Source organism: Rattus norvegicus, chromosome 2 (assembly GCF_036323735.1).
Source record: "Rattus norvegicus strain BN/NHsdMcwi chromosome 2, GRCr8, whole genome shotgun sequence".
NCBI classification, from domain to species: domain Eukaryota; kingdom Metazoa; phylum Chordata; class Mammalia; order Rodentia; family Muridae; genus Rattus; species Rattus norvegicus.
The window spans coordinates 143,646,883-143,716,479 of NC_086020.1; the positions used below are offsets into that span (position 1 = coordinate 143,646,883).

The 69,597-nt window shown below is 40.3% G+C and overlaps 1 long non-coding RNA gene, 1 other non-coding gene and 1 pseudogene across 2 annotated transcripts in view; all 3 read left to right on the forward strand.

Moving 5' to 3' along the window:
• LOC134485620 (uncharacterized) overlaps positions 1–6,049 on the forward strand; it is a 21,025-nt gene extending 14,976 nt beyond the window's left edge. The window contains exon 2 of the long non-coding RNA XR_010063816.1: positions 5,749–6,049. This is a non-coding gene — a long non-coding RNA (uncharacterized LOC134485620). The remainder of the gene's footprint in view (positions 1–5,748) is intronic.
• Positions 6,050–49,457: 43,408 nt separating this feature from the next.
• Mcm4-ps1 (minichromosome maintenance complex component 4, pseudogene 1) lies at positions 49,458–57,764 on the forward strand (annotated as a pseudogene).
• Positions 57,765–66,022: 8,258 nt separating this feature from the next.
• Positions 66,023–66,086, forward strand: LOC120101218 (U7 small nuclear RNA). The gene has a single exon (XR_005501603.1). It is a non-coding gene; the product is annotated as a U7 small nuclear RNA (small nuclear RNA).
• The last annotated feature ends 3,511 nt before the right edge of the window (positions 66,087–69,597 follow it).

Here is a 69,597-nt window from a genome sequence, read left to right on the forward strand (position 1 = left end):
CTCTGCACCCAAATCCCATGGGAGGGAGAGCTAAACCTTCAGAGAGGCAGACATGCCTGGGAAACCAGAAGAGACTGCACTCTGCACACATCTCAGACGCCAGAGGAAAACACCAAACGCCATCTGGAACCCTGGTGCACTGAAGCTCCCGGAAACGGCAGCGCAGATCTTCCTGGTTGCTGCTGCCGCAGAGAGCTCGAGGTCAACACCCCGAGAGCGAACTTGAGCCTCAGGACCACAGGTAAGACCAACTTTTCTGCTGCAAGTGACCTGCCTGGTGAACTCAAGACACAGGCCCACAGGAACAACTGAAGACCTGTAGAGAGGAAAAACTACACGCCCGAAAACACATCAAAACAATCATCCACCATGATCAAGTAGGCTTCATCCCAGGCATGCAGGGATGGTTTAATATACGGAAAACCATCAACGTGATCCATTATATAAACAAACTGAAAGAACAAAACCACATGATCATTTCATTAGATGCTGAGAAAGCATTTGACAAAATTCAACACCCCTTCATGATAAAAGTCCTGGAAAGAATAGGAATTCAAGGCCCATACCTAAAGATAGTAAAAGCCATATGCAGCAAACCAGTTGCTAACATTAAACTAAATGGAGAGAAACGTGAAGCAACCCCATTAAATCAGGGACTAGACAAGGCTGCCCACTGTCTCCCTACTTATTCAATAGAGTTCTTGAGGTTCTAGCCAGAGCAATGAGACAACAAAAGGAGGTCAAGGGGATACAGATCGGAAAGGAAGAAGTCAAAATATCACTATTTGCAGACGATATGATAGTATATTTAAGTGATCCCAAAAGTTCCACCAGAGAACTACTAAAGCTGATAAACAACTTCAGCAAAGTGGCTGGGTATAAAATTAACTCAAATAAATCAGTAGCCTTCCTCTACACAAAAGAGAAATAAGCCGAGAAAGAAATTAGGGAAACGACACCTTTCATAATAGACCCAAATAATATAAAGTACCTCGGTGTGACTTTAACCAAGCAAGTAAAAGATCTGTACAATAAGAACTTCAAGACTCTGAAAAAGAAATTGAAGAAGACCTCAGAAGATGGAAAGATCTCCCATGCTCATGGATTGGCAGGATTAATATAGTAAAAATGGCCATTTTACCAAAAGCGATCTACAGATTCAATGCAATCCCCATCAAAATACCAATCCAGTTCTTCAAAGAGCTAGACAGAACAATTTGCAAATTCATCCGGAACAACAAAAAACCCAGGATAGCTAAAACTATCCTCAACAATAAAAGGACCTCAGGGGGAATCACTATCCCTGAACTCAAGCAGTATTACAGAGCAATTGTGATAAAAACTGCATGGTATTGGAACAGAGACAATCAGATAGACCAATGGAACAGAAATTGAAGACCCAGAAATGAACCCACACACCTATGGTCACTTGATTTTTGACAAAGGAGCCAAAACCATCCAATGGAAAAAAGATAGCATTTTCAGCAAATGGTGCTGGTTCAACTGGAGGGCAACATGTAGAAGAATGCAGATTGATCCATGCTTATCACCCTGTACAAAGCTTAAGCCCAAGTGGATCAAGGACCTCCACATCAAACCAGATACACTCAAACTAATAGAAGAAAAACTAGGGAAGCATCTGGAACACATGGGCACTGGAAAAAATTTCCTGAACAAAACACCAATGGCTTACGCTCTAAGATCAAGAATCGACAAATGGGATCTCATAAAACTGCAAAGCTTCTGTAAGGCAAAGGACACTGTGGTTAGGACAAAACGGCAACCAACAGATTGGGAAAAGATCTTTACCAATCCTACAACAGATAGAGGCCTTATATCCAAAATATACAAAGAACTCAAGAAGTTAGACCACAGGGAGACAAATAACCCTATTAAAAAATGGGGTTCAGAGCTAAACAAACAATTCACAGCTGAGGAATGCCGAATGGCTGAGAAACACCTAAAGAAATGTTCAACATCTTTAGTCATAAGGGAAAAGCAAATCAAAACAACCCTGAGATTTCACCTCACACCAGTGAGAGTTGCTAAGATCAAAAACTCAAGTGACAGCAGATGCTGGTGAGGATGTGGAGAAAGAGGAACACTCCTCCATTGTTGGTGGGATTGCAGACTGGTACAACCATTCTGGAAATCAGTCTGGAGGTTCCTCAGAAAATTGGACATTGAACTGCCTGAGGATCCAGCTATACCTCTCTTGGGCATATACCCAAAAGATGCCCCAACATATAAAAAAGACACGTGCTCCACTATGTTCATCACAGCCTTATTTATAATATCCAGAAGCTGGAAAGAACCCAGATGCCCTTCAACAGAGGAATGGATACAGAAAATGTGGTACATCTACACAATGGAATATTACTCAGCTATCAAAAACAATGACTTTATGAAATTCGTAGGCAAATGGTTGGAACTGGAAAATATCATCCTGAGTGAGCTAACCCAAACACAGAAAGACATACATGGTATGCACTCACTGATAAGTGGCTATTAGCCCAAATGCTTGAATTACCCTAGATGCCTAGAACAAATGAAACTCAAGACGGATGATCAAAATGTGAATGCTTCACTCCTTCTCTAAAAGGGGAATAAGAATACCCTTGGCAGGGAAGAGTGAGGCAAAGATTAAAACAGAGACAGAAGGAACACCCATTCAGAGCCTGCCCCACATGTGGCCCATACATATACAGCCATCCAATTAGACAAGATGGATGAAGCAAAGAAGTGCAGACCGACAGGAGCCGGATGTAGATCGCTCCTGAGAGACACAGCCAGAATACAGCAAATACAGAGGCGAATGCCAGCAGCAAACCACTGAACTGAGAATAGGACCCCCGTTGAAGGAATCAGAGAAAGAACTGGAAGAGCTTGAAGGGGCTCGAGACCCCATATGTACAACAATGCCAAGCAACCAGAACTTCCAGGGACTAAGCCACTACCTAAAGACTATACAGGGACTGACCCTGGACTCTGACCTCATAGGTAGCAATGAATATCCTAGTAAGAGCACCAGTGGAAGGGTAAGCCCTGGGTCCTGCTAAGAGTGAACCCCCAGTGAACTAGATTGTTGGGGGGAGGGCGGCAATGGGCGGAGGATGGGGAGGGGAACACCCATAGGGGAGAGGAGGGGGAGGGATTAGGGGGATGTTTGCCCGGAAACCGGGAAAGGGAATAAGACTCGAAATGTAAATAAGAAATACTCAAGTTAATAAAAAAAAAAAAAGAATTATACTAGACTGCTCACCAGAGACTACGAAAGCCAGAAGATCCTAGACAGATGTCATACAGACCCTAAGAGAACACAAATGCCAGCCCAGGCTCCTATGTCCAGCAAAACTCCCAATTAATATAGATAGAGAAAACAAGATGTTCCATGACAAAACCAAATTTATACATTATCTTTCTACAAATCCAGTCCTACAAAGGATAATAGATGGAAAACTCCAACACAAGAAGGGAAACTATACCCTAGAAAAAGCAAGAAAGTAATCTCCTTACAAAGAATCCAAAAGAAAAGAGATAAGCATAATTAGGAAATGAGATAAAGTAACCAGTTGATTGGGGAGGCAGATTAGGAGGGGAAGATCTGTGTAGTCCAGTGGAGATGGGAAAAGGGGAAGGGGACACAGAGATGGTCTGTTATAGAGCTAGGAATGAGACTAGTGGATTGGATTTGGATCAGCTCAGAAAGAGGTGAAGATGTGTTGTTAGCCTTCCTGTTTCCATGACCAGATTGGCCTTTCAGTTTCTAGGGGGAGTTCCTGCTAGTGCTGGGGGCTGGAACAAAACAACTAATGGGGGGAAGGAAGTTAAGAGGTGAAGTTGGAACTTCACTACTGTAGGTGTTCTGCTGTAGAGGTAGGGGAGAGACTGTGAGGTCTCTTCACTAAAGGCTACAGTCTGAAGTCCTGTGTGATTGTTTAACATTTACGATTATTTCCAGTAAATTAGCAGTTGTACCCAAGGGCTTTCATTTCATCTACTTTTAGTTATCCCCCCTCCCCACCTTTCCTCCTTTTTGTTTTGACAAGAAATTTTCCATGGGATTTGGTTCTTTTTTAGGCAGCATCTCTAGTCTCATTAGTTGTGCTCTGTAACCGTTTGCATCTGTAGTGGGCAATGCCAGGACATCATGAAAATGTCAAATGGCACATTTTATTATTTTATCTTCACTCATTTGCAGTATACTTTAAATTTTTATTTTATTTTTATTTTTTAATTATTTTATATATTTACATCCCAAATGTTGCCCCTTCTCCCAGAGATCTTCACCCCATTCCCCCTCCTCTTCCCCTCTGAGAGTGTGTTCCCTCTTGGGGATCCCTCTTCCCTGGGGCATTAAGTCTCTATAGTTAGGCACATCCTTCCCTACTGAGGTCAGACGAGGCAGTCCTCTGCCTGGGATCTTGGAACAGCACATGTATACTCTTCGGTTGGTGGCCTCATCTCTGGGAGCTCCCAGGGGTCTGGGTTAATTGATACTGTTGGTCTTCCTATGGGGCTGCCATCACCTTCAGTTCCTTCAATCCTTCCCTTAACTCTTCCATAGGGGTTCCTGACCTCAGTCCAGTGGTTGGCTGTGAGTATCTATCTGCATCTGTCTCAATCAGCTGCTGATAGAGCCTCTCAGAGGACAGCCATGCTAGGCTCCTGTCTGCAAGCACAGCATAGCATCAGTAATAGTGTCAGAGTTTGGTACCTGCCCATGGGATGTATCCCAGGTTGGGCAGGTCACTGGACACCCTTTCCTTCAGCCTCTGCTCCATTTTTGGCTGGGCTACATTTTATGAAGAGAACTCTCTTTTCATACATTATTTGGTAAACAAAGACCCAATCTGAACAAAAACATAGGACAATTGCTATGTTCTAGAGTTGGATGTTGCTCAATGATATACTAGCATGTATACATAAGACCTTGGGTTTGGTTCCTTGGTCCCAGTGCTGCAAAAAGGAAGAAAAAAGAAACTAAGAAGGAAAGGAGGGACAGAAAGAAAATAGACCCTTCTTATTGATTTACTAATCTTGTTTGCTATTCTAATTAATAACATTGTTTATTCTAATTAATAACATTGTTATTAATTGTTCTAATTAATAATTCTAATTATTCTAATTACTAATTAAGTTTATTATTCAGTATGACTAGTTAATTTTTATTTTTTCAAGGTTATCTGAATTCTATGAGTTTGTAACAACTTTCAGGCTGTTGAAACAGGTTTTTCTGTCTGTGGGAGCCTCTTTTAAGTTGATTAGGTGAACTTTTATGACCCCTTCTTTATCTCTGTGGGTTTCTTGACACTTGTACACTGCTATCCTTGCTGTTAGTTGTTCATTTCCCGAAAGGGTCTGATTGTTTCTAGTGGGGAAAGAATTTCAAAGTACAATACGGGCTGAGGGAGGAGTGACCATTAATTTATTGTAGTCCTTATGTGAAAAGGAGGCAGGAAGGGGGAGCATTGTGCTGTTCCTTTTATATCTCTCTCTAATTTATCACGTATTACTCATTTTCCTTATCACATATCAGTCACACATAAATATATATTTCAAAAAGTCATTAAAAATTCTTTTCATTCCCATCTCATGACACTCTTCCTGTCTAAATTGACTGTAATTAAGTTTGCTGTGAACTCTTTTAAATGTTTTCTTAGCCAGTGTTATTACATAAGATGTATTGCTCAGGGTTCTAGATTCTATTTCAGTATATTCAGATGATTTTCTTTTTTTAACCCATAGAAATCAGATTGGGAAAGCTTAATAGATAACCATGGAACCGGTCTCCAGGCCTCTGCACTGCCAACTCCAGAGGGAGCTGTTTACACGAAGCTCTCCCTGATTGACTTCGGCACACAAACCGAAGGAAATAAAGGGCCAAGGAACAAAGGTACTGAACATATAGAAAACAGCTATTAAATACATGAAACTATACTCAAGTTGGCTTGTAATGAGATCAACGCAAAGTGAACCTTAGACCAAAATACTGTTTTCACTACGAGATTGGCAAAGATTCAAATAAACACAATCTCATTTGATGTTGGAACAGTTGCCTTTCTGACAGTTTAGCAACACATTCAATTAAAAATATGTTCATTGCTGCAAATTCAAATTTTAAGAATTTACCCTACAGGGATCCTTAAAATTCTTGAAAATGACATAGAAATAATGTAGAATTTTTTCCCTTTTTTTCATTTGTTTTGAGCATTTTTAAAAAAAAAAAAAATCGTTCACTTTACATTCCGAATCCTGTACCCCCTCTCCCACAGTTCCTTCCCCCTCTCTTTTCCTCTAAATGGAGCCCTTCCCCAGTATTCCCACTCTGGCACTTTAAGTCTCTGCAGGGCTAGGGCTTTTCCTCCCACTGAGGCCAGACAAGACAACCGAGTCAAGGGAATGGATTCCACAGACAGGCAACAGCTTTAGCGATAGTCCCTCGCTCCAGTTATTTGAGATCGACGAGAAGACAGAGCTACACATCTGCTACATATTTGTGGGGGTGAGGTGGTGTCTAACAGGCTCTGAGACCCTTCAAGGGTCCAGGTTAGTTAACTCTAACAGTGTTCCTCCACGGTGTTCCTGTGGAGTTCCTATCCCTTCAGGGCCCTCAATCCTTCCCCTATTTCTTCCATAAGAGTCCCCAAGCTCCATCCACTGTTTGGCTGTGGGTGTCTGCATCTGCCTGCATCAACTGCTTGGTAGAGCCTCTCAGAAAACAGCTATGTTAGGCTCCTGTCTGCAAGCATAACAGAGTATCATTATAGTGTCAGGGACTGGTGCTTGCCCATGGGATAGGTTTCAAGTTGAGCCAGTTATTGGTTGTCCATAACCTCATTCTCTGCTCAGAGAATGCATTTCCTTGCATTTCTTGAAGGATAAATTTGGGGTTGAAAGTTTTGTGGGTGGGTTGGTGTCACTATCGCTCCACAGGGGTTCCTGTCTGGCTACAGGAGGTAGCCTCTTTGGGTTCTATATCATTACTGCTGTGAGGCTCAGCTAAGCTCACCGCCATTGACTCTTAGGAGCCTCCCTTATCTCAGGTCTCTCATATCCCCCTGAAGAATCTACCTGCCAGCTGTAGATTTCCATTCATTCTCATGGCCCTCTGCCCCCGCCCCCCGCTCCCGTCCCTCCCCACACCTGACTCTGAACTCCCCCGTCCCCCTCCCCATCTCCTCTCCCACCCAGTTCCCTCCTTTCATCTGCTTCCTACCACTATTTTATTCCCCATTCTGAGGGGGATTCAAACATACTTGCTTGGGCCTTTCTTCTTATTTAGCTTCTTTGGGTCTGTGGAGGGTAATGTGGGTATCCTATATTTATGGCTAATGTCCACTTATAAGTGAGTACATACCATGCATGTCCTTTGGGTCCAGGTTACCTCCTTCAGGGTGATATTCTCAAGTTCCATCCACTTGCCCACAAAATTAATGATGTCTTCGTTTTTGCTGGCTGAATAGTATTCCATTGCGTAGAGGCACCACATTTTCTTTATCCTTCAGTTGAGGGACATTTAGGTTGTTTCCAGTTTCTGGCTATTACAAAGAAAGCTGCTATGAACAAAGCTGAGCAAGTGTCGCTGTGGTAGAGAGGGCATCTTCGGGACATATGCCCAGGAATGGTACAGCTGGGTCACGAGGTAGAAGTATTTCCAGTTTTGTGAGAAACTGCCAAGTTGGTTTCCAAAGCCTGAAGTTTTATCCTAATGTCCTTTGCCTTACAGAAGTTTTTCAGTTTTATGAGGTCCCATTTGGCAATTGTTAATCTTAGAGCCTGAGCCACTGGTGTTCTATTCAGGCAGCTGTCTCCTATACCAGTGGATTCAAAGCTATTCCCCACTCCCTGCTCTATTAATTTAGTTTATCTAATCTTACATTGGGGGCTTTGATCGATTTGGACTTGAGTTTTGTGAAGGATGATAAATATGGATCTATTTACCATTTTCTACATGCAGACTGCCAGTTAGAGCTGCTGGTCTGATGAAGATGCCCTTTGTTCCATTGTATGGTTCGCCTTCTTTGTCGAAAGTCAAGAGTTCATAGGTGTAACTATATGGTTTTATGTCTGGATCTCTGACTTGATTCCATTGATCAACCAACTGTTCCTATACCAATACCATGAAGTTTTTATGACTATTGCTCTGTAGTAGAGTTTGAAGTCAGGGATGGTAATACCTTCAGAAGTTCTCTTATTGTTCAGGACTGTCCTGAGTTGTTTTTTTTTTTTTTCCACATGAAGTTGAGAATTGATCTGTCAAAGTCTATAAAGCATTGTGTTAGAATTTTGATGGGAATTGCATTGAATCTGTAAATTGCTCTTGGTAAGATGACCATTTTCACCAATTGAAATTAGTAATTCTACAAATCTATGACCATGGGAGATCTTTCCAACTTCTGGTATCTTCCTCAATTTCTTTTTTCAGAGCTTTGAAGTTCTTGTCATAGAGATCTTTCATGGGGCTGTAAAGATGGCTCAGTAGTTAAGAGCACCGACTGCTCTTCCTGAGGTCCTGAGTTCAATTCCCAGCAACCACATGGTGGCTCACAACCATCTGTAAAGGAATCTGATATCTTCTTCTGGTGTGTCTGAAAATAGCTACAGTGTACTCATATACCTAAAATAAATAAATCTTTAAAGAGAGAGAGAGAGAGAGAGAGAGAGAGAGAGAGAGAGAGAGATCTTTTACTTGCTTGATTAGAGTTACACTAAAATATTTTATTTTATTCATGACCGTTGTAAAGGGTGTTGCTTTCATAATTTCTTTCTCAGCCTTTTTATCATTTGTATAAAGGAGGACTAATGATATTTTTTAGTTGATTTTAGTGATAAACACATTGCTGAAGGTGTTTATCAGCTATAAGAGTTCTCTAGTAGAATTTTTGGGTCACTTATGAACACTTTTCTAACACCCACAAATACCAATACTTTGACGTCTTCCTTTCCAATTTTTACCCCTTGAACTCCTTTAGTGTCGTATTGCTCTGGCTAGAACTTTGAGTTCTATGTATGTTAAATTGATAGGGAGAGAATGGGCAGCTTTATCTTGTCTCTGACTTTAATGGAATTGCTTTAAGTTTATCTCCACTTAATTTGATGTTGGCTATTGGCTTGCTGTGTATTCTTTTTAGAATGTGTATGCCTGTATCCCTGATCTCTCTGAGACTTTTAACATGAAGGAGTGTTGTATTTTGTCAAAGGCTTTTTCAGCATCTAATGAGATTATCGTGCATTTTTTTCTCTTTCACTTTGTATTTATGATTACATTAATGGATTAATGGATTAATGGATTTTCTTATATTGAACTATCCTATCATCCCTAGGATGAAACCTACTTAATCATGATGATTTTAATATGTTCTGAATTGAGTTTATGAGTATCTTATTATTTTTGCATCAATGTTCATAAGAGAAATTGGTCTGAAATTTTCTTTGCTTGTTCAGTCTTAGTGTGGTTTAGGTATGGGGTGATTAAGCCTTCATAGAATGAGTTTGGCAGTATTCCTTCTGTTACTATTTTATGAAATAATTTGATGAGTATTGGTATTAGCTCTTCTTTGAAGGTCTGACGGAATTCTGTAATAAAACCATCTAGTTCTGGACTTTTTTTAGTTGAGAGACTTTTAATGAATACTTCTTTTTCCTTACATGTTATAGGGCTGTGTAAATAGTTTACCTGGTCTTGATTTAACTTTGGTAAGTGGATCTGTCTAGAAAATCATCCATTGCGTTAAGATTTTCCAACTTTGTGGAGCACAGGCTTTTGAAGTCAGACCTAAGTATCAGTTGTCACGTCTCCCTTTTCATTTCTGGCTTTGAGTACTGTCTCTGTGTCTTTTTGTTGGTTTGCCTAAGGGTTTGTCAATCTTGTTGATTTTCTCAAAGAACCAACTCAGTTTGGGTAATTCTTTGTATTGTTATATTTGTTTCTAATTGATTGACTGCAACCCCAATTTTTTTATTTCCTGCCTTCTACTCTTCTTAGGTGTGTCTGCTTCTTCTAGCTCTTTCGGGTCTACTTTTAAATTCCTGTTATGAGAACTTTCTAATTTCTTTACAGAGGCACTTAGTGCTATGAACTTTCCTCTTAGCACTGCTTTCATTGTGTCCCATAAGTGTGGGTGTGTTGTGCCATCAATTTCATTGAATTTTAGAAAGTCTTTAATTTCTTTCTTTATTTCTTCCCTGACCTAGAGATCATCGAATAGAGAGTTGTTCAGTTTCCATGAGTGTGTAGGTTTTCTGGTGTAATGCAGAATTTCATAATGCTAAATGACTTGTATCTGTTTGAAGTAGGCAGGAACCATGAGGGTACTAACACATACCTCTCTTTAACAGTAAAAGACATAGATCTTTTACTTCACGTCACTTCACAATTGCTATAGATATGTGAAATATCATTTGTGTTCATTTGTATTCATGATCATTGTGAGACCCATTATGAAATCTTGCCATTTAGCTGTAGGTTCTTTATATTTTGAGTGTTATATATTCTGTTCAAAAATTCACCCAGTCAAACCTACCACCTTAAAACACCTTCCTAGGCAATACCTTTTATGTTCAGGATCTCGCTGAAAAGATTCTACAGTGACATCTTTCAACTCTGAACCCCTATTGAAAATTCTCACAACTTCCTTGGCACTTGCTTTTCTTCATATTAACATCATTTCACATCAGAAGCAAATCTTACCTATTCAAAGACAAACTCTGGTTGTATCTACCTTTTCAATTACACACACACACACACACACACACACACACACACACATATATATATATATGTACATATATACATATATATATATGTGTGTGTTCTCACAAACAAAGTTGGTACTGATTGGTGGGACTATTCCTTATTTTTATGACTTTATTTATTTTTGAAAATTTCATGTGTTTGCTGTATTTACATCATTTCTCCCTCTCCTTCTTCACTGCCAACTCCTTCCATGCTCCCAATTCTCTCTCAAATTTATGATGTCTTCTTCCAGATATATTCATTGCCTGGATATAACCTAGTAAGAATTTTTAAAGTGATATATTTAATTTATTTAATATTTGAACAGAATATATGTTTTACACACACACACACACACACACACACACACTGCTTCGAGCATTTGATTTTATTTCTATATGTATTTATTTAGGGCTGACCACTTGGAAATGTATAACCTATCAGGTGGTTTACCTGTGGAAAAACTTCTTTCCTTTTCAGGAGCAATTAATTACTTGTAGCTTTGCTTCTAGAAGTGGGGCCTTGTGAGACTTTCTCCCATTCTTCTTGGAATGTCCACTAGTGTTCTCACTGTGCAGGTCTTCTTTGAGCAACAACATTTTTGGGAGCCGCTATCTCACATCAGATACCGTGCTCCATTACTAGGCTTCTTCCTCCGCCCCCATGGCGTTTCTTGGCTGTTAGGGGCTCAGGATGTGTTATAGTTATATCAGCTGGGCTAGGCATCCCATGGTCAACTGTTCTCTATATTTTGATCAGCTATGGAATTCTGTAATAATTCCCCAGCTGATACAAAGAGAAATTTATTTGATGAAGGCTGAGAACTACATTTACCTGTAGGCATAAAGATGAATATTAGAATATAGTTACAAATTTTCTCTGATCTGAGAGAGTAACAGTAGTAGGGCATCCTCTAGGGTCCATAACCTCATCAGCCAAGAAGAAGTTTACAGCACCACACAGTAATTTCCTATTAACTGAGCCTTAATTTTAACTTGGGGAGTTGTTGGTCATCCCAATACATAAGTGTCACTATTGCACTCTTGGGATATCTGAGTCACAACTTCATCAGGCGTTATCATATTGTTTCTAAAAAGATTCACCATGATAATAATAGTGACGTCTGTGATCCAAAATACATTTCTGGCCTCGGATCCCGGCCTGCAGCAGCTCTCTGTTCCCAGACCCCGTGAGAGAGAGAGACCTCACCGCCTGGTCAGGTGGGCACTCCTGAGGCTGCAGAGCGGAAGAGACCACCAACACTGCCCACCCCTGCCCACATCCCTGGCCCAAGAGGAAACTGTATAAGGCCTCTGGGCTCCCGTGGGGGAGGGCCCAGGAGCGGCAGGACCCCTGCCTGAGACACCGCCAGAACCTGAAGGAAACAGACCAGATAAACAGTTCTCTGCACCCAAATCCCGTGGGAGGGAGAGCTAAACCTTCAGAGAGGCAGACATGCCTGGGAAACCAGAAGAGACTGCACTCTGCACACATCTCGGATGCCAGAGGAAAACACCAAACGCCATCTGGAACCCTGATGCACTGAGGCTCCCGGAGGGGGCGGCACAGATCTTCCTGGTTGCTGCCCCCACAGGGAGCCCGAGGGCAGCACCCCAAGAGCGAACTTGAGCCTCAGGACCACAGGTAAGACCAACTTTGCTGCTGCAAGTGACCTGCCTGGTGAACTCAAGACACAGGCCCACAGGAACAGCTGAAGACCTGTAGAGAGGAAAAACTACACGCCCGAAAGCAGAACACTCTGTCCCCATAACTGACTGAAAGAGAGGAAAACAGGTCTACAGCACTGCTGACACACAGGCTTATAGGACAGTCTAGCCACTGTCAGAAATAGCAGAACAAAGTAACACTAGAGATAATCTGATGGCGAGAGGCAAGCACAGGAACCCAAGCAACAGAAACCAAGACTACATGGAATCATCGGAGCCCAATTCTTCCACCAAAACAAACATGGAATATCCAAACACACCAGAAAAGCAAGATCTAGTTTCAAAATCATATTTGATCATGATGCTGGAGGACTTCAAGAAAGACGTGAAGAACTCCCTTAGAGAAACACAGGAAAACATTAATAAACAAGTAGAAGCCTACAGAAAGGAATCGCAAAAATCCCTGAAAGAATTCCAAGAAAACATAAATAAACAAGTAGAAGCCCATAGAGAGGAGACACAAAAATCCCTGAAAGAATTCCAGGAAAACACAATCAAACAGTTGAAGGAATTAAAAATGGAAATAGAAGCAATCAAGAAAGAACACATGGAAACAACTCTGGATATAGAAAACCAAAAGAAGAGACAAGGAGCTGTAGATACAAGCTTCACCAACAGAATACAAGAGATGGAAGAGAGACTTTCAGGAGCAGAAGATTCCATAGAAATCATTGACTCAACTGTCAAAGATAATGTAAAGCGGAAAAAGCTACTGGTCCAAAACATACAGGAAATCCAGGACTCAATGAGAAGATCAAACCTAAGGATAATAGGTATAGAAGAGAGTGAAGACTCCCAGCTCAAAGGACCAGTAAATATCTTCAACAAAATCATAGAAGAAAACTTCCCTAACCTAAAAAAAGAGATACACATAGGCATACAAGAAGCCTACAGAACTCCAAATAGATTGGACCAGAAAAGAAACACCTCCCGTCACATAATTGTCAAAACACCAAACGCACAAAATAAAGAAAGAATATTAAAAGCAGGAAGGGAAAAAGGTCAAGTAACATATAAAGGGAGACCTATCAGAATCACACCAGACTTCTCACCAGAAACTATGAAGGCCAAAAGATCCTGGACTGATGTCATACAGACCCTAAGAGAACACAAATGCCAGCCCAGGTTACTGTATCCTGCAAAACTCTCAATTAACATAGATGGAGAAACCAAGATATTCCATGACAAAACCAAATTTACACAATATCTTTCTACAAATCCAGCACTACAAAGGATAATAAATGGTAAAGCCCAACATAAGGAGGCAAGCTATACCCTAGAAGAAACAAGAAACTAATCGTCTTGGCAACAAAACAAAGAGAATGAAAGCACACAAACATAACCTCACATCCAAATATGAATATAACGGGAAGCAATAACCACTATTCCTTAATATCTCTCAACATCAATGGCCTCAACTCCCCAATAAAAAGAAATAGATTAACAAACTGGATACGCAACGAGGACCCTGCATTCTGCTGCCTACAGGAAACATACCTCAGAGACAAAGACAGACACTACCTCAGAGTGAAAGGCTGGAAAACAACTTTCCAAGCAAATGGTCAGAAGAAGCAAGCTGGAGTAGCCATTCTAATATCAAATAAAATCAATTTCCAACTAAAAGTCATCAAAAAAGATAAGGAAGGACACTTCATATTCATCAAAGGAAAAATCCACCAAGATGAACTCTCAATCCTAAATATCTATGCCCCAAATACAAGGGCACCTACATACGTAAAAGAAACCTTACTAAAGCTCAAAACACACATTGCACCTCACACAATAATAGTGGGAGATTTCAACACCCCACTCTCATCATTGGACAGATCATGGAAACAGAAATTAAACAGAGATGTAGACAGACTAAGAGAAGTCATGAGCCAAATGGACTTAACGGATATTTATAGAACATTCTATCCCAAAGCAAAAGGATATACCTTCTTCTCAGCTCCTCATGGTACTTTCTCCAAAATTGACCATATAATTGGTCAAAAAACGGGCCTCAACAGGTACAGAAAGATAGAAATAATCCCATGCGTGCTATCGGACCACCACGGCCTAAAACTGGTCTTCAATAACAATAAGGGAAGAATGCCCACATATACGTGGAAATTGAACAATGCTCTACTCAATGATAACCTGGTCAAGGAAGAAATAAAGAAAGAAATTAAAGACTTTTTAGAATTTAATGAAAATGAAGGTACAACATACCCAAACTTATGGGACACAATGAAAGCTGTGCTAAGAGGAAAACTCATAGCGCTGAGTGCCTGCAGAATGAAACAGGAAAGAGCATATGTCAGCAGCTTGACAGCACACCTAAAAGCTCTAGAACAAAAAGAAGCAAACACACCCAGGAGGAGTAGAAGGCAGATAATAATCAAACTCAGAGCTGAAATCTACCAAGTAGAAACAAAAAGGACCATAGAAAGAATCAACAGAACCAAAAGTTGGTTCTTTGAGAAAATCAAAAAGATAGATAAACCCTTAGCCAGACTAACGAGAGGACACAGAGAGTGTGTCCAAATTAACAAAATCAGAAATGAAAAGGGAGACATAACTACAGATTCAGAGGAAATTCAAAAAATCATCAGATCTTACTATAAAAACCTGTATTCAACAAAACTTGAAAATCTTCAGGAAATGGACAATTTCCTAGACAGATACCAGGTACCGAAGTTAAATCAGGAACAGATAAACCAGTTAAACAACCCCATAACTCCTAAGGAAATAGAAGCAGTCATTAAAGGTCTCCCAACCAAAAAGAGCCCAGGTCCAGACGGGTTTAGTGCAGAATTCTATCAAACCTTCATAGAAGACCTCATACCAATATTATCCAAACTATTCCACAAAATTGAAACAGATGGATCACTACCGAATACCTTCTACGAAGCCACAATTACTCTTATACCTAAACCACACAAAGACACAACAAAGAAAGAGAACTTCAGACCAATTTCCCTTATGAATATCGATGCAAAAATACTCAATAAAATTCTGGCAAACCGAATTCAAGAGCACATCAAAACAATCATCCACCATGATCAAGTAGGCTTCATCCCAGGCATGCAGGGATGGTTTAATATACGGAAAACCATCAATGTGATCCATTATATAAACAAACTGAAAGAACAAAACCACATGATCATTTCATTAGATGCTGAGAAAGCATTTGACAAAATTCAACACCCCTTCATGATAAAAGTCCTGGAAAGAATAGGAATTCAAGGCCCATACCTAAACATAGTAAAAGCCATATACAGCAAACCAGTTGCTAACATTAAACTAAATGGAGAGAAACTTGAAGCAATCCCACTAAAATCAGGGACTAGACAAGGCTGCCCACTCTCTCCCTACTTTTTCAATATAGTTCTTGAAGTTCTAGCCAGAGCAATCAGAGAACAAAAGGAGATCAAGGGGATACAGATCGAAAAAGAAGAGGTCAAAATATCACTATTTGCAGATGATATGATAGTATATTTACGTGATCCCAAAAGTTCCACCAGAGAACTACTAAAGCTGATAAACAACTTCAGCAAAGTGGCTGGGTATAAAATTAACTCAAATAAATCAGTAGCCTTCCTCTATACAAAAGAGAAACAAGCCGAGAAAGAAATTAGGGAAACGACACCCTTCATAATAGACCCAAATAATATAAAGTCCCTCGGTGTGACTTTAACCGAGCAAGTAAAAGATCTGTACAATAAGAACTTCAAGACACTGAGGAAAGAAATTGAAGAAGACCTCAGAAGATGGAAAGATCTCCCATGCTCATGGATTGGCAGGATTAATATAGTAAAAATGGCCATTTTACCAAAAGCGATCTACAGATTCAATGCAATCCCCATCAAAATACCAATCCAGTTCTTCAAAGAGTTAGACAGAACAATTTGCAAATTCATCTGGAATAACAAAAAACCCAGGATAGCTAAAGCTATCCTCAACAATAAAAGGATTTCAGGGGGAATCACTATCCCTGAACTCAAGCAGTATTACAGAGCAATACTGATTAAAAACTGCATGGTATTGGTACAGAGACAGACAGATAGACCAATGGAATAGAATTGAAGACCCAGAAATGAACCCACACACCTATGGTCACTTGATTTTTGACAAAGGAGCCAAAACCATCCAATGGAAAAAAGATAGCATTTTCAGCAAATGGTGCTGGTTCAACTGGAGGTCAACATGTAGAAGAATGCAGATCGATCCATGCTTATCACCCTGTACAAAGCTTAAGTCCAAGTGGATCAAGGACCTCCACATCAAACCAGATACACTCAAACTAATAGAAGAAAAACTAGGGAAGCATCTGGAACACATGGGCACTGGAAAAAATTTCCTGAACAAAACACCAATGGCTTACGCTCTAAGATCAAGAATCGACAAATGGGATCTCATAAAACTGCAAAGCTTCTGTAAGGCAAAGGACACTGTGGTTAGGACAAAACGGCAACCAACAGATTGGGAAAAGATCTTTACCAATCCTACAACAGATAGAGGCCTTATATCCAAAATATACAAAGAACTCAAGAAGTTAGACCGCAGGGAAACAAATAACCCTATTAAAAATGGGGTTCAGAGCTAAACAAACAATTCACAGCTGAGGAATGCCGAATGGCTGAGAAACACCTAAAGAAATGTTCAACATCTTTAGTCATAAGGGAAATGCAAATCAAAACAACCCTGAGATTTCACCTCACACCAGTGAGAATGGCTAAGATCAAAAACTCAGGTGACAGCAGATGCTGGCGAGGATGTGGAGAAAGAGGAACACTCCTCCGTTGTTGGTGGGATTGCAGACTGGTACAACCATTCTGGAAATCAGTCTGGAGGTTCCTCAGAAAATTGGACATTGAACTGCCTGAGGATCCAGCTATACCTCTCTCGGGCATATACCCAAAAGATGCCTCAACATATAAAAGAGACACGTGCTCCACTATGTTCATCACAGCCTTATTTATAATAGCCAGAAGCTGGAAAGAACCCAGATGCTCTTCAACAAAGGAATGGATACAGAAAATGTGGTACATCTACACAATGGAATATTACTCAGCTATCAAAAACAACGAGTTTATGAAATTCGTAGGCAAATGGTTGGAACTGGAAAATATCATCCTGAGTGAGCTAACCCAATCACAGAAAGACATACATGGTATGCACTCATTGATAAGTGGCTATTAGCCCAAATGCTTGAATTACCCTAGATCCCTAGAACAAACAAAACTCAAGACGGATGATCAAAATGTGAATGCTTCACTCCTTCTTTAAATGAGGAAAAGGAATACCCTTGGCAGGGAAGGGAGAGGCAAAGATTAAAACAGACACAGAAGGAACACCCATTCAGAGCCTGCCCCACATGTGGCCCATACATATACAGCCACCCAATTAGACAAGATGGATGGAGCAAAGAAGTGCAGACCGACAGGAGCCGGATGTAGATCGTTCCTGAGAGACACAGCCAGAATACAGCAAATACAGAGGCGAATGCCAGCAGCAAACCACTGAACTGAGAATAGGACCCCCGTTGAAGGAATCAGAAAAAGAACTGGAAGAGCTTGAAGGGGCTCGAGACCCCATATGTACAACAATGCCAAGCAACCAGAGCTTCCAGGGACTAAGCCACTACCTAAAGACTATACATGGACTGACCCTGGACTCTGACCTCATAGGTATCAATGAATATCCTAGTAAGAGCACCAGTGGAAGGGGAAGCCCTGGGTCCTGCTAAGACTGAACCCCCAGTGAACTAGACTATGGGGGGGAGGGCGGCAATGGGGGGAGGGTTGGGAGGGGAACACCCATAAGGAAGGGTAGGGGGGGAGGGGGATGTTTGCCCGGCAACCGGGAAAGGGTATAACACTCGAAATGTATATAAGAAATACTCAAATTAATAAAAAAAAACCAAAAAAACAAAATACATTTCTGAAATGTACAAAAGAAATTTATAATTGTTAGCAGCTTGATAATAAGTGTGGATTCTACTTGCATATAGTTTAGCACCTGGAAAGTTGTTTGATATTTTATGAGAGCTAGATTCAAGTTTTTTTCATGGCACAAAACTTAGGGTCTTGTTGTAACAACGCACATTAAGAGATCATTTAAAATGGAAGTGTGGTGTTATTTTTACAGTACACTCAGGGAACATTTTGAGTTCTCAACAGAAGCCAACCTCCAGCTTGTTTTTGTGTGAGAATGTGGGTTTTTTTTATTTTCTTTTGGATCTTGAACAGGATGTGGAAAACAGGGACAAATGCCAAGACACAGACTCTATGCCCCAGGGAATTGTGGCCAGGAAATTCAGGGCTGCCCATAAATTCATAAGGCTAGAATTGAAGGAAAGCAGCATAAAGGCTTCAGCTACATCTGAGAAACTGCACGAGGAGTTAGTATTTGTGTGCATGTGTGTGTGTGTGTGTGTGTGTGTGTGTGTGTGTGTGTGTGTGTGTATGTGTGTGTGTGTGTGTGTGTGCGTGTGTTGCAGGAGTATATATGTGTATATGCTTGGAAAGGTCAGAGAACAATGCTGAGTATCTTTCTGAAGATACTCACCCCTATTTGAGACACTCTACCCTATTTGAGAAAGGGTGTCTCAGATTTGGTTAGATTGGTTGGTCAATGAGCTCCAGGAATCCATCTATCTCTGCCTCCCCCATCCCCATGCTGGGATTACGGTCACATGCTACCTAACTCTACTAATTTTGTGGGTGTTGGGCTCCAAATTTGGGTTCTCCTGCTCCACAACAAACACTTTACCAGTGGAGCCGGCTCCCCATCTATGTCATAGTGAATTGTCCTAACTGTCTTTTCTAGCTCCAGTTCCTGCCTGTTTCACTGGCTGTTAAAGCTTGTCCAGACTCTGTTCCTCAAAGGAAGACAAAGAGGTTAAGATGCTGCAACTCTAGGCACAGATCCTACAAAAGTAAAGGAGTTCATTTTTGTTTGGTCTAGGAGTGGGGAACAAGCACAGGCAGGTTTCTAAAAGGATCTGGCCCCTAATGCTTATGTACCTGAAGTGATTTTAGGACATGCTCCAGCGAATCAACGCCTGTCTCCAAGCACTCAGGAGACAGTGAGCTCTTGATAGTCCCTGTGGACCTGGATGAGCGAGAGGAGAGGACAACCATAGAACCCCCACTGGTCTATTGAAATGCATGACCTGTCTAGTACCTTAAACAATTAATTAGCTACCACAGATGAACTTGCTGACAGGGTTCGCACAATGACAATGACAGCTTGCCATCCCATTTACTAGGAGAGATTTGAATGAACCTTGAAAATAAGCTGAGACTGAATTCTCTGTAGTCATGTGAGTAAAAGTACACATTTTTTTTATTTAGAGAACTGTTAACATTTAGATATCATAAAAAACAAGGTGGTGTTCACATTGCTACATTGAGGGGCTGGGGATTTAGCTCAGTGGTAGAGCGCTTACCTAGGAAGCGCAAGGCCCTGGGTTCGGTCCCCAGCTCCGAAAAAAAAGAACCAAAAAAAAAAAAAAAAAAAAAAGAACACATTGCTACATTGAAAATACTTATACACAGGTACATGCTCACTATCATTGCATTACCACTACTCTCATGAATACACACACACACACACACACACACACACAATCTCCTTTCAACACTGGATATCAGACTGCCTGGTGCCAGCTAGCCTCCCCGCCCTTCCTTACACACCCCTTCAATTATCATGTGACTTGGGACTTATTGTCTGCCTTTTAATGGTTAGCTTCACTCTGCAGAATTAATCTTGAGGAATTGTTATTTCACTTGTAACTCAAGATTGCAATTCTACTCTCAAGATGTTTACAGCCCAAAATAACACATTGAATTGTGGCTGAAAAGAAATAGGTGTCCAGTGTAAAAGCAGAAAGAGGGCATTGGCAGTGAAGAGGGGCAATTAAATCTGGGCCGGGTCTAAGAGCAGAGTCAAGGGAGGTTGCATAGAGGCCAGAGCAGGCTATGACTTTTTCACATGAAAATAGCCGTCATTTCTAGATGAGACGCAGAATGTCTTCTTCACGGTGAAATCTGATCCTTGGTTGGTTGCTACATGCAGATACATCCTTCCATTTCCATCCCAATTCCTCTCCTTTTAGGAAATACTACAGGAGTCATGTCATGTTCTCAATGTTCTTTTAGTAATTATTCATTTTTCCAGGAATGAAAAAGGACACTGTTCCTATGACTGCTATTTCAGTCCATATTACATAGTAAGACTGCCTCACATCTCTCTACTCCATCTCAAACAAAAGATTCTTTTCCTTAAAAAAATTTTTTTTGGTAAGGTTTGTTCCCAGAGCATATTTTCTATGAATGTCTCTTTAGAGCATATTTAAAATGTTTGCTGATAGTGGGGACACCCACGGTAGCCAAATGATAGTTGTGTGTCTTTGCATGCCAATATATTTAAATGCATAACATAAAATGCACATATTATAATTTCAAAAGAACAATAATTATGTGCAAATATAGTTATCAAATAATACTCAAAACCTCAAATTAAGTAATGTATATTGAATATCAGGCTAAATAGTAAGATTCAGTTGCAAACTCTAATGAACATAAAGGATATTTTCAAGGTTCAAAACACTTCTAGTTTAATAGCCAAATATCTTGAAATTTTCTTGCTGAAAGACTTATTTACAACATGTAAATAATAAAGGGGGATCTAAATTCATAACTGAGGAAAATGTTAGAATGGTGTTTCTTAGCCTTTCTAATGCTATTATCCTTTAATATAATTCTTCATGCTGTCATCACCCCCAACCAAAAAATTATTTTTGTTGCTATTGCATAACTATAATTTTTCTATTGATATGAATCATAATGAAAATATCTGTGCTTTCCAGTGATCTTGGTCAACTTCTGGTAAAATGTCATTAGACTTTAAAGAGGTCATGACCCATATGTCAAGAAACCCTGCATTAGAATTTCATAAAATCAAGAAATGGAGTTTTCTTCTTTACATAAGCCCAGGGGTTACCTGGACTTTGTATTCGGGAACTCTCTCCTTGAGTACACTGCCGCCATTTCTACTGTTACTATTGAAACCAACCTCAATAAGGCCAAGCCTCCTTCATTTCCAGTTGGGAGATAGAAAAGGGGAAGTATTGGATTATCTCCCTAGGATTCACTGTGAATTCAGTCTATATACAGTCCTTAATCCTTTAAAATGACCAAGAAGTGAGGGAATATGGAAGGAAGAAAGAAATGAGAGAGGGAGAGGGTACTGGCTAGTTTTATGTCTACTTGTCACATGATAGATCAACAGAGAGTTAGGAAACTCATTTGAGAAAATGCCTCCATAAGATCAAGCTACATTTAAACCTATGGGGTATTTTCTTATTTATAATTGATGTGGAAGAACCCAGCCTATTATGGATGTGCTTACCCATGAGCTGGTGGTCCTAGGTGCTATAAAAAAATGCATGTTGAGCAAGCCAGAGGAACAAGCCAATAAATAACACTTCTGCATGGCCTCTCCATCAGCTCCTGTCTCCAGGTTCCTGCAAGTTTGAATTTCTGTCCTGACTCCATTCAGTGATCAAATATGATGTCGAAGTATAAGCCAAATAAACCCTCCCATCTTCAAGTTGCTTTGGTCATGCTGTTTCACCACAGCAATAGTAATGTTTACCTAAGAGAGAAATGGTACAAGGAATGGGGTATTGATGTGATAGACATGACCATACTATTTTGGGAATGATTATGGAAAGACTGTAACTTTAGGCTAGAAAAGCCATTGAATATTGAGAACTCAGCGAGCTATTCTGCATAAGCTTGGAAGATAAGAATGTTGAAGGCAATAGAGATGATGAAGGCCTGGCTTGTGAGGTTTCCAAGGGAAGTATGAAAATCATTCAAAGACTTTATTAGGGATGTTGCATATTTTGAGGTAAGAATCAGTGATTCTGGGGCTGAGGAATCAGCTGTGACTAACAAGATATCAGACCTAAAATCAATGCTGATCATGCAGAGGTAAGAAACTAAAGCATCATTGAGGCAAACACTTCTGGAAAACATTTCCTCCTTATCAGCACACAGAAGCTGTGTTCCAGAGGTGGCCAAGTTTATACCTCCTGCTAATAGCTGAACTTGGTAGTGAAAGAGTCTCCAGGTTATCCTACTTTTGAAGCCATGATGGGGTCTAAGTCTTGGTACTGTGAGAGGTAAGGAGAAGCCACTGGTGAAGATATAACCTCAGTAGCAATGGAAGGCCCAGAACTGAAGAAGTCATGTAGAGAGGCTGAGGTCTGGCACTGTAAAGAGAGCACAGGAGAGGCTATGAATGCCAGTGCCGTCCAGTTGTAGCAGAAGACCCCAGCATTTTGGAGATGCCAGTACCATGGTATTTTCACCAATAATCGTAGCTACCATGGTAGAGTGGAGCCAATGGGAGCCTAGAAGACAGTTGGAGAGGAAGGAGCCAGAGAAGTGACCCAAGCATTTGGAGGAGCTCAGAAGCTCGTGAGTGGATATCAAACATTGGGCAGTGAGTTTTCACACAGTTGGACTTGATTTTGCTTTGATTTGTGACTGTGACCTGATTCTTTCCTCTTAAAATAAGAAAATATTGATCTTGGTTTTGATCTTATAGGAGCCCACATTTAAGAGATTCTGGCTTTCAGAAGAGAACTTTTAAAGAGGCTGAATTTTTAAAATGAATTTATTGGGACTTTTAGGAAAAGATATTCTATATTGTGATATAAATATTAGTGTGTGATATTTGGGATAAGCAGGAAAGTTCTATGTTTGTGTATCAAGTTGAAAAGGGTTCAGTTGTGCAGGCTAGTTTTATGTTAATATGACACAAGCTAAAGGTATCCAGAGGAGGAAACCCAACTGGAATTTAAAAAAAACAAAGAGCCTCAATAAGACTGGACTGTGTGCAAGTTTGTAGGTAATTTTTCTTCATTAATGATTAAGTAATTGATTTTTTAATTAATGGGCCTAGTCCATTGTTCATGAGTCCAAGCACTGAACTAGTGGTCCTGGGTTCAATAAGAAAACAGGGCAATCCAGTAAGCAGTTCCTCTTCATGGCCTCGGCATCAGCTCTACTTGAGTTCTGTCCTTTCTTCCTCCAATGATAGACTACAAGTTGGAAGTGTAAGCCAAGTAAACCCTTTCCTCTCCATGTTTTTGGGTGTGTTTCTTTCTTTTGTTTGTTTTGTTTGTCATGGTATTTCATCATGGCAATAACAACCTAAGATGGAGAAAAACAGGGAGGGAGTAAGGAAGAGAGGAAAGTAAGCTTTGGAGCAACCGTGGTTTGCAAGAGGATCTTTGGACCCCAGCTCGTGTCTCATTACATTTACCACGTGGTCACGCTTGCCTGGCAGTCCTACAGTGGTGCCTACACACAGAAACATCGGGGGAATGACTTGTTAGCTTGTAAGTGCTGTGCAAACACATTCTACTTACAAGCTCCCTATTTACAGAAGAATGATCCATGTTTCTTTTTCCTCACTACTGTTCAAGACTGTGGGACCAAGCAAAGGCAACTAAAATGAAGGAATATTAAAGAAGAGGTGCCTGGGGCTAGAAATGATACAGAGTAGAGCAGAGTGCCCTGCCCCTATTGGAGGGTCTCAGAGCCCTGTTGCCGCCACGTGGTGGCTATCAAACCACTCTGCCCCACTAAACCCTCAAGGACACTAAACACTGCCCAGATTTATTTAACCACCAAAGCACTCATCCACCCAGTCTCAAGAATTTGTGAAAGGAGATTAAGAAGAATTTTACATGTATCAATAAACTAGCATTTCAAGGCATCAAGTCATGCCTTGGTCCTTCTGCTTTGGAGTATTTAAAACTTAGTGTTTATGGTAGTAATTGTTAATGCCTCACGGGCATTCTTTTGTCTATATCCTATCAATCATTCCTAATACTAGAGTCATGCATAGTCCATTGTAAAAATGGGTGTTGTTTTAAGGCTTATTCACATTTTAAAGAATATGCATTGAAACATGGCTATGCACATCGCTAATCCTAGTACTTAGGAAATGGGGAAGTGTGCCCAGAATTTGATATCATACTAGGCCTTGAAAAGTTCCAGAGACACATGGGTCACATAAAGAAATGATGTCTCAAAACAAAATGAGGGGGGAAAATGCATTGAAGTAGTTTTTGGTGGAATATGGTGACAACACTGTCTGCGTGTTAAAATTCTTTGGAGTCATGTAATGAGGACATGGATTTCCTCATCCTGTTTCTACATTTGTATTTTTTAGCTTTTCTCACTATAAAACCATTTTAACATTGTAGGTGTCCAGGAGATTAAAACAATAACAGTGTTCTCTGTACCTGTAAATAAAGTGAATTGGCATATCAGGAAATATAGATCACTGAGGTAAATCTGTAGCCACTACATATCATTTTTCCACTGTTGTCACCCTTGTGTAACAGATGATAATAAACGTTACGATAGGAAAACACGGGAAATGGAAATTTCACCATTTATCTGCTGTTGTTTTTTTTCAAACTAGACTGAGATGACTGGCAGTGGGGGGTCCCTTCCGGTTGTATCTGTTTCAACATTGTTTAGAAAGCCCTGAATGCTTTGCTATTCTATTTTTCAAATACACGCAGGTAATCAAAGGTAATTTCCAGGGGCCCATGGATATAGTGTGCAATGCATAGGGCCCTGAGGATATGCTGGATAGAGCAGAAGATGAAGACAATTTATGGGGTGATTCAGAAAGCCATCATATCTTTAGTACATGAAACACATATGGCAGCCTTGCTATTATAAAGATATCAATCGATAACCAATTGCAAGTGAGTCATAATTTGATATAGTTTGTCATTTTGTAAATAATTTACCACTTTATCTTCTAGTCAGGACATAGGCTCATTATGAGGAAGTTTATCTCATATAGAATTAGTGATTAGTTTCTAAGGCAGTGATCCCTTCACAGACCATAGTAAAGTGAAGCTGGAAAGCATTAAAAATGCTCTCCTGGTGGTTTTTCTAGTTTTGCTTCCTTAATCATCACTTAAAATCTTATATGAGGCTAACTATGTCACACTCGGGAACAAGAACTAAATTTTTTAAAAAAATAAAAATGTCTCCATATAATTGTTAGAATATGAATAGTAGCCATTCTTTCTGCTGTTATATCTGTGAGCTCAATTCTCTGTAATACAGATTGGTAAATCTCATCCATGCTTCCATGGTAACTGCTGTTAAGATCATATTGTTGTTCTATTTAATAAAATCAAAATGTGAGTATTTTGTTAACTTTCCATTCTGGACCAAGACACATAACTTTGGCCACATCAATATGGACACCTAGCCCACCCCTAGATCTCCTTAGAGTAACATTTTTCTAAATCAAAGAAATAAATAAACACTTCAAAAAGAATGTGGGTGGTGGATACACTCTTTAATAATAATGACTTCCCTCATGTACAGCTTCATGGTTTTCCCGGTCTATTATTTACTGTTGCTCTTTTGTGATTGGGAAAATGAATACTCAGAGAGGTCAAACAATCTTCTAGGGATCACAGAAAAAAGTGGCGAGCCTAGAGTCATTTGTTTCTCTAAGTCCTATCCCCTTTCTTCTCCTGACTTACCACACAGTTTGTAAGATAGGCCCAAAGATGATTGCCATTAAATCAAATCATGTGTTCACCTTTAGAAAGTGATTTTTGTGCATCCGCAGCTGCCTGGCACCAGCCTCTGCCCAAACTCTTGGTGCTATGATTAGTAGGAAGGGAGTGGGTATCGGCTTGACCATCTTTCATGCATGAAGACTGGATGCTCCTTTAGCGAGAAGGGCTCTGAGGATAGCTTTGCCAGGCATTCTAAAACACAAAGAACATCAAATCCATCTCTGAAGCAACTGGAAAGGTAAATACCAAACCTGGTACTTTGTGTTCCAAGTGAAAGCACCACTCTAAAGTTAATTAGCTGCTACTTTTAGGAAGAGAGAGCACATGTGAGCGGTGTGAGCTAAAACTATAGCTCAGCCATTATGGCCACTGAAGCAGGAGCAGACAGCAGCTATCCAAAGTCTACAGTTCTGCGCGACTAGGTAATGCTTAAATAAATAATTGGTTCCCATCACACAACTCAGTGTTTAGCCAAGCCCAAATACCCTGCTGCCAGCATTTCAAAGTCAACACTGGTATCTAAAATAAACACTGACTGACTAACACACACTGGTACTTTCACGAAAATGTATTGTGAAATAACCTTTTGCCTACAGAAATCCCTCTGGTGTTTGCTGATCGCGGTTGGTTATTCAGAACAATGCTGAATCCTTAATGATCTTTTTGTTGCTTGTTTGTGGCCAGTTCCTCTCACAGACCTGTAAAGGAGCTGAAATCTGACCTGCTCCTGAATGAACATATCAGCCTGCCACGGTTTTATAAAAAGCTGGCAAAAGCCTTGTGATCCATGGGTCAGTGACAAAGGACTCCATTACTCCTAGTGATATCAGTAGCTGGGGGTGACATTTGAGAAGAGGAATCAGGTATTTTATATACATGGAACAGTCAGCATGCCTTTTCTCCATTCTCAAAACAGTCACCTTCTCATTTTTCTGGATGAAGTTTACCACACACACACACACACACACACACACACACACACGCACACACACGCACACACACACACACACACACACACAAATCCTGAACAAAGTCAGTCAGAAGCTTCACTTCTAAGATACGTAGGAATGTAGGAAATTCACTGAGAATTGTCTCCACTAGTCTCTACCAGACACCTGATAACTGATAGATTAAAGAGAAAATGTAAATCTATTTCTGTTTTAACTTCCTAAAAGACCTGATAGTGCTTAAAAATATAGCTGTAATACTAAATTCACAAACTTGGTCAGTAGAAAATGCGGGAAGTCCAGTTTGCCTGGTGTTGATTCTTAAAAAGAAAGTTAATGGTGGCTCTACCTCCACTGGCCCAGATCCGCTCCATCTTGTCTGCGGCTGAAGACTGGACGTGCCGAGTGCTACTTAGCATGTTGCACTTGCACGAGGGTGCAGTATTGCAGCATTTCCAAAGAGTCCACTCTGCAGCACGATGAGGCAATGGCACTGAGGTAAAGCTATTGGCGAGGGAAGCAAATAATGGTGTTTAAAGGGAGGTGTGAGAGCTAACAGGAACACTGGATGTGAGGAGCCTCTCTTACTGTTACCAGAAGGCTGCGTGGCTTTGCCAAATGAAACCGTTGTTGATGCCTTCATATTTATTTATTTCATGATGGAGACTGGGTGCCATTGTTGGAATGACTATATTTTAAAGGGCACGTGTGTGTGTGTGTGTGTGTGTGTGTGTGTGTGTGTGTGTGTGTGTTTGGTTTGCATGTATATCTGGTATATCTGTGTATCACATGTTCACAGTGCTTGTGAAAGTCAGAACAGGGTGTCATATCTCATGGAACTGGTTTTATATGATAAGAATCAAAACTTGGTTCTCTGCGAGAGCAGCCAAAGCCCTTAACCACTTAGCCTTTTCTTCAACTCCATAGAGTGTATTTTTTTATAGTATTTCAATTCTGTTAAAAAGCCAGTTAGCCTCCAAACCGTTTATATCAATTACAGCTGATTCTGGTTGATACGGCTGTTTCTTCCAACAGGAACAATATTTGACTTCCAGAGCACACTTGTCTTTGGACAAGTATGAGATTTTGACCTGAGAACACAAATATTCAAGAATCCTTAGTAATTTTTTCCCACTCCAAATTAGTTCATCGATGATCTGGTTTGTCAATAAACCAGATGTAATTAGTACAAGTCATATAAACTGCAGTCTGATTTCCTCCAAGTAACACAAACAAGGAATTGCTGTTTGGAAAATGCAAAAGCGCTGGCAAGAACTCCTATCCATTGAAGTGCTGAGATGAACAGAGGAAGGGAAGTGGGTTGCGGGGCAACGCACCAGGGCCAAGTGTGCCCGTGTGTGCTGTGTTCTTCCATGCCCATCAGTCAGCAGAGATGTTCCTTTGCCCAGTTGCCAACACCCAGGTAATAAGAGAAAATAGAAGAAATGGTGGCTGAGAAGCCACAGCTAGCCAGTTTGGTGCAGGTCTTGGACAAATTTGACGTGCACATGGAAAGAGAAGGATACAATAGGTGCCCCTGGTTAAACTTACCAAAACCTACACATTTTAGTAACAAAAGTCATTAATAATCATTTTTAAATGAAAACATAATTGTATCATTTCCACTTCTTTTTTCTTCCTCCAACCTCTCTCATGTACTCCTTTCTCTCTTTCAAATTCATGACTTCTTTTTCTTTAGCTGTTGATAGATATTCCCAAACACATAAGTACGACCTGCTCAGTCCATGTAATGCTGCTCGTATCTTGGTATCTTCCCTGTTCAGGTCTTGTTCAGGCAGCCATGCAGATGAAACTTTATACGTTAAGCTTCCCTGTCATTTCTAGGAAACAAACTTATAGAAATTTTCCTGTCCCAGTGCTTTTAAAAAATGTTTTTAAACAAAAGTTGTACATCATATAAAGCTCCATATCCTTTAAATATTTGTTTCAGAGGCTTAGCGCTGTGCCTGCCTTGGAGGCACAAGACAGTAATAATGTTAGAATTACTTTGTTGTTATAACTGGACATCTTATATGACTAAATTATGTTGGTAAAACAGAAGGGTGTAAGCAGGACCTTAAAACTCCAGGAAAAATATTGTGGGTGTATGCACCCCAACAGTGAGCATTACCCTCGCTTTCTATAACTCCAAACCCAGGTTTGTACCCTCTCAGGTTATATTCCAAGCAAGAAACAAGTTCATGTAGCTAGAGTCACCTGATTTTTGACAAATGGGCTAAGAATATACACTGGAGGACAGGCAACCTTTTCAGTGAATGATATTGGGGAAAACTGGACAATTGCACATAGAAGAAAGATCCTTATCCCTGACCCTGCAAAAACCTCAACTCTAACTGCTAGAGGAAACAATAGGGAACACACCAAATGCTGAGACATAGATAAGGACCTTCTAACTAGACTCTAGTTACTCAAGAAACAAGGACAATAGGCAAAGGAATCTCAAAAAGATGAAAGTCTTCTATACAGCAAAGGAAAGAGTCAATTGAGTGAAGAGACAACTCACAGAGTGGGAGAAAGTTTTTCCAACTACACGACCAACAGTGGCTTAACATCTAGAACACACGAAGAACTCAAGCAGTGGCAAAAAATCCAAACACCACTACCCAAATAGCCCATAGAAGTAAACAGAGAATTCTTAAAACAAGAAATAATCAGTGGGCAATAAACACTTTTTAAAAGTATTTGACTTCATTAGCCATCAAGGAAATACAAATTAAAACTACTTTGAATATTGTTTCACCACAGGCAGAAGGGCTGTCAAAAAACAATCAAATGGCAGTAGATGCATCCTTAGCCACTGTTGGTGGGATGGGCAGGTGCGCCATATCCACTGTCGGTAGAAGTCTAGACTGGTGCAGTCACTCTCAGTTTGGGGGTTCCTCAATCAGCTGAAGCTAGAACCACATGTGACCCAGCTCCTGGGCCTACACCCAAAGACTCAATACCCTATGACAAAAATAGTGCACATCCATGGTCACTGCTGTTCTATTCACAGTAGCTAAGAAATGGAATTGGCCAAGCTCTACATCAACAGATAAATGGAATGTGGTGCATATACATAATGCAACTTATTCAACTATCAAGACAATGAAATTTTTAAGAAAATAGAATTGGTACAGTAACCAGGCCCAGAAAGATAGATGTCACATGTTCTTTGATATATAAGTTCTAGTTTTAAATCTATGTCTGTGTGATTAGCTTGGAGTACTTCTTTGTTCTGCTAGAAAAGTAGCTAGGTGCTATAGAATGTAAGGGTCTTTAAGGGAGGGCTCTAGTAAAGTATAGGTGGTGTGAATTATTGGCTGCTGGTGGGCACTGGGGAAGGACAGTCATTTTTGTCAGTTGGTTACTCAGTGGTAAGGCCACTGGGCTCCTGTGATCACAGAGCATTCAGGTTACAACCACCAATAAGGTGAGCGAGCTTCTTAACTCCAACCTTTTAGATGATTAGGGAAATGTGAAAAAAGTCTGGGTTCTAAGAGAACCTGACTCAAGGATCTGAGTGAGCACTGATTATATAATGTGTGTGTGTGTGTGTGTGTGTGTGTGTGTGTGTGTGTATAGATATAGATACAGATATAGATACAGATGCAGATGCAGATGCAGATGTAGACGTAGATATAGATATAGATAGTGTCTTAGGGTTTTACTGCTGTGAACAGTGTGTGTGTGTGTGTGTGTGTGTGTGTGTGTGTGTGTGTGTAGGTGTAAATGGACAGATATAGAGTCAAACCATGAGGAAATACTCACCTAATCTTGTAAGATGTATCATAAAGTTTGAAAAAAAAGAAACTAAAACATTTCCAGAGTAGCAATGTGAGAGAAAGTGTTTATCAAATATGTTTATCAAACAATGTAGTTATCAATTGTCTGATAGATTATGAAAACCACAAACTCTTGGGTTTAACAAAGCCACTTCAATCATGTTTTAAAACCCAAAATTCTATTTGAGGCCAGATTTATAACTGTATGAAGCTGAAAGGAATGTTATGGGTTTAAATTTCCTGGAAGATGCTGCTGACCACTGCACCATCTCAAAGTGAGATCTGAGCAGCTCGGAGCCTGACCTGGCTTTGCAAGCTGGATGATCTGGAAAGTATTTTTCATGGAATAGTGTTATGGGAACTAATTTGATAAGTGCCATAAAAGGCACTGTGAAAATAACTCACACACACACACACACACACACACACACACACATTGTCATATGTATTAAATCTGACCCAACTACTTATAAATCTTTGTATGTTTCTTGTGTATTAAATAATATTAATATATATGATTCATACAGTAAGTGTCTTTTGAGAGCCAGATTCCCTCCTCAGCTCTCTGAGTTTGCAGGTGAAAGGGTGAATGTGGCTTCTCTAATGTGTCTTACATTCTCAGACTGAGGACTGTAAAGAAAATAAGTATGGCAGCCATTAAGATCATCGCAGAAGCTGAAGTACTATGAAGGAAATAAATATGGACAGAACCTAAGAAGAACCGACTAAGAGGCCCCACAGATGCTGGCTCTCAAGTGGGAGTACTTCAGGCTGAGAGCCATCCACAGAAAGAAATGGGGCTGGACTTGGGAGCGAGAGACAGACATTCCAGGGCAGCCTGCGAAGGCTCCCAGACAGATAAGACATCACCTGCATCTCCTTTGCAATGTGTGGCCAAGGCAATATTGATCGTGACATTTCCCTAAAGATCCTATACCTTCATTAAAGAATCTCAAGGTTAGTGAACTGTGATGTAAATCACGGTTTTTTCCAAAGAGGCCATTTACACCCACATTCTTTTTTTTTTTTTATTAACTTGAGTATTTCTTATATACATTTCAAGTGTTATTCCCTTTCCCGGTTTCCGGACAAACATCCCCCTCCCCCCTCCCCTTCCTTATGGGTGTTCCCCTCCCAACCCTCCCCCCATTGCCGCCCTCCCCCCATAGTCTAGTTCACTGGGGGTTCAGTCTTAGCAGGACCCAGGGCTTCCCCTTCCACTGTACACCCACTTTCTTAATATCCTTTTGAGACATAGCAGCTATTCCAGACACTTTATCTTTTAAACACCCAGGTGTGTCAAAAATATTGGAAATTAAGTATACATGTGTATGTGTGCATGTATGTGAGTGAGTGTGTATGTGTGTGTGTGTGTGTGATGTAATGTGTTCAAAAGTTAAATTGTTTTCCCATAATATAAAATCCGACGGTAATCAGGGTTTTTTACTGAAGTAGGTCTATGGAACAGAAGTGGTTTTGGAATCGGTTGTCATGCATGTGTGGTATAATCATGCTTGGATACGCTGTGGCAGTGTACCAAGTAAACTGCCAGCTGTGCAGTCAAAATTCCTGAGTATTAGTGCACATAAAACACACACACACACACACACACACACACACACACACACAAGCACACGCAATAGACACATATACATACATAGAACAATTGAATGACAGAGCTCTCATTATGATGTTGTCAGCTTTGAGGCTGACCAGGAAAGTATGTGAATTCACTCTCTGCTGTCCATTATTAACTGGATCTTAGGAGAAAAGAAACAAGACCTTGAAAAACAGGTTTTAGGTTAGTACAAGTGTCCTTACATATCTTGTCAATGTCTTTTAGGTCTTTGCCGCATTTTATTAAAAAACCACCCGAAAATCCTTAATCAAAATAGTCAATGCTTAGAGCTCTCCAAAACTTCAGCTTTTAATTCAAAAATAAAGCTTGCAGCCCAGAAGATATTGAAACGACACCATAGAAAAGCAAGGTGAGAATCGAACAAAATAAATAATGAGCACGTAAATGGCTCATAAGATTTACCTTAATATTTCTTTACTTGATTTTATTTCATATGTAGGAGTGTTTTGCCTGCATTTATGTCTGTGTACCATGTGTGTAAAGTAGTCAGGGAGATCGAAGGAGGGCGGTAGATCCATGGATGTTACAGACAGTTGTGAACTGCCATGTGGGTGCTGGGAATAGAAGCAGGCTCTCTTCAGCCCCGGAAGATTTAATTTTAAAACTCTCATTATACTTTGGGCTATTCTGAACTCCTATGACAAAATATTTGATGCAATCATTCTTTAGGCAACCAGTGTACAAACATTTATAGATTACCTTTGGGCCTTCGCAACACAGAACAGGACTTATTAGGTTTGAAGAGGTAGTACCTGACATGAGCAATCCAAACCCAAAAGGGAATCACTACAGTATATGGCAAGAGGCACTGAGAGAAAAAAATGTTGCATTATTTTGAATTCTGTGTCAGAATAAACGCCTCGTTTACAGCATCTGTATTGGTTTAAGCAGGTTTTGAGAGTTTATAACCTCCTTTCACTTCTAGCTCACTCGCTTGATGCTTGTGGTCAAGAGTGTGTGTGCTCCAGTGTAAGGGGAAGCCCTGGGTCCTGCTAAGACTGAACCCCCAGTGAATGTGATTGTTGGGGGGAGGGCGGCAATGGGGGGAGGATGGGGAGGGGAACACCCATAAAGAAGGGGAGGGGGAGGGGCTAGGGGGATGTTGGCCCGGAAACTGGGAAAGGGAATAATACTCAAAATGTAAATAAGAAATACTCAAGTTAATAAAAAAAAAAAAAAAAAGTATGCGTGCCCCACAGAGCCCAGCACAGTGGTGCACACCTTTGATTCCAGCACGGGGCGGGCAGAGCAGGAGGAGCTCTATGAGTTCAAGGCCAGTCTGGTCTACATAGCGAGTTCCAGGACAGCCAGAGCTACATAGTGAGACCTCTCCCCTCCCCCCCCCAAAACAAACAAACACAAAGAACGTCATCTCCAAGTTTCCTCTCTAGCTGCCATGACTGCTGCCAGCTGCGCCCTCTCATTATGGGACTACAAGTCAGAAGTAACTTTTCCACTTTAAAAAAAAGTTTTCTTTAGTGACTATAGATATATGTTTATGGTTTTAGAAGAAATTTTACCTTTGACAATTGATTTGTAACTTTGATAATTGGTTTGAGCTAGAACTGCCTTGTAAATGCATAATAATAAAGGTAGTTTGTCATCCAATTATATTATTAAAACTATGTACTACAGTTCTGGTTATTTTTCTGTTCTCTTTTTGTCTTAAAATTATAGTGGTCCTGTATGACAAACTCTATAGTCATCCTAGTTAGGGCTGTGTATTAAACTTAAAAGGGTTTTGTCTTGCATGAACAAGTCTAAAATTCAGGGATTCATTTTCTGACACCCCTGGCTGGGTACCATCTGCAGAAGTTAAGCCTTGGGAACCCAAATGCTTAGCCGCTTGCCCAGAAGTCTTCTGCACTTCAGAAAGAAGGAAAAGAAAAGGAAATTAAACCCTGACAAAAGCTTGTCATAGTACATGGCTCTAGACCAGTGGTTCTCAATTGGTTACTCTCAACCCTTTTTGGGGTCAAACGACCCTTTCACGGGGGTGACATATCAGATATCCCTCATATTAGATATTTACACTATGATTCATAACAGTAGCAAAATTACAATTATGAAGTAACGCTGAAAGTAATTGAATGGTTGGAGGTCACAACAATGTGAGACACTGCAATAAAGAATCGCAGCATTGTGAAGGTTGAGAACCACTGCCCTAGAATGAGGAATGGTTGGACAATACCAATGTGAGCTCCAAAGGCTGTAACCCCATTCTGTACTAAGCGCTGACCACACCCTGACACATCCTGACACCCTGGACAGCTTGCCAACTGCTAGCAGCTTGCCAGCAGAGGAGGTGTGGGAAGGGTGTTCCCTCCCAGCAGTGGGTCAGAATAAAGTAAAAGCAAATGAAATGAGGAAAATGTTTTCAGTGAAAAACAGGCAAGAATCCAACAGAAGCCTCTCTTCCAAAACCTTGGCAAAAGTTGTTTATGAGGCTCACTTAAAGAAGCATGATAATAAGGAGAACTCATTGCAGATTACTGCACACAGCTGTAAAGCTGTATTTGAAAGGAGTTAAAAGGAATAAGGGAAAATTCAGTTTCCTACACAAGTCATCTGTTTTCACACACCTTATTCCACAAGTGCCTATGTACTCTTAGCTACAGAAAGTCCTTCTGCTGGAGTGGTATGTCCTGTCCCACCCTCAGATGTCAGAGTTCAAAGATCTGCACACATGCCGTTCTTGTGGTTGTCTCTCAAAAGCAGAAACTTGGGGATAAATGAGTTAGGCTTCTTCTCATGGCAAAACCCAAACATTTCGATTAAAGCTAAATGCTTTAAGCTAGATAAATCAAATCTATTTTAAAGAAGAAAGAAAAAATGCGAGTACATTCTCTCACTTCATTCACTTCATACATTAATTCATTCATCATTTCACTTCAAAAATAACTTTTGGCAGCTTCTTCCCAGGCACATCAAACTTGAACCAAGAGACTTCTGTCACTTTGTCCCTCTAACTCAGTGGTTCTCAATGGCCCTCATGCTGTGACCGTTTCACAGTTTCTCATGTTATAGGGAATCCCAACCTTAAAATTATTTACACTGCTACTTCACTACTGTAATTTGGCTTCTGTTATGACTCATAATGTAAATATCTGTGTTTTCCAACAGTCTTAGGCAAGCCATGTGAAAGGGTCATCTATCCACCAAAGTGGTTGTGACTCATGGGTTGAGAGCCACTGTGACTCTAATTCATTTTTTTCATCTCTTCTATTTGGTTTTGGTTTGTTTGTTTGCTTTCTTTTTATTTGTTATTTTATTTATTTAGATTTCAAATGTTATCCCCCTTCCCAGTTTCCCCTCCACAAACACCCTATTTCCTCCCCCTCCCCCTGCTTCTATGAGGTGCTCCCCCACCCACCTACCAACTCCCGCCTCAGTGCCCTGGTATACGCTTACTCAGAGGCATTGAACCTCAACAGGCCAAGGGCCTTCCCTCCTACTGATGCCAGACAGTGCCATCCTCTGCTACATATGCAGCTGGAGCCATGGGCTCCTCCATGTATATACTCTTTGGTTGGAGGTTTATTCCCTGGGAGATTTGGGGTGTCTGGTTAGTTGATAATGTTTTTCTTCCTTTGGGGTTTCAAACCTCTTTAGCTTCTTCAGTCCTTCCCCAAACTCCTCCATTGGGGGTTCTCACACTCAGTCCAATGGATGTACAATTGCATCTGTATTGGTCAGGCTCTGGCAGAGACTCATAGGGGACAGCAGCTGTCAGCAAGAACTTCTTAAATCAATCCCCACGTGGGACAGTCTCTGGATGGCCCTTCCTTCAGTCTCTGTTCCACTCTTTGTCCCTGCATTCCCTTTTGACAAGAGCAATTCTGGATTAATATTTTTGAGAAGGGTAGGTGGCCCCATCCCACAACCGGGGTCCATGCCTATCCACTGGGTATAGTAAATACAGGTTCTCTCTGCCCTTTGTTGGGTATTTTGGCTGTTATCCCTGTTGAGTCCTGGGAAACTCTATTTTAAAATGGGATACAGAGCTAAACAAAGAATTCTCAACTGAGGAATCTCAAAAGGCTGAGAAGCACCTAAAGAAAATGTTCAACATCCTTAATCATCAGGGAAATACAAATCAAAACAACCCTGAGATTCCACCTCACAACAGTCAGCTAAGTCAGCTAACAATGGCTAAGATCAAAAACTCAGGCAACAGATGCTGCTGAGGATGTGGAGAAAGAAAAACACTCCTCCATTGTTGGTGGGATTGCAAGCTGGTACAACCACTCTGAAGTCAGTCTAGCAGTTCCTCAGAAAATTGGAAATAGTTCTACCTGAGGACCCAGTTATTAATGATCATTTTATGTAGATCTACAATACAAATGAGCAATCAAGGCAAAAAAAGAAATACAAAATGTACAATTTGTGGAGAAAAAGGGCACCAGGAAATTTAATGTTGGAGTCAAGCCCTATGCTTAAACAGATGAGAGGTTTAAGAAAGGCCTGATGCAAAATGGAATAAAGGGAGTAGAGCCCTTCAGCACAGGACCCCACAGGGCTAAGCTTCCAATTTGTAAAAGGAAAATGCCACTCTGACCAGTTTGAGAATGGCTAAGATTAAAAAAAAACTCAGGTGACAGCAGATGCTGGCGAGGATGTGGAGAAAGAGGAACACTCCCCCATTGTTGGTGGGATTGCAAACTGTTACAACCACTCTGGAAATCAGTCTGGAGGTTCCTCAGAAAAGTAGACATTGTACTACCTGAGGACCCAGCTATACCACTCCTGGACATATAACCCAAAAGGTGCTCCAACATACAACAAGGAGACATACTTTTCTATGTTCTTTATAATAGCCAGAAGCTGGAAAGAACCCAGATGTCTTTCAACAGCGTAATGGATACAGAAAATGTGGTACATCTACACAATGAAGTACTACTCAGCTATCAAAAACAATGACTTCATGAAATTCATAGGCAAATGGATGGAACTAGAAAATATCATTCTCAATGAGGTAACCCAATCACAGAAAAACACACATGGCATGCATTCACTGATAAGTGGATATTAGCCCAAAAGCTTGGAATACCCAAGACCACATGAAGCTCAAGAAGAAGGAAGACCAAAGTGTGGAGGCTTCAGTCCTACTCAGAAGGAGGAAGAAAACAATCATGAGCAGTAGAGGGAGGGAGAGATCAGTGAGGGAGAGAGGAGGGTAAGGGAAAAAGGGGAACCAGGATCAGACGCAGGAAGAGATGGAGGAAAGTACAGAGGGTCAGGAATTTGAATGGAGCTGTATAGCAGTGGGAAATGGGGAACTGGGGTAGCCACTAGAAAGTCCCAGATGCCAGGGACCCAAGAGGTTCCCAGGAGTGTAATTCTTAGGTACAAATTTTTCTATCATCTGGCTTCCTTGAAATTTCTCTTTTCATGACAGTAAACCTACATTTATCCTCTTCTCAATCCAATCTGCCTTCTGCTATGATGTGTTTTCACGCCTCTCTATTGAATATGGATTTTTCTTTTCGTCCTTCCTTGTTCCCTCCTTTGTCCTCCCCCTCTTCCTTTTCCCTTGCTGCTCTCCTTCCTCAGGATAGTGGAGACTGCACTCAGGTCTTTACACATGCTATATAAGTACTCTACCACAGAGCTAAATCCTAAGCCTCACTAAACATCACTGATTTGGCTAGATTGGCTACCCTTAAACTTCAAGGATTCACTGCCGCTACCACTAGCATGTGCCACTATGTCTGCCTTTTTCTTTAGGTTCTAGGAATCAAGTCATTATGATTTCATGGCAGGTACTTTACCAATTGTCCCATTTTCGCAGTCCTAAGTTTGTTTGTGGTTGTTGCTGCTGCTGCTGCTGCTGCTGCTGCTGCTGCTGCTGCTGCTGCTGCTGCTGCTGCTGTTGTTGTTGTTGTTCAGAAAAACATTTATTTTAATCTGTGGACATTTTCATTATCCCCCTTAAGTAGATCTTGAGTTGCAGAAGAAACCCCAAAGAAAGACTACAAGGTTGGAAAGGCAATGGCCTCATACAGCAAGCCACTCTGGAATTCTGGGAGTCCACAGATTAATGGTACCATGCAATTCTAAAATTTCGGGAGTCCAGCCATCTATATTTCCAGTCATTTTAGCTTTTTTCCTTCTTTCTTTTCTTTTTTTTTTTGTTGATAAATCATTCTTTTTTTTAATTTATTTAATTCTTAATAATAATTCTTTGGTTTCCGGGCAAACATCCACCTCCCCCCTCCCCTTCCTTATGGGTGTTCCCCTCCCAACCCTCCCCCCATTGCCGCCCTCCCCGCAACAGTCTAGTTCACTGGGGGTTCAGTCTTAACAGGACCCAGGGCTTCCCCTTCCACTGGTGCTCTTACTAGGATATTCATTGCTACCTATGAGGTCAGAGTCCAGGGTCAGTCCCTGCATAGTCTTTAGGTAGTGGCTTGGTCCCTGGAAGCTCTGGTTGCTTGGCATTGTTGTACATATGGGGTCTCGAGCCCCTTCAAGCTCTTCCAGTTCTTTCTCTGATTCCTTCAACGGGGGTCCTATTCTCAGTTCAGTGGTTTGCTGCTGGCATTCGCCTCTGTATTTGCTGTATTCTGGCTGTGTCTCTCAGGAGAGATCTACATCCGGCTCCTGTCGGTCTGCACTTTTTTGCTTCATCCATCTTGTCTAATTGGGTGGCTGTATATGTATGGACCATATGTGGGGCAGGCTCTGAATGGGAGTTCCTTCAGTCTCTGTTTTAATCTTTGCCTCACTCTTCCCTGCCAAGGGTATTCTTGTTCCCCTTTTAGAGAAGGAGGGAAGCATTCACATTTTGATCATCCGTCTTGAGTTTCATTTGTTCTAGGCATCTAGGGTAATTCAAGCATTTGGGCTAATAGCCACTTATCAGTAAGTGCGTACCATGTATGTCTTTCTGTGTTTGGGTTAGCTCACTCAGGATGATATTTTCCAGTTCCAACCATTTGCCTACGAATTTCATAAAGCCGATGTTTTTGATAGCTGAGTAATATTCCATTGTGTAGATGTACCACATTTTCTGTTTCCATTCCTCTGTTGAAGGGCATCTGGGTTCTTTCCAGCTTCTGGCTATTATAAATAAGGCTGCGATGAACATAGTGGAGCACGTGTCTTTTTTATATATTGGGGCATCTTTTGGGTATATGCCCAAGAGAGGTATAGCTGGATCCTCAGGCAGTTCAATGTCCAATTTTCTGAGGAACCTCCAGACTGATTTCCAGAATGGTTGTACCAGTCTGCAATCCCTCCAACAATGGAGGAGTGTTCCTCTTTCTCCACATCCTCGCCAGCATCTGCTGTCACCTGAGTTTTTGATCTTAGCCATTCTCACTGGTGTGAGGTGAAATCTCAGGGTTGTTTTGATTTGCATTTCCCTTATGACTAAAGATGTTGAACATTTCTTTAGGTGTTTCTCAGCCATTCGGCATTCCTCAGCTGTGAATTGTTTGTTTAGCTCTGAACCCCATTTTTTAATAGGGTTATTTGTTTCCCTGCGGTCTAACTTCTTGAGTTCTTTGTATATTTTGGATATAAGGCCTCTATCTGTTGTAGGATTGGTAAAGATCTTTTCCCAATCTGTTGGTTGCCGTTTTGTCCTAACCACAGTGTCCTTTGCCTTACAGAAGCTTTGCAGTTTTATGAGATCCCATTTGTCGATTCTTGATCTTAGAGCATAAGCCATTGGTGTTTTGTTCAGGAAATTTTTTCCAGTGCCCATGTGTTCCAGATGCTTCCCTAGTTTTTCTTCTATTAGTTTGAGTGTGTCTGGTTTGATGTGGAGGTCCTTGATCCACTTGGACTTAAGCTTTGTACAGGGTGATAGGCATGGATCAATCTGCATTCTTCTACATGTTGACCTCCAGTTGAACCAGCACCATTTGCTGAAAATGCTATCTTTTTTTCCATTGGATGGTTTTGGCTCCTTTGTCAAAAATCAAGTGACCATAGGTGTGTGGGTTCATTTCTGGGTCTTCAATTCTATTCCATTGGTCTATCTGTCTGTCTCTGTACCAATACCATGCAGTTTTTATCACTATTGCTCTGTAATACTGCTTGAGTTCAGGGATAGTGATTCCCCCTGAAGTCTTTTTATTGTTGAGGATAGTTTTAGCTATCCTGGGTTTTTTGTTATTCCAGATGAATTTGCAAATTGTTCTGTCTAACTCTTTGAAGAATTGGATTGGTATTTTGATGGGGATTGCATTGAATCTGTAGATCGCTTTTGGTAAAATGGCCATTTTTACTATATTAATCCTGCCAATCTATGAGCATGGGAGATCTTTCCATCTTCTGAGGTCTTCTTCAGTTTCTTTCTTCAGTGTCTTGAAGTTCTTATTGTACAGATCTTTTACTTGCTTGGTTAAAGTCACACCGAGGTACTTTACATTATTTGGGTCTATTATGAAGGGTGTCGTTTCCCTAATTTCTATCTCGGCTTGTTTCTCTTTTGTGTAGAGGAAGGCTACTGATTTATTTGAGTTAATTTTATACCCAGCCACTTTGCTGAAGTTGTTTATCAGCTTTAGTGGTTCTCTGGTGGAACTTTTGGGATCACTTAAATAAACTATCATATCATCTGCAAATAGTGATATTTTGACTTCTTCTTTTCCGATCTGTATCCCCTTGACCTCCTTTTGTTGTCTGATTGCTCTGGCTAGAACTTCAAGAACTATATTGAATAAGTAGGGAGAGAGTGGGCAGCCTTGTCTAGTCCCTGATTTTAGTGGGATTGCTTCAAGTTTCTCTCCATTTAGTTTAATGTTAGCAACTGGTTTGCTGTATATGGCTTTTACTATGTTCAGGTATGGGCCTTGAATTCCTATTCTTTCCAGGACTTTTATCATGAAGGGGTGTTGAATTTTGTCAAATGCTTTCTCAGCGTCTAATGAAATGATCATGTGGTTTTGTTCTTTCAGTTGTTTATATAATGGATCACGTTGATGGTTTTCCGTATATTAAACCATCCCTGCATGCCTGGGATGAAGCCTACTTGGTCATGGTGGATGATTGTTTTGATGTGCTCTTGGATTCGGTTTGCCAGAATTTTGTTGAGTATTTTTGCGTCGATATTCATAAGGGAAATTGGTCTGAAGTTCTCTTTCTTTGTTGTGTCTTTGTGTGGTTTAGGTATAAGAGTAATTGTGGCTTCGTAGAAGGTATTCAGTAGTGATCCATCTGTTTCAATTTTGTGGAATAGTTTGGATAATATTGGTATGAGGTCTTCTATGAAGGTTTGATAGAATTCTGCACTAAACCCATCTGGACCTGGGCTCTTTTTGGTTGGGAGACCTTTAATGACTGCTTCTATTTCCTTAGGAGTTATGGGGTTGTTTAACTGGTTTATCTGTTCCTGATTTAACTTCGGTACCTGATATTTGTCTAGGAAATTGTCCATTTCCTGTAGATTTTCAAGTTTTGTTGAATATAGGCTTTCATAGTAAGATCTGATGATTTTTTGAATTTCCTCTGAATCTGTAGTTATGTCTCCCTTTTCATTTCTGATTTTGTTAATTTGGACACACTCTCTGGGTCCTCTCGTTAGTCTGGCTAAGGGTTTATCTATCTTGTTGATTTTCTCAAAGAACCAACTTTTGGTTCTGTTGATTCTTTCTATGGTCCTTTTTGTTTCTACTTGGTTGATTTCAGCTCTGAGTTTGATTATTTCCTGCCTTCTACTCCTCCTGGGTGTGTTTGCTTCTTTTTGTTCTAGAGCTTTTAGGTGTGCTGTCAAGCTGCTGACATATGCTCTTTCCTGTTTCTTTCTGCAGGCACTCAGTGCTATGAGTTTTCCTCTTAGCACAGCTTTCATTGTGTCCCATATGTTTGGGTATGTTGTACCTTCATTTTCATTAAATTCTAAAAAGTTTTTAATTTCTTTCTTTATTTCTTCCTTGACTAGGTTATCATTGAGTAGAGCATTGTTCAATTTCCACGTATATGTGGGCATTCTTCCCTTATTGTTATTGAAGACCAGTTTTAGGCCGTGGTGGTCCGATAGCATGCATGGGATTATTTCTATCTTTCTGTACCTGTTGAGGCCCGTTTTTTGACCAATTATATGGTCAATTTTGGAGAAAGTACCATGAGGAGCTGAGAAGAAGGTATATCCTTTTGCTTTAGGATAGAATGTTCTATAAATATCTGTTAAGTCCATTTGGCTCATGACTTCTCTTAGTCTGTCTGTGTAATTTCTGTTTCCATGATCTGTCCATTGATGAGAGTGGGGTGTTGAAATCTCCCACTATTATTGTGTGAGGTGCAATGTGTGTTTTGAGCTTTAGTAAGGTTTCTTTTATGTATGTAGGTGCCCTTGTATTTGGGGCATAGATATTTAGGATTGAGAGTTCATCTTGGTGGATTTTTCCTTTGATGAATATGAAGTGTCCTTCCTTATCTTTTTTGATGACTTTTAGTTGGAAATTGATTTTATTTGATATTAGAATGGCTACTCCAGCTTGCTTCTTCTGACCATTTGCTTGGAAAGTTGTTTTCCAGCCTTTCACTCTGAGGTAGTGTCTGTCTTTGTCTCTGAGGTGTGTTTCCTGTAGGCAGCAGAATGCAGGGTCCTCGTTGCGTATCCAGTTTGTTAATCTATGTCTTTTTATTGGGGAGTTGAGGCCATTGAAATTGAGAGATATTAAGGAATAGTGATTATTGCTTCCCTTTATATTCATATTTGGATGTGAGGTTATGTTTGTGTGCTTTCATTCTCTTTGTTTTGTTGCCAAGACGATTAGTTTCTTGCTCCTGCTAGGGTATAGCTTGCCTCCTTATGTTGGGCTTTACCATTTATTATCCTTTGTAGTGCTTGATTTGTAGAAAGATATTGTGTAAATTTGTTTTTGTCATGGAATATCTTGGTTTCTCCATCAATGTTAATTGAGAGTTTTGCTGGATACAGTAACGTGGGCTGGCATTTGTGTTCTCTTAGGGTCTGTATGACATCAGTCCAGGATCTTCTGGCCTTCATAGTTTCTGGCGAGAAGTCTGGTGTGATTCTGATAGGTCTCCCTTTATATGTTACTTGACCTTTTTCCCTTACTGCTTTTAATATTCTTTCTTTATTTTGTGCGTTTGGTGTTTTGACAATTATGTGACGGGAGGTGTTTCTTTTCTGGTCCAATCTATTTGGAGTTCTGTAGGCTTCTTGTATGTCTATGGGTATCTCTTTTTTTAGGTTAGGGAAGTTTTCTTCTATGATTTTGTTGAAGATATTTACTGGTCCTTTGAGCTGGGAGTCTTCACTCTCTTCTATACCTATTATCCTTAGGTTTGATCTTCTCATTGAGTCCTGGATTTCCTGTATGTTTTGGACCAGTAGCTTTTTCCGCTTTACATTATCTTTGACAGTTGAGTCAATGATTTCTATGGAATCTTCTGCTCCTGAGATTCTCTCTTCCATCTCTTGTATTCTGTTGGTGAAGCTTGTATCTACAGCTCCTTGTCTCTTCTTTTGGTTTTCTATATCCAGGGTTGTTTCCATGTGTTCTTTCTTGATTGCTTCTATTTCCATTTTTAATTCCTTCAACTGTTTGATTGTGTTTTCCTGGAATTCTTTCAGGGATTTTTGCGATTCCTCTCTGTAGGCTTCTACTTGTTTATTAATGTTTTCCTGTGTTTCCCTAAGTGTGTTCATGTCTTTCTTGAAGTCCTCCAGCGTCATGATCAAATATGATTTTGAAACTAGATCTTGCTTTTCTGGTGTGTTTGGATATTCCATGTTTGTTTTGGTGGGAGAATTGGGCTCCGATGATGGCATGTAGTCTTGGTTTCTGTTGCTTGGGTTCCTGCGCTTGCCTCTCGCCATCAGATTATCTCTAGTGTTACTTTGTTCTGCTATTTCTGACAGTGGCTAGACTGTCCTATAAGCCTGTGTGTCAGGAGTGCTGTAGACCTGTTTTCCTCTCTTTCAGTCAGTTATGGGGACAGTGTGTTCTGCTTTCGGGCGTGTAGTTTCTCCTCTCTACAGGTCTTCAGCTGTTCCTGTGGGCTTGTGTCTTGAGTTCACCAGGCAGCTTTCTTGCAGCAGAAAATTTGGTCTTACCTGTGGTCCCGAGGCTCAGGTTCGCTCGTGGGGTGCTGCCCAGGGGCTCTCTGCAGCAGCAGCAACCAGGAAGACCTGTGCCGCTCTTTCCGGGAGCCTCCGTGCACCAGAGTTCCAGATGGCGTTTGGTGTTTTCCTCTGGCGTCTGGATGTGCGCAGAGTGCAGTCTCTTCTGGTTTCCCAGTCGTGTCTGCCTCTCTGTAGGTTTAGCTCTCCCTCCCATGGGATTTGGGTGCAGAGAACTGTTTATCCGGTCTGTTTCCTTCAGGTTCCGGTGGTGTCTCAGGCGCAGGGTTCCTGCCGCTCCTGGGCCCTCCCCTGAGGTTCCGAGGCTCAAGTGTGCTCGTGGGGTACTGCCTAAGTCCTCTCCGCGGCGGCAGCAACCGAGGAGATCTCTTCTTTCTTTTCTTTTATTGAATATTCTCTTTTTCTTTTTTTATTTCCTTTTACTAGTTTTTAATTTTATTTTTTAATTAGATATATTTCTTTATTTACATTTCAAATGTTATTCCCTATCCTGGTTTCCTGTCTATAAGCCCCCATCCTCTCCCTCTCACCCATACGGGTGTTCCCACATTCCATCCCCCTTAATCCCCAGATCCCCAACATTCCCCTGCACTGGAGGTCCAACCTTGGCAGGACCAAGGACTTCCCCTTCCACTGGTGCTCAAACAAGGCTATTCTCTGCTACATAGGCAGTTGGAGCCCTATGTATAGGTCAGTCCATGTATAGTCTTTGGGTAGTTGTTTACTCCCTGGAAGCTCTTGTTGGTTTGCATTGTTCTTATGGGGTAACAAGCCACCTCAGCTCTTTCAATCCTTCCTTTAATTCCCCCAAAGGGGGTCCTGTTCTTAGTTCAGTGGTTTGCTGCTAGCATTTACCTCTGTATTGGACATGCTCTGGATGTGTCTCTCAGGAGAGATCTATATCAGGTCCCTTTCAGCATGCATTTTTTAGCTTCATCAATCTTATCTAGTTTTGGTGGCTGTATATATATATGGGCCAATTGTGGGGTAGGCTCTGAATGGCCGATCCTTCAGTCTCTGCTCTAAACTTTACCTCCATATCACCTCCTATGGATATTTTTGTTCCTTCTTTTAAGAAGGGGTGGGAGCATCCGCATTTTGGTCATCCTTGTTGACCATCCTGAGGTCTGTGGATTGCACCTTGGGAAATATGAGCTTTTGGGCTAATATCCACTTATTAATGAGTGCATACCAAGTGTGTTTTTCTGTGATTGAGTTACCTCACTCAGGATGATATTTTCCAGTTCATTACATTTGCCTATGACTTTCATAAAGTTTTTGATAGCTGAGTAATATTCCATTGTGTAGATGTACCACATTTTTTTAATCCATTCCTCTGTTGAAGGGCATCTGGGTTCTTTCCAGCTTCTGGCTATTATAAATAAGGCTGCTATGAACATAGTGGACCATGTGTCTTTGTTGTATGTTGGAACATCTTTTGGGTATATGCCCAGGAGAGGTATAACTGGTATGTCCAGAGGTAGTGGAATGTCCAATTTTCTGAGGAACCTCCAGACTGATTTCCAGAATGGTTGTACCAGTCTGCAATCCCACCAACAATGGAGGAGTGTTCCTCTTTCTCCACATCCTCACCAGCATCTGTTGTCATCTGAGTTTTTGATCTTAGCCATTCTGAGTGGTATGAGGTGGGATCTCAGGATTGTTTTGATTTGCATTTCCCTGATGACTAAAGATGTTGAACATTTCTTTAGGTGCTTTCTGGCCATTTGATAATCCTCAGCTGAGAATGTTTTGTTTGGCTCTGTACCCCATTTTTAATAGGGTTATTTGGGTCTCTGGAGTCTAATGTCATGAGTTCTTTGTATATTTTGGATATTAGCCCTCTATCAAATGTAGGATTGGTAAAGATCTTTTCCCAATCTGTTGATTGCCATTTTATTTTAATGACAGTGTCCTTTGCCTTACAGAAGATTTGCAGTTTTCTGAGGTCCCATTTAGTCATTTCTTGATCTTAGGGCGTAAACCATTGGTGTTTTTTTCAGGAAATTTTCCCCAGTCCCCATGTGTTTGAGACTCTTATTCACTATTTTTTCTATTAGTTGAGTGTATCTGGTTTGATCTGGAAGTCCTTAATCCACATGGATTAACCTTTGTACAGGGTGATAAGAATAGATTGATTTGCATTCTTCTACATGCTGACCTCCAGTTGAGCCAGCACCATTGGCTGAAAATGCTACCTTTCTTCCATTGGATGGTTTTAGCTCCTTTGTCAAAGAACAAGTGACCATAGGTGTGTGGGATCATTTCTAGGTCTTCAATTCTGTTTCACTGATCTCTCTGCCTGTTTCTGTACCAATACCATGCAGTTTTTATGACTATTGCTCTGTAACACTGCTTGAGGTCAGGAATGGTAATTCCCCCAGAAGTTCTTTTATTGCTGAGTATAGTTTTTTCCTATGCTAGGTTTTTTGTTATTCCAAATGAATTTGCAAATTGTTCTTTCTATCTCTTTAAAGAATTGCGTAGGAATTTTGGTGGGGATTGCATTGAATCTGTAGATTGCTTTTGGTAAAATGGCAATTTTTACTATATTAATCCTGCCAATACAAGAACATGGAAGATCTTTCCATCTTCTGAGATCTTCTTCAATTTCTTTCCTCAGAGACTTGGAGTTTTGTACAAATCTTTCACTTGCTTGGTTGAATTCACACCAAGATGTTTTATATTATTTGGGACTATTGTGAAGGGTGTCATTTCCCTAATTTCTTTCTCAGCCTGTTTATCCTTTGAATAGAGGAAGGCTACTGATTTGTTTGAGTGAATTTTATACCCTGACACTTTGCTAAAGTGGTTAATTAGGTTAAGTAGTTCTCTGGTGGAACTTTTGGGGTCACTTAAGTATACTGTCATATCGTCTGCAAATAGTGATATTTTGACTTCTTCCCTTCCAATTTGTATCCCTTTGACCTCCTTTCTTTGTGTGATTGCTCTGGCTAGGATTTCGAGTACTGTATAGGGAGAGAGTGGCAGCCTTGTCTAGTCCCAGATTTTAGTGGAATTGCTTCAAGTTTCCCACCATTTAGTTTGATGTTAGCTACTGGTTTGCTGTATATTGCTTTTACTATGTTTAGATATGGGCCTTGAATTCCTGATCTTTCTAGGACTTTTATAATGAAGGGGTGTTGAATTTTGTCAAATGCTTTCTCAGCATCTAATGAAATGATCATGTGGTTCTTACCTTTGAGTTTCTTTATATATTGGATTACGGTGATGGATTTCCATATGTTAAACCACCCCTGCATCCCTAGGATGAAACCTACTTCTTCATGATAGATGATCATTTTGATGTGTTCTTGAATTCAATTTGCAAGAATTTTATTGAGTATCTTTGCGTCGATATTAGTAAGGGAAACTGGTCTGAAGTTCTCTTTCTTTGTTGGGTCTTTGTGTGGTTTAGGTATAAGAGTAATTGTGGCTTCATAGAAGGAATTCGGTAGTGCTCCATCTGTTTCAGTTTTGTGGAATAGTTTGGATAGTGTTGGTATGAGGTCTTCTATGAAGGTCTGATAGAATTCTGCACTAAACCCATCTGGTCCTGGGCTCTTTTTGGTTGGGAGACTTTTAATAACTGCTTCTATTTCTTTAGGAGTTGTGGGGTTGTATAGTTGGTTTATTTGTTCCTGATTTAACTTTGGTACTAGAGATTTTAGGTGTACTATCAAGCTGTTGAAATATGCTCTCTCCTGTTTCTTTTTGCAGGCACTCAGAGCTATGAGTTTTCCTCTTAGCACTGCTTTCATTGTGTCCCATAAGTTTGGGAATGTTGTATCTTCATTTTCATTAAATTCTAAGAAGTCTTTAATTTCTTTCTTTATTTCTTCCTTGACCAAGTTGTCATTGAATAGAACGTTGTGCAACTTCCATGTATATGTGGGCTTTCTGTCCTTATTGTTGTTGTTGAAGACTAGCCTTAGTTCGTGGTGATCTGATAGGATGCATAGGATTATTTGTAGCTTCCTATATCTGTTGAGGCTTGTTTTTTGACTCATTATATGGTCGATTTTTGGAGATGGTACCATGAGGTGCTGAGAAGAAGGTATATCCTTTTAAGAGGAAATGTTATATAAATATCTGTTAAATCCATATGGTTCATAACTTCTGCTAGTTTCTCTATGTTTCCATTTAATTTCTGTTTCCATGGTCTGTCCATTGATAAAAGTGGGGTGTTGAAATCTCCTAGTATTATTGTGTGAGGTACAATGTGTGCTTTGAGTTTTAGTAAGGTTTATTTTATGAATGTAGGTGCCCTTGCATTTGGAGCATAGATATTTAGGATTGAGAGTTCATCTTGGTGGATTTTTCCATTGATGAATATAAAGTGTCCTTCCTCATCTTTTTTGATCACTTTTGGTTGAAAATAAATTTTATTTGATATTAGAATGGCAACTCCAGCTTGTTTCTTTGGGCCATTTGCTTGGAAAGTTGTTTTCTAGCCATTTACTCTGAGGTAGTGGCTGTCTTTGTCTCAGAGGTGTGTTTCCTGTATGCAGCAAAATTCTGGGTCTTCTTTACATATCCAGTCTGTTAGTCTATTTCTTTTTATTGGAGAATTGAGTCCATTAATGTTAAGAGATATTAAGGAATAGTGATCATCAATTCCTGCTCTTTTCGTTGTTATAGGGAAATTATATTTTTGTGTCTCTCTTTTGGTTTCATTGAAAGGTGATTATATTCTTGCTTTCTGTATGGTAAGAAAATAATCTCTGTATTTGTGTTGGAGTTTTCCATCTATTATCCTTTGTAGGTCTGGATTGGTAGAAAAATTCTGTGTAAATTTGGTTTTGTCATGGAATATCTTGGTTTCTCCATCTATTTTAATTAAAACTTTTGCTGGATATAGTAGCCTGGGCTGGCATTTTTGCTCTCTTATGGTCTGTATGACATCTGTCCAGGACCTTCTGACTTTCATAGTCTCTGGTGAGAAGTCTGGTGTAATTCTTATAGGTCTGCCTTTATATGTCACTTGACCTTTTCCCCTTACTGCTTTTAATATTCTTTCTTTGTTTTGTACATTTGATGTTTTAACTATTATGTGACAGGAAGAATTTCTCTTCTGGTCCAATCTATTTGGAGTTCTGTAGGCTTCTTGTATATTTATGGGCATCTCTTTCTTTAGATTAGGGAAGTTTTCTTCTATAATTTTGTTGAAAATATTTACTGGCCCTTTAAGTTGGAAGTCTTCATTCTCTTCTATACCTGTTTTCCTTAGGTTTGATCTTGTCATTGTGTCCTGAATTTCCTGGATGTTTTGGGCTAGGAGCTTTTTGGGTTTTACGTTATCTTTGATAGTTGTGTCGATGCATTCTGTTGTATCTTCTGCCCCTGAGATTCTCTCTTCTATCTCTTGTATTCTGTTTGTGATGCTTGTATCAATGACTCCTTTTCTCTTCCTTAGGTTTTCTTTCTCCAGGGTTGTCTTCCTTTGTGCTTTCTTTATTGTTTCTATTTCCATTTTTAAATCCTGGATGGTTTTGTTTAATTCCTTCACTTGTTTGGTTGTATTTTCCTGAAGTTCTTTCAGGGATTTTTGTGTTTCCTCTTTAAGGGCTTCTACTTGTTCTGCCCTGCAGTTCTTTAAGGGAGTTATTTGGGTCCCTCTTAAAGTCTTCCATCATTGTCATAAAATGTGATTTTTAAATCTAAATCTTGCTTTTTCCTTGTCTTTGGATATCCAGTATTTTCTTCAGTTGGAGAACTGGGCTCTGATGATGCGAAAAGTCTTGGTTTCTGTTGCTTAGGTTCCTGTGCTTGCCTCTAGCTACTGGGTTGTCGCTAGTGTTTGCTTGTCTTGCTGTTTCTGAGAGTCTCTTGATCCTCCTGTAGGTCCTGTGTCAGCACTTCTGTAGAACTGTTTTCCTTTTTCTTTCAGCCTTTTCTGAGAACAGGTACTCTGATCTCAGGTGTGTAGGCACTCCTGGTGACTATCTTTTGGCTCTAGCTGTGGGCTGGAAGCAGAAGGGTCCTGCCCCTGATTGCTCCTAGGTCCTTGTACCCTGGGAGCTCACTGGGCACTAGTCAATTCCCTCTTGGGTTTGGAATGTGGTCACAGGGTAGTCTCCTCTGATTTCTCAGGAGTGTCAGAACTTCTGAGGGTTTAGCTCTCTCCCCCCACAGGATTTGGGTACAAGGAGCTGTTTAGCAGGAAGCAGTTCAGTTCTGGGCACAGACCAGAACCACAGGTACCAGTGGCTGACTGTTCCTATATTCCTGTATCCAGAGGTACTATGCAGTTTCCCTTTGGACCAGAGGATATGGGCAGAGGTGTGCAGAAGTGGCAGTCTGTCCTCCAGTCTCAGGATGTCTGCACTTCTGGGTGTTCAGCTCTCTTCCTCCATGGGATTTGGATGCAGGAAACTGTGGAATTTTATCAGTTCAGTTCCAGGCAGAGCCAGAAACAGGAAGTGCCCTGACCCAGAGGACTTCTGCCTCTGGTGTCCTGAATCCACCAGGCAGATCACTTGGAGCAGAAAAGAGGGTCTTACCTCTGCTTTCAGTTGTGTACCAACTCTTAGTGACTGTCTTTCAGCTCTAGGCACTGGCAGGAATCAGAAGGATCCTGCCCCTGATTGCTTCTAGGTCCTTGTGCCCAGGGAGCACAGTTGGCACTTGGCAATTCCCTCTTTGGACAGGAATGTGGGAAGAGTGTAGTCTCCTCTGATTTCTCAGGAGTATCCACACTTCTGAGGGTCCAGCTTTCTCTCCCACAGGCAGCTGTTTGGTCGGTTCCGTTCAGTCCTGGGCACAAACCAGAACCACAGTACCAGTGGCTGGCTGTTCCTATATTCCTGTGTCCAGAGGCACTGTGCAGTTTCCCCTTGGACCAGGGATATGGGCAGAGGTGTGCAGAAGTGGCAATCTGTCCTGCGGTTTCAGGATGTCTGCACATCTGGGTGTTCAGTTCTCTTTCTCACGAGATTTGGGTGCAGGGAACTGTGGGATGGTATCAGTTCAGTTCTGGGCCCATTTTAGGCTTATTAGAGCCCAACAACTAAACGTTCTAAATAACCATGGAATATGGGGAATAGAGCCACCACTTTTTGTCAAGTACCTCTAGAGTTAGTTTGGAGTGCAGTCACCAAACTTGCTTACATAAAGAAAAAAGTAGATACATATGATTTGATTTTAGGAATGGTTTCTGGAACACAAGATTTGGACAAGAGATTTGGATGACTGTAGAAGACTCTCAGGGAATCACAGGACTAGAGAGGGTAGATTTTTATGTCTATGGAGAAATGAAAGAAAATAATTTTGAACAAGACAGAATTCAGAACACCTGGGGATCCCACCTCCTCACACTCTGATATTTTGTTATTATGAAAGGGGCACTTTATAACAAAGGCAATGTGCTTTGGGTTAATATAAAAATAGAGAGACAGGGGTTGGGGATTTAGCTCAGTGGTAGAGCGCTTGCCTAGCAAGCACAAGGCCTTGGGTTTGGTCCCCAGCTCTGAAAAAAGAAAAGAAAAGAAAAAAAGAAAAAATAGAGAGACATTCTTAGCCATTATCTTTTCTAATACAGAACCAACATGAACCTTATGAAAATCCGGGATCTTCAACTGAGAAAAGATTGATGCAGTTGCTGCATAGACTGTGAACCAGTGCTGCTAATAAGCCAAGAAATGGGGTTACTACCTTCACTCAGGAGTGAAAGATATTTCTAACTAGGTGTGTGAGATTTTCATCTAGAAATAGACTAGTCGCTGACTAGATGAGAGCGTTTTACTTTACCTATCAAAGTTGAGCTGTTCCGATACTCTCATTTACCTTACCCATATAATTTTTGTTTAACTGACTCAGTTGAACATTGTTAATGAAAGAAACATGGTAAAGAAACATTTTAATTGTTTTTAAAATAAAGTGAGAATGTTTTCCAGATTCTTTTAATGTCAAAGAAATGAATAGGAGCATGTCAGAGACTTTCTTTTGAAGAGTTTTTTCAATAATACCATTAGATTGAATATGGTATTGCTATCTTCACAATAGCAATAGGTAGTAAATTTTCTTGTCTGTATAATGCCAGGGAATTTCAAAGAAATAGACAAAGTTACATTACGCAAAGACTGGCTCCAGATATTTGAGGAAAATAATACAAAAATTTAAATGTGATTTTGTAAAATCTACACTGTGGTACCTTTTACTCAAAGTAAGAATATGATTTGTTTCTCAAACTTCAGTAAGAATAAAAACTATGTAAATATTAAAATGCTTCAGTGATAGGTGAAGTTACTTAAATTCTAATAAAGTTTCTTAAAACATCATAGTTAAATAAATGATTCTATGTCCAAATATATTCTATCACATTACCAAGGTATCAGATGGATAGAGCTTTGGGACAAAATAAGTAGAGGACAACAAGTACAAAATTTCATGTTTTTATTTTGCATTATAATTTGTTCAAATTGATTTTACAAGAACAAGATTCATGTCCACTTACTCATAGATCGTTTTTTCCTTTTCCTTTTTTAAAAAAATACTTTTTGAGAATTTAATATACAATGTTTACATCATTTCTATCTCTCTCCCTCAACTTCTCCTGTGTCTTCCACCCTACCTTGATTTCATGATATATATATATATATATATATATATATATATATATATATATATAAAGTTTACTAAGACCAATTAGTGCTGCCCATGTGTGCATGTGTTTAGCATTTATCCCTACACTGGCTAACATGTAAGGCGCTCTTCCTTGGATAAAGTTGGTTCTCCAGCTCTCAGAAACCATAGATTGCCTGTGTCTTCGTTTAGGAGTGGAATCTTGTGTTCTCCTATTGGCACATAGACTGGTGTGATTATTGTGTAGACCTTGAGCAGGCAATCATATTGTTAAAACTTTATAGGTAACCGGCAGTGGTGGTCCACACCTTTAATTCAGAAGGCAGAGGAAGTAGATTTCGATGAGTTTGAGAATAATCTGGTCTAAAGATTGAGTTCCAGAGTTACACAGAGAAACCCTATCTCAAAAAGAAATGTTTATGGGTACAACATTACTGCCCTGTATAAGAATACATTATCTGTCAGCTGGTGTCCTGGTTCTCTGGCTCTTAGATCATTATGTCCTCTTCTCTGATGTTCCTTGATCCTCAGGTATAAAGGTTTGTGTTCTAGATGTTCCTACTAGGGGTGGGAACCCTATGGTTACTGCTTCCCTTCATTTTAAGGGGTTGTAGCTCTGTAGTAGCTTCCACCTACTGCAAAAATAAGCTTATTTGGTGGGAGGTAAACATTACACTTATCTGTGGGTATAATAAGAAATATTTAGAATACAATTGGAAGCTCTATTGATTTAGGAAGGTGGAAGTTGTCATTGTCCTCTAAGACCTATAGTCTCCTCATGGGTAGTTGGTGAGGTTTACAGAACCAGGCCTGAGTCCTTCCTGTCTTGCAAACATTAGCTCTCTAATTGGGACATAAGTCCAATAGGCAGTGCTGGTTGCACCCAAGATGTTAGTGACTGATTGCATAACTGAGGATAACTTTCTTAGCTGGCCATTGTTGTGGTTTACAGGCTTCTGATGAGTTCCTTCTAATACTAGAAAGTTAGACCATAGGGAGGAGGAGGTTTGGAAGTTAGTACCAGATTGAATAGTATCTTCAGCAATAGGACACAGGTGCTATAAAGACAGAGAGGTGAGGTAGAAAAGGAAAGATAATGTTAAGAACGGTTGTAAAGCCAAACAGAAACATATTGTTTTATAAGTATACCTTACTTCATTTAAAAAGTATGCTTGTCTACATAAAATGATAACGCTCCTCCCAGGAACCATGAACTAGTTAACAAAAATGTTAATACCAGTTAAGGGACACTTTTCTTTGAATTTTTGATCAGGAGGTGTTGAAGAGACTCCCCCAAACAATATATGCTATTCTCATTGCCTTTGGTTTCCTCTCAGAGATTAAAGGTTAGACCATCTCTTAAAAAAATAAATAAATGGCGTTTGCAGCTAACCCGGATCCGAAGTAAGAGAGGTCCCGTAACGGGACAACTAAGAGCCAGATTTCTCTAGTCGCGCAGCTACCACAGCACCATGTCGTCCCTGGCATCCACCCCAAGTCGCCGCAGCAGCCTACGCGGACGAGTCACCCCAACCCAGTCCCTTCGAAGTGAGGAAAGCCGATCATCTCCCAGTCTGAGACGTAGAGGCGAAGATTCTTCCACCGGAGAGTTGCTGCCAATGCCCACCTCACCAGGAGCAGACCTGCAGAGCCCAGCTGCACAGAATGCCTTGTTTTCCAGCCCTCCTCAGATGGATTCTTCAGCTATTCCTTTGGAATTTGATGTTAGCTCGCCATTGACATATGGCACTCCCAGCTCTCGAGTGGAAGGAACCCCAAGAAGTGGGGCGAGAGGCACACCCATGAGGCAGAGGCCAGACCTGGGCTCAGCACGAAAGGGTTTGCAGGTGGATCTGCAGTCTGATGGAGCAGAAGACACAGTAGCGAGTGAACAGTCTCTAGGCCAAAAGCTTGTGATTTGGGGAACAGACGTGAATGTGGTGACATGCAAAGAACATTTTCAGAGATTCCTTCAATGGTTTACTGATCCTCTGGCCAAAGAAGAAGAAAATGTTGGCATAGATATTATGCAACCTTTGTACATGCAACGACTTGGAGCGATTAATATTACAGGAGAGCCATTTTTAAATGTGAACTGTGAACACATAAAATCATTTGGCAAAAACTTGTATAGACAGTTCATCTCCTACCCACAGGAGGTTATACCAACCTTTGACATGGCTGTCAATGAGATCTTCTTTGACCGTTATCCTGACTCTGTCTTAGAACGTCAGATTCAAGTCAGACCTTTTAATGCATTGAAGACAAAGAGTATGAGAAACTTGAATCCAGAAGACATTGACCAGCTCATCACCATCAGTGGCACGGTCATCAGAACGTCACAGCTGATTCCCGAGATGCAGGAGGCCTTTTTCCAGTGCCAAGTCTGTGCCCATACCACCCGGGTAGAGATGGACCGAGGCCGAATTGCTGAGCCCTGCACTTACGTACACTGCCACACTACCCACAGTATGGCACTGATCCACAACCGTTCACTATTCTCTGACAAGCAGATGATCAAGCTTCAAGAGTCTCCTGAAGATATGCCTGCTGGGCAGACACCTCACACTGTTGTCCTTTTTGCCCACAACGATCTTGTAGACAAGGTTCAGCCAGGGGACAGAGTGAATGTCACAGGCATATATCGAGCAGTACCTATTCGAGTTAATCCAAGAGTGAGCAACGTGAAGTCTGTCTATAAAACCCGCATTGATGTCATCCATTATCGGAAAACGGATGCAAAACGTCTGCATGGCCTTGATGAAGAAGCAGAACAGAAACTTTTTTCAGAGAAACATGTGAAATTGCTTAAGGAACTTTCCAGGAAGCCAGATATTTATGAGCGGCTTGCTTCAGCCTTGGCTCCCAGCATTTATGAACATGAAGATATAAAAAAGGGAATCCTACTTCAACTCTTTGGTGGAACAAGGAAGGATTTCAGTCACACTGGAAGGGGTAAATTCCGTGCTGAGATTAACATCCTTCTGTGTGGTGACCCTGGCACCAGCAAGTCCCAGCTGCTACAGTATGTATACAACCTGGTTCCCAGAGGCCAGTACACGTCTGGAAAAGGCTCCAGTGCAGTTGGCCTCACAGCCTATGTGATGAAAGACCCTGAGACCAGGCAGCTTGTCCTCCAGACAGGTGCCCTTGTACTGAGTGACAATCGCATATGTTGCATCGATGAGTTTGACAAAATGAATGAAAGCACAAGGTCCGTGCTGCATGAGGTCATAGAACAGCAGACTCTGTCCATTGCAAAGGCTGGGGTCATCTGTCAGCTCAATGCACACACCTCTGTCCTGGCAGCAGCAAACCCTATTGAGTCCCAGTGGAACCCTAAAAAAACGACCATTGAAAATATCCAACTACCACACACACTGTTGTCAAGGTTTGATCTCATTTTCCTCATGCTAGACCCTCAAGATGAGGCGTATGACCGTCACCTAGCCCACCACCTGGTTTCATTGTACTACCAAAGTGAGGAGCAGGTGGAGCAGGAGTTCCTGGACATGGCAGTGCTGAAAGACTACATTGCCTATGCACATAGTACCATCATGCCCCGGCTGAGTGAGGAGGCCAGCCAGGCTCTCATTGAGGCTTATGTAAACATGAGGAAGATCGGGAGTAGCCGGGGGATGGTTTCTGCTTACCCTTGACAGCTAGAGTCATTAATTCGCTTAGCAGAAGCCCATGCTAAAGTAAGATTTTCAGACAAAGTTGAAGCAATCGATGTGGAAGAGGCAAAACACCTTCACCGGGAGGCTCTGAAGCAGTTTGCCACTGACCCTCGCACTGGCATTGTGGACATATCTATTCTTACTACAGGAATGAGTGCCACTTCTCGTAAACGGAAAGAAGAATTAGCTGAAGCATTGAGAAAACTTATTTTATCTAAGGGTAAAACACCAGCCTTAAAGTACCAACAGCTATTTGAGGATATTCGGGGACAATCTGACACAGCAATTACCAAGGACATGTTTGAAGAGGCCCTGCGTGCTTTGGCTGATGATGATTTCCTAACAGTGACTGGGAAGACTGTCCGCCTACTCTGAGCTGCATGGTCCTTGGACTAGAGTCAGTCACTATTGTTACTGATGCAAATGGAGTCTGAAAGGCAGTATTCCACTATATAAACATTTTCTATAGGGATGTGTTTCGGTAGTAAATGTATGTTTTCACCTTTAAATTTTAAATTATATCAGCATATACAGGAGAGGTTATATGTTCAATATGCCATAATTTTTAAGCAGCTTGCTTCTCACCTGTTTAAATGCAGAGAGCCTAAGCCCAGTTTTGGAGTTTTGTTTTGTTTTTAGTCTGGGGGCTTTACCTTTGTTGTGCTGCAGGGCTGGGGGTAGAGCTAAGAGTACCATGCATGCTGTATGTCTAATTATGTGCGTGGAGGTAACAAATTGGCTGAGATACATCCTTTATTGTGATGTGAAGGACTAAGGATTTTATAGCACCTGGACTTAACTTTCTTTATAGAGAATTTTCCCCCTATTATTAGAACAAAAATATGCTTGAAAAATTATTAGATCAAGTTGCCTTCTGTTTTTTCCTAATATGTAAAACATTTTCCTAAATAAATGATAGAAAAGTAAAAAAATAAATAAATAAATAAAATAAAAACCAAAAACAAACAAACAAAAAACTGACAATAGATGTTACCCTGGGTAGAAAATACTGATGGGAGGGTCTTTGATATTTGAGATTTTTACGTATCAGTGCTTGTATTTTGTTCATATTCTCTTACTAACTCTCCTCAGTTCTCAGCTCTAACTCCATCCCCTCCCAACTTTACCCCCCCCCACACACACACACATTGAGTCCAATTTGTGCTGTTCATGTATTCATGGGGTCATCCTCTGTAGTACATTTGAACTACCAGAGGCTAGACTATTAAAGAAAAATGACTCTGCCTCCCCTAGAAGGCTTAGTTAGGAGTTGTGCTGAAGATTTCCATTCAAATATATATGTATATGTATGTGTATGTGTTATATTAGTATATATATATATATATATATATATTGCTTTTTAAAATTTGTTTCAAGTTGTTTTTTATACTTTAATTAGCCCCTCAAATTTCTTTACCTTGTCTTTTCTTTGTGGTTTTGATTTCCAGTGAGGTGCAAATTGAAACTAGTCTTGCAGATGTTAAAACTCCTTACGGCTTTTGGGTTTGTTTTGCTTTTTAACTTCAAAGCCCTGACACCCTTTCATAGGATAGCGTGCTGAAATTGTAATTGTTAACCCTGATACTCTGAGCACTTTCACTATGAATACTGGGAAACATTTTGCCTATGTCACAAGTAAAGTGAAAGTAAGTCGATGAAGATACATACCGAAAGTCACTTATCAACGATATCAACACGTTATGAATTGCGTAATTGTTTTTTAAATACTCAAACAATATATTCCCAGGCACGTGCTCGTTACAGTGCAATGTCTCCAGCTGCATGAATATCTTCCATTCCCTACAGATGTGATAGAAGTAAATAACCTCCAACATCTGGATAATTAGAAAAGTATAATTATGAAGCAAAGAATTTCTAGTCGTTTTACTTTTGTAAGTACCATATATTTGTTTGAAAGTATGTTATATAATTTGCATAGTAACTATGTTTAATTCCTAAAAATTTAGCTGTCATCTCTTATGATCTGGTGGGAGTCAGTTCCAGCTTTCTACGGCTTCTGTAGGAAGAGAAGGCTTTGTGGTAGAGCATTCCAGAATATTTCCATATAATGATGCATGTTATGGATTAATTTCAGCAAAAAGCATAAATATTTAGTTAATGAAGGATATGCTGACTCTTTCCTAAATGAAAACAGAGCCTAATTCTTATGCGTCATAAATTAAATCTCTACAACAAGCATTTGTGAAAGGGAAGGCACTAATGTTCTTTTTAGTTTAAATACATGGTTTAATAATTTAAGCCTTTGTGTTCTGAGTTCTGTCTTTGTGCCTCAGGCAAATACTAGTCCCCAGCAAGACTTCCTTCTCCAAAAGCACAATAAATAATTATATTTTTGTAAGATGACCATGAAGATATGAAATAATATTGGTGGTTCAATAAAAATAGCTCAACACTCTCCGCAGGTGCTAGAACAAGCAAGTTTTAATTTACCACATTATATAGACTAGCTTTTCATTAATTAAACACAGCTAGGCTCTGGGGGTAGAAGTTACTTTAATTGAGAAAATGCCCTTCCTCAGATGGGCCTGTAGGCACTTTCTTGATTGTGATTGATGTGGGAGAGTCCATTGCACTGTAGGTGGTGCCATTCTTGGGCAAGTAGTCCTTAGTTTTACAAAAAGCAAGGTGAATGCTCCATGGAGACATGGTCTCTGCCTCTATGTTCCTGCCAAGCTTGAAATCATGGTTTGGCTTCCCTTAATGATGGGCTATGATTAGGATGTGCAAGCCAAATAAAACCTCTCCTCTCCAAGTTGCTGTTGATCATAACAATAGAAAATAAATAGAATATGTGTAATAAAATTCTACTCTACAAGGAAAGGAGTTTTACACATGCATTGTATTAATAAACATGTAAAATATTAAGCTAAAGAAGCCAGCCTATATACTGTACAAATCATTTTTATAAAATTCAAACTAATGTCGGGTAACAAGAAGCTTATTGCTAGGTGTCGAAGGGATCATGAAAGGATGAATAATTACAAGAAAACAAAGACATTCAGAAACAATAGGAATGTTTGCTATTTTGGTCATAGAGATGGCTCCATGTTTTGCATGTGTCAAAATTCATCTGATATTATGTACAATATATTATGCCATACAAATATATATGTGTATGTTTATATAGGATATCTGTCTATATGCATTGTGTTTATGTATGTATATATGTATGCATGTATGTATGTATGTATGTCTATATTACTATGAGTCCAGAGTGAATATTCATTCAAGAAAGTATTAAAAGCTGTTGAAATCCTCTACTATTATTGTGTAAGGTGCAATGTGTGCTTTGAGCTTTAGTAAGGGGAATTTATGAATGTAGGTGCCCTTGTATTTGGAGCATAGACATTTAGGATTGAGAGTTCATCTTGGTGGATTTTTCTTTTGATGAATATGAAGTGTCCTTCCTTATCTTTTTTATAACATTTGGTTGAGAGTCGATTTTATGTGATATTAGAATGGCAACTCCAGCTTGTTTCTTCAGATCATTTGCTTGGAAAGTTATTTTCCAGCCTTTTACTCTGAGGTAGTGTCTGTCTTTGTCTCTGAGGTGTGTTTTCTGTATGCAGCAAAATGCTGGGTCCTCTTTACGTATCCAGTCTGTTAGTCTATGTCTTTTTATTGGGGAATTGGGTCCATTGATGTTAAGAGATATTAAGGAATAATGATTATCAATTCCTGTTGTTTTCGTTGTTATATGGGGAATTATATTTGTGTGTCTCTCTTTTGGTTTTATTGCAAGGAGACTATATTCTTGCTTTCTGTATGGTGTAGTTCCCTTGTGTTGGAGTTTTCCATCTATTATATAGGAGTCTGGGCTGGCATTTGTGTTCTCTTAGGATCTCTATGACATCTTCCCAGGATCTTCTGGCTTTCATAGTCTCTGGTGAGCAGTTTGGTGTAATTCTGATAGGTCTGCCTTTATATGTTACTTGACCTTTTTCCCTTACTGCTTTTAAAATTCTTTCTTTGTTTTCTGCATTTGATGTTTTGACTATTATGTGATGGTAGGAATTTCTTTTCTGGTCTAATCTATTTGGAGTTCTGTTGGCTTCTTGTATGTTTATGAGCATCTCTTTCTTCAGGTTAGGGAAGTTTTCTTCTATGATTTTGTTGAAGATATTTACCAGCCCTTTAAGTTGAGAGTCGTCACTCTCTTCTATACCTATTATCCTTAGGTTTGATCTTCTCATTGTGTCATGGATTACCTGTCCAAGGAGCTTTTTGTGTTTTACATTATCTTTGATGGTTGTGTCAATGTTTTCTATGGTATCTTCTGCGCCTGAGATTCTCTCTTCTATCTCTTGTATTCTGTTTGTGATGCTTACATCTATGACTCCTGATCTCTTCTCTAGGTTTTCTATCAAAGGGTTGTCTCCCTTTGTGCTTTCTTTATTGTTTCTATTTCCATTTTGGATGGTTCTGTCCATTTCTTTCACCTGTTTGGTTGTGTTTTCCTCTAATTCTTTAAGGGACTCTTTAAGGGATTTTTGTGTTTCCTCCTTAAGGGCTTCTATTTGTTTAATTGTGTTGTCCTGTATTTAAGAGAGTTATTTATGTCCTTCTTAAAGTCCTCTATCATCATCATAAAATGTGATTTTAAATCTAAATCTTGCTTTTCCAGTGTGTTTGGATATCTAATATTTGCTTTGGTGGGAGAACTGGGCTTTGATTATGCCAAGTAGTCTTGATTTCTGTTCCTTAGGTTCCTGTGCTTGCCTCTCACCATCAGGTTGTCTCTGGTGTAAGCTTGTCTTGCTGTCTCTGAAAGTGGTCCTGTAGGCCTGTGTGTCAGCACTCTGGTAGACCTGTTTTCTTTCAGCTAGATTTGGGAACAGAGAGCTCTACTCTCAGGTGTGTAGGTGCTCCTGGAGATTGGCTTTCAGCTCTTGGCACAGGCAGAAACCCTAAAGGTCCTGCCCCTGACTGCTCCTAGGTCCCTGTGCCAGGTGGGGGGGGGGGGCACAGATGTCTCTAGAAGAAGATTTCCTCTTGGGTCAGGAATGTGGGCAGAAACTATTTGTCTCCTCTGGCTTCTCAAGAGTGTCTGCACTTTTGAGGGTCTAGCTCTCTCCCCCATGGGATTTGGGTGAAGGGAGCTGTGGTACCAGTTCAGTTCAGTTCTGGGCGCAGGCAGAAACCAGCCAATTCCTGCCACTCCTATATTACTGTGTCCAGAGGCACTACACAGTTTCCTCTTGGGCTGGGAATGTGGTCAGAAATGGGTAGAAGTGGCTGTCTGTCCTGATGTCTCAAGATTGTCCACACTTCTGGGAACAGAGACTAAAGGAACAGACATTCAGAGCCTCCCCCATACGTGGCCCATATATATATATATATATATATATATATATATATATATATATATATATATTATATATACAGCCACCAAAACTAGATAAGATTGATGAAGCTAAGAAGTGCATGCTGACAGGAACCGGATACAGATCTCTCCTGAAAGACACAGCCAGAACATGACAAATACAGAGGCAAATGCTAGCAGCAAACCACTGAACTGGGAACATGACCCCTGCTGGAGGAATTAAAGAAAGGATTGAAAGAGCTGAAGGGGCTTGCAACCCCATAAGAACAACAATGCCAACTAACTAGAGCTTCCAGGGACTAAACCACTACCCAAAGACTATACATGTCTCCATGACTCCAACTGCACATGTAGCAGAGGATGGCGTTGTTGGGCACCAAAGGAAGGAGAAGCCCTTGGTCCTGCCAAGGTTCAACCCCCAGTGTAAGGGAATGCATGGGTGGAGTGGGGGGAGGAGTTATGGACAGGAAACCTGGAAAGGGAATAACATTAGAAATGTAAATTTAAAAAATCTAATAAAAAAATCACATAAAAAAACAAAAAAATAAAAGGCACTAAAAGCTGCAATTCAGCCTCTTTAACAGAACTTCCTGTGGTGAATCAATTTAGTTTGTTCATCTCATGGCCCATGATATCAATTCACATGATGATCACTAACTAGCATGCTTCAAATACACAGAGCATTTTCATGTGTTGTTGTTCTAAATGCACTGGCACACAGTGTGGACTCCCCTCTTTACATGACATTACCCATCTTTTATAGATAACTCTGCAAATTTGAAACCTGTTATTTGCCCAAATGACAGTTAGTTTCTGGGGAAAGTATATATTTGTGTATGTGTATGTGTGTTTGCAAAGTGATTTAGTTATTTTCTTGTTCATTGTCATGCTTCACTTTAACCACAGAAAACCCCTGGCTTTATCAAATCTTCCAGTGGTCTTCATAAGCAGTGATGTTTAAGAAGCATGGAGTAGGAACTCTCAAGAAAGGTGGTGGTTTCAATGAGAATGCCCCCCATAAGCATTTATGTTTGAATGCTTGGTCTCAATTATTGGAGGAGGTGTGTTACTAGATGTGGGCTTTGAAGTTTTAAGAACTCACACCATTCTCTCTCTCTCTCTCTCTCTCTCTCTCTCTCTCTCTCTCTCTCTCTCTCTCTCTCGTCTTTCTGCCGCATGCTTGTGGATCAGATGTAAGCTCTAAGCTACGGTTCTAACGTCAAACCTGTCTACTACCATACTTCCTGACACAGTGGGCATAGACTTTAATCATCTGGAAATATAAACCCCAAAAAAACCTTTTTTTCTATAAATTGCCTTGATCATGTGTTTTGTGGCAGAAACAGGGTTAACTAAGATAAGGACTGAATTGAAACTCAATCGAAAGAAAATTGATCTGAATTTCCTCTATGAAATTCATATGTTCAAACCTTAACTCTTACTACATTGTTTTTAGAGAAAAACTAATGAGAATGGTAATTTAGAGTTAAGTGGGGTAATACAGGTGGGGCTCTAATCCAATAGGACTAGCATCCTTAAGATAAGGAAAGAACACTAGTCGTGGCTCCCTTTCCATGCACAAAGGGTAAAGACCATGGGCAAACTCATTGAGAAGGTGGCATCTTGTAGCAGGATGCAAAAACTGGATGAACACAGTTATCCAAATCTGGTGAAGCCCATATAGTGCCACCCCAAGCCACTCAATACTGGACCCAGAGCTGTACAGTTCATTCTGGTGTAACCAGGGGCATTTTGTGGTTAAAGTGCTTCTGGTGAAGCCAGTAGGTTTCGATTTTGCCTTGGTCCAGTTTTTTCTTGATTCCCTGTCCTCCATTCCCTCTGGACTAGGAATGTCGATTCTGTATCAAATGGTTTTGAAAGATGGAACTTTAAAAAAAATTCAGGGTCTCGCTGTTAACCCTTGAGTCTCAAGAAACTCTGGGTTCTTGAACTGTTACATTTTGTTAAGATTTGGGGGACTGTTAAGATTTTGGCATTCTTACAGATGAACTACATGCATGTTGACATGAGACTTTGAGTATTGTAGTGGAGTGATTATTAAAAAGAGATATGTTCATATCAATCTAGTCAACTTTGAAACATGGAGTAGGGAGGACTTCATGAGCTCCAATGCCAAACTGAAAAGCTATTAAGAGTTTGCTTCTTGGGGTTGGGGACTTAGCTCAGTGGTAGAGCGCTTGCCTAGCAAGCACAAGGCCCTGGGTTCGGTCCCCAGCTCTGAAAAAAAAAAAAAAGAAAAAGAAAAAAGAAAAAAAAAAGAGTTGGCTTCTTGGGGAAGGGAGAACCAGTTCTCTTTAAGGGTGTGGCCCATGGTAGATTGAATTCACTCTGGTGGATGCCTCTACATGCAGGAGTAAATAGGCAGTTTAAAATAGATTCAGTGAGTTATAAAAAACAAAAATGCATAAACAGAATTGGGTGAGCTGATTTGAGAGAAATTATAGGGTAAAATGATTAAAATACATTGAGTGTATGCAAGTATACAGTTCTCAAAGAAAAAGATTACAATAAATTTTTAAAAGTGTTTTGGGGGGAATGTGTTGTGCATGGACATCACGTTAGCAATGGGAGGACTTGTGGTGGACCTGTAATGGTTAGTTTTAACTGTTAAGAATTGAAATTGATAGGATTTGAAATCATCTAGGAGACAGACCTCTAAGGCATGTCTGTGGCAGTGTGGCTGTGCAGTGCAGAGAAACACCCTGGTACCTACTTCTCGTCACATTCACCCGTACACCTTTCCACCCAAGAGAGAGTTTATCTGAGATTAAATCCAGACTAAAGATGCCAAAAGACTGAGTAGGATCAGTGATGGCAGAAATAGAGGCATCAGGGTAAGACTCAAGAAATAGTCTATAGATAACAGTGGTCTGAGAGGGAACTCGTGCACAAACGACAAAGAAAGCAGAGAGTTGGTCCAAAGATGGATCTGTATTTGCTGAGTACTACTTGGCCATATGTAAGGGATGGCCTGACATATTTCTTGCCGCTGGAACAGAGCTAACAGGGCATGGGCTCCCATGAGTGTTGATGGGCATATGCTGTGGGCATAAGGCTTGTTCGTATAATAGTGTACAAATTTTCATGTTCCTCCTTCAAGGAATGTACTCTCTGCTAAAATTAATGACTCCATGATAATCAGAGACAGCACAAATCTAGCAGGTAAAGGTGTGTCTATGTCTCAACAAAATGGTAAGTGCTGTGACCTTCCGGGCAGCTCTTAAGATTATGGAAAAGAACTCTAAAAACATGAATTCAAACATATATAACTTCTCAACTACGCAAAATATAAGGATGCAATATGAATTACATGAGGGGTGTTCAAACCTAGAAAAAACAGAGGTAACTATACCATAAGCCAGCTTGTCAGAAAGATACAAAGACAGGCAAATACAATGGTAGTCGATTCCTGAGTTCAAGGTCAGCCTGAAACAGATCCAATTTAGGTCCAGGCATGGTGGGAATGGTAATCTCAGGTCAAGGTCCCACCCAGATAAATTTGCAAAGGCAGCCATACCTCTGAATTCCTTTTTGCAATGTTAAAAAAAAGAAAAAATTACTTCCTGTCCTTTTCCTAAGAGTCAAAGGGGTAAGGCCATAAAATGCTGATTTGTGGGATGATCTAGATGGAACCTGGAATAAATAACAGAGTTAATATGTAAATAAAAAACTGGGCTTTAGGTCTGCACGAGACGAGGTAGCAGAAAGTAATAACACTTCTTTCTTTCTTTTTTTAAAGACATTTCTTCTAGTGAGAGCTTAGCTGTCAGGAGATCTCTGGCAAGCAAACATAGCTCTTCAAGATATTTTTCTAACAAGACTTCCAACTTGGGTTGGAAAATGCATGCAGAGCAAACACGGCTCTTTTAGAATTTTTCATAGCTCTTTTAGAATTTTTTCTAACAGGATTTCTGAACATTGTGGGAAATCCCAAGAATTACTTAGAGAGCTAGCACAGCTCTTTTTAGAAAGTTTGCTAGCAGCTATCCAGAAAAGGCTTTCTGAAGAGAGAACACAGCTCTTTTAGAATATTCTCTGGCGTTCTGATTTTGATCAGAAAAACCCAAGAAATACTTTCAGAATTTTTCTAACAGAATTTCTGACTTGGACAGCAGATCCTTGAATTTTCTATAGCAGCTTTTCTGACTTTGGTCTCCAGAGAAATTTTAGAATTTTTACTAGCAGAGAGAGGTGTCTCAAGCAGAAAGCTAGCTGTCTCAACCAGAGAGATTTTTAGAATAGCAACAAAAAAGCTGTCTTGATCAGAACACAGAAAGAGAACAGTCTGAAAAGCTGTTCAGAGAGAGAGAGAGAGAGAGAGAGAGAGAGAGAGAGAGAGAGAGAGAGAGAGACTAGAATGAGAGCAGTCTGAAGAGCAGACTACAAAGCTGATAGCTATTTATAGAGAGCCATCTGGAGCAGAACAGAGGCTGTCAGCTGCTTGAACCTTTGATTTACCTTCCAGTCCTTTATTTCACAGCTTTCAAACACCCCTTCTCTCAGAACCCTTCTCCAAGCTGAGACTGGTCATTGGCATGACTTCATGTTTGAAATGATTATGGTGATGGTGATGATGTTTGAGATGATGACAAAGCTTCAAGGGTCAGAACACTTCTAAAAGAAGAAGATGAGTGTCCTCAGAACTAAATAAATTTAATTGCTAGAAGACTACAGTTAAAGTCACAAGGTTGAGTTCCAGTCAAATTAATTTCTTGCTGGCTTTGGCAATAGGTTATGATGTTTTACTTTGTCCAGGACGATTGGGACATAAGCCCAGTATCTGCAAGGAAAAGCCATTGCATGATATCCATTAAGACTCGACTGTCTGTGATAGGCGGACTACTACCATGAAGTTTTTGTAGTGGAGAAGGGGAAGTGAGCTCAGCTTCAAATACAGTATCAGTACACTTATAAACAAGCATCAGGGTAACATGATTTCATTACAAAGACAACATCATTTTATAATGTCACTTTTTTTTATTTTAATACCATTTTTATGTCTTGAAATATTTTAATATAATACCTTAGTACTCAGTAACCCTTACATAGATGTGACATTCTTTGGGACTTTTTTCATTATAAGTACACCAGTCACATTTAGCATATGCTCCTACCTGTGATGTTATCAGTATTTTTCACCACCACCAATTTGAGAGGGAAAACAGAGTATAGGGCTGTAGGTTTTAATTTGCATTTCCAAGATTATGTTTAAAATTATCTATCTTATTTGGTTATTGGGTATTTATGGTATTGATCAGAAATGTTCCACATCTTTTGGGTTTTGTCCATGAAGAAAACCGTGCATTTATAAATTAATTTAATATCAAACACATTTATGTTTACCCTCTATTCTGATAGTATTTTTAAATAATTTTTTTAGAAATAATTAGGTTCTATGGTACAATATTGCATATATGTTAACAACATTTACACAAATTTGTGTGTGTGCTCTTTTTTGATGAATATATTTTTAAGGTTTATTTTCATTATTTTTGATTATGTATGTGTCTGCATGTGAGTATATGCACATGATATGATAGAGGTGCTATAGCTCATGGAGCTGTAGTTACAAGTAGTTGTGAGCTCTCTGATGTGTGCTGAAGATTGAACTGGGATCCTCTAGCAGAGTGCTGTGTGATCTTAACCACCCAGCCATCCCTTCAGCCCCTTGACCACATGTTTTAAATACCATCAGAAACTACCATCATTACCAACATTAAAATCATGATCGACTTTAACATTTGCTCCAAGTATTCTTTCACTCCTGAGCTGTTTCACTATGACTGTTAAATAGCACTTCACTAATGCCAGTGAATGCTAAGTTTCTTTAGGGAACTGTGCAGCACAGGTTTTTCTGTGAAACTCCCAACCCTCAAATGAATTCGGTGGGAAGAGCTATAGGCCTAGTGATGAAGAATGGTTTCAGACTGTGTGTTCACAATCCCCTTAGACTGTTCTTAAACAGTGGCACTGCACACAGGGTCTCCTCTCTCTCTTCAAGTTTCAGTTCCCATCTCTTTAGAACAGAACTGCTCTATCTTGTAGGATTTTTGTGAGAGTCACATGACAGAATACATGTAGAGTGTTTAGCTCCATGACCAACACTTGGCAAGTACACCGCAGAGCCTCCATCTTTTGTTAACTAGATGCAATTCCATTTTTCTTTTCTGTGCAGTTGTTTGAAAACAAAAACAAAAACAAAACCCTGCAATCACCAGCCTTCTGGAGGTTTGTCATATACAGAGAAAAAAATTGATCATTTTATGGAACTATTATAAAATGAGAACATTATTATCATTTCTGGTAATCCCCATGACCCTTTTTATAATAAGAAGTGACTAGTCTACCTACTGAACAACTTACAAAAGCAAGTATTACTATGGTAATTAAATTATCTCTTGCATAAAGAGGTATAAATAGGCAAAGATATTGGGGAATTTCTGTGTATGGTGGGTGTGTGAAGGTAAATGTGAAATTGCTTTCCCTAAAAGAGAATAGTGAGGCCCCACCACTGCCAAAGACCAGCTTGGGCTTGCAGAGGGGTTCTGAAGAAGGGATGTGTGGGGGTGGCAAAACAAAGGACCAGGAGTCCAATAGTCAAATCTTGGGTTCAAGCTGATGGCCTATGTTCTGCTCAAAACAGCTTTCTGGATCTCTCTCTCTCTCTCTCTCTCTCTCTCTCTCTCTCTCTCTCTCTCTCTCTCTCTCTCTCTCTCTCAGCTTTCTCTGGAGCTCCAGCTCTTGCTGGAGACAGATTTTTTGCAAGTCTAAAAGCTCTCTGGATAGCTTATCTCTTGAAGACCAAAAGCCTAGTCTTTCATTTACATATCATTTCAGTCATTACCCCAAGTTCCCTTTTGAGTATCCCATGGACCAGCATTACTCACCCCCAGCCCCTGGGGAAGCCCACACCCTGCTGGCTCTGTTCCAGGGGCAGAAACCCTGTCATCCAATCCCTTGCAGGTCCAGGCCAGATTCAGTTGCTAATGGATGGAACACTCCTTGCTCAATAAGATGTTTGTGTTGGATATCATGTGATGTGCTCGAATTGCTTTCAAACACACAAACTTGTGACAAAATTTTGATTAGCTTGATTTAAATTCTTTCAAAAGATTAAAATGGCATTGAAAGTTAAAACATTTATTCTTTCCTGTGTCGAGTTTTGAAGTTTCAAGACAAAAATATCCACTTCCTTACTATCTTGCTTTCAGAATCTAAAAAATGGAAATGAGAGACATGAGAGGCATTTCCTGTTTCTTCCTGAAAGACAATTTGTCGCCTGGCTTACCCTCCTTGCCTAAAACCTCCTGAATCTTTAATAGCTCCTTGACATTGCATTTTGTCAGCATGCACAAATTGGCCCTACTTCATGCCCTTGCCTGGAATGGATGATCCATGAGAAAAAGACCTATACCTCAGCCCCTGGCAACTGAGCATCTAGTGAA